Source organism: Schistocerca americana, chromosome 9 (genome assembly GCF_021461395.2).
Source record: "Schistocerca americana isolate TAMUIC-IGC-003095 chromosome 9, iqSchAmer2.1, whole genome shotgun sequence".
Taxonomy (NCBI): domain Eukaryota; kingdom Metazoa; phylum Arthropoda; class Insecta; order Orthoptera; family Acrididae; genus Schistocerca; species Schistocerca americana.
This window is the reverse complement of record NC_060127.1, coordinates 172,931,936-173,004,024: the sequence shown is the minus strand read 5'-3', so window position 1 is coordinate 173,004,024 and position 72,089 is coordinate 172,931,936.

Genomic DNA, 72,089 nt, shown 5'->3' with positions numbered 1-72,089 from the left:
TACTAAATATAAACTTAATATGGAGTAGTTAAAGTCAATTTTCCTTCTGCTATGGTAATTATGTACATCGTTATTCCTTTTGAACTATAGTGGATTATTTACAACAAAGTTCATCAGGGAATAAATATACTGTGGAACAGTAATCACAAGCCCAACTTCTTAAACAGATGTCTGCAGGATGACTGTGGGTGAGCACAACATATTATTCTTATAGCAGGTTTTCGAGCAATAAAGATTTTCTACCTTAAAGATGAGTCACCCCAGAACACAGACATTGTTGAATGAAAATATGTCAACTTACTGATTTGTCTCCCCCCCAGGATTTGCAATGATTTTAAGTGCAAATGTGCCTGAAGTACGTTGTTTTAGGAGGTCCAAATGCCCTCTTTCCAGTTTAAATCCTCATTGATGTGGACAGCTAAGAATTTTAAAGTCTCCACACTATTGATTATTTGCTCACCATGTTTTACACATCATTTGTGTAGTTACCCTAGGCGTGCAGAACTCAGTATGTTGCATCTTTTAAAATTGAGCATGAGACCATTCACAGAAAGCCAGTCAGTGATACTTTTAAGAGCATTGTTTGCCATTTCTGTGTGCTTGCTTGGATTGATTGTAATAATAATGTTATCTGCAAAAAGTACTAATTCTTTTTGTTGTATATTAGACAGAAGATCATTTACGTAAATGAGGAGCAATAGTGTAGCTAAGATTGAGCCTTGGGGAACCACATACATGGTTCAGTGAGTAGAGCATCTCTTCGAGATTCTGTTGATAATGTATGTCATGGTGTAGTTGCAGTAGGTGATAGACATATCATAACATGTATACAAATCATCCACTACATATTGTTGCATCGAATTAGTTTACACTTGCGGATAGGCAACCCAATGAACTGATTTCCTAAGTGTGCTGCTGTCAAACCGTCCCAGCCAATTAGTGCCAGTGCCTTCAATAAATTGCACACAGCTATTGACATTTGCTGTGTTGCAGACAGTGTCTGTACTGAAAACCTGTAATGTAAGTTAAAAACTTGGCAAGGTGCTCTATCCACTGATATGTGTCTATTTTCTATATACATCTACATCTACATGGCTACTCTGAAATTCACACTTAAATGTCTGGCAGAGGGTTCTTTGAACCACCTTCAGACAATTTCTCTAAAGTTCCACTCTGTAACAGCACATGGGAAAAATGAATCCTTGAGTCTTCCCGCACGAGCTCTGATTTCTCTTATTTTATGATGATAGTCATTTGTCCCTATGTAGGTTGGTGACACTAAAATATTTTTACATTCAAAGAAGAAAGTTGAGGACTGAAATTTCATGACAATATATCACCACAACGAAAAATGCCTTCATTTTAATGATTGCCGTCCCAACTTCATTATCATATCCATGACACTCTCTCTTTTATTTCGTAATAATGTAAAACGATCTATCCTTTTTTGAATTTTTATGACATCCTCTATCAATTCTATCTGATAAGGATTCCTTACAGCATAGCAGTATTCTAGCAGAAGATGAACAAGTGTAGTGTAGGCTGTCTCTTTAGCAGACCTGTTACATCTTCTAAGCATTCTGCTATTAAAACATAAGTCTTTGGGTTGCCACCCCCATAACATTATCTATGTGATCATTACGTTTTAAATTGTTTGTAATTGTAGCTCCTACATGTTTAGTTGAATTGACAGCTTTTAAATTTGTGTGATTCATTGTGTAATGGAGTTTAACAGATTTCTTTTTACTGATTTGGATAACCTATTGAGAGACAATAGCCAAATTTTGCACCATACAGATATCATGTCTCAGTTATTTTGCAATTAATTTTGATCTGTTGATGACTTTACTAGATATCAAATGACAGCATCATCTGCAAACAACCTTAAGAAGGCTGCTCTGATTATATCCTAAATCGTTTACATAGATTAGGAACAGCAGAGGACCTGTTATACTTTTAGATATTACTGCATTCACTTCTGTTTTACTCAATGATTTTCTGTTCATTACTACATACCTTTCTGACAAGAAATCATAAATCCAGTCGCACAACTGAAGCGATACTCCATAGGCATGCAGTTTGATTAGAAATCACTTGTGAGGAATGGTTCAGAAGTCTTCTGGAAATCTAGAAATATGGAATCAATGGCAGATTCCCCATCAATAGCACTCATTACTTTGTGCAAATGAAGAGCTAATTATATTTCACAAGAACTATATTTTCTTAATCTGTGCTGACTGTGCTCATATTTCCATTCTGATGTATCCTGTGCAACTTTCTAACCTTGGGTGAAGATCTTTAGTCAAAAGAGCAGTTTTTTTACTTGCTAAGTGGGAATATGGAGCTATTTTATCAGCATATTCTGAAAGGAGCTTATGGGTATGCTATCTGGACCAGAAGACTTGCCTTTATTAAGTGCTTCAAGCTGCTTCACTACACTGAGGATATTTACTTCTGAGTAGATTTCACTCAGTTGTTTTCTGAAACTATCTAGGTACTTATGAATAAGCATGTAGAGTTAGTGCAAGTTACAGAAGAAAGGACACAGTGTTGAGAGAAGTGTGATTCAGGTATCTACCCCAAATAAAAAGCAGCAATCTACACACAATAAAATATTCTTTCAAGGATATAGATAAATATGTTACTAGACTGCAGTTTCTACAATATAATGGATTATGCTGGAGATGCCAACTTTGTGGTACTTCACAGCACTGGATGTGAACAAGAAACAACAAAACTATTTAGAAAAACTGTTTAGCTTGTGGCATCTGGGTTCTAAGCTACCAGTGGTTTATTTAGATGAAATATAAATTCATACATATTATAATGTGAATAAATGTTGGCAAAGTCGCAATGTGTGATGAGTATTGTCAAGACATGATCAATATTTAACTGTTGCGCATGTAGGTGGTGCAGTGAGTTTTGTTCCATATTAATTTCTTAGCTAGGACTCGAACAGCAAAACTTCAGACTGTCGTTCAGAAGTGAGCAGAGAAATCTTACAAGATATAGAGTGACTGGGCTCAGTTTAGGATTATCTCCAAGAATTACAGCCATTATTTTTAATGAGTCATAAATACAACAAGCAGAAAAATAAATCTTCTTCACCTATTTCAGTAAAAGCCAGATAGAGTCATACGTGCCAGTAATCACATACATTACAAAACAGAATTTGAAGGATGGACTTTTGGCACTTATTAAGGAACACTATACAGCTCCTTCATATTCCATTAATAAAATTTTAAAGAAAGTGGATTTTTGGAAAAAATTGGATTTGTTCCCCTCCTACTGCTGCTACAATATTGAGAACTAAATCCAATACCATGAAACTGCAATAATGCAGAGAATAAAATCTATAATCAAAAGATGTCAAGCAACTTGCCCTTGGAATTGAAAAAAACCACTTGATGCTTTTTAAGCTATGTGTCACACTGAAACAGTGTTTGATGAAAGAGATGCTTTGATGGATAAGGAAACTGAAAAGTACTAATATAATAATATCAGTTGGTATAGATTCAAAAGAATAATCAGTATTATCATCCGCAACTGAAAGAAAAGACAGAAAATCAATAGCAACATCTCCATGCAAGGTGGTTTGGATACTTCCAGCTAAGTTCAGATAGATAAATTATGTATCTTGTTTCTGTTCTTCTAATAAGTGACTTCTGTACCTCTGGCAGTAGCCAAGTGGACACTGTGCAGGAAGTTATCATACAAAAGTATGGTGTGTGAATGAATGGCTCCACTAGTTATCAGAGTGTACCAGCCCTCCTTATTTCTTGGACTGTAATGATCAGTAAACTTTGTAAAAAGTCAGTATTATCATATCTCAATGAGGAATTTGAAACATTCAGCATGGGGCAGGAGCTTGTAGAGGAACTATGGCTCAAGTTTAAAAGAATAATTGGTCATGCACTGGATAGGTATGTGCCCAGTAGAACAGTTCATAATGAGAGAGACCCTCCACAGTATACATTGACTGTAAGGAAATTTCTAAAGAAACAGAGATTACTGCATGGAAAGTGTAAAACAAAGCATAGGGCTATAGATATGGAGGTGCTGAATGAAATGTGTTTCACTGTCAAGAGAGTAATGTGTGGAGCTTTCAATGACTACCATAGCAGAATATTGTTAAATGATCCTTCATAAAACTCAAAGAAACTCTGGTCATAGGTAAATGCTGTTAGTGACACCAAAGTTAGCGTCCAGACCCTAGCAAATGAGACATGAACTGAAACTGAGGGTACCAAAGCAAAAGCTGAAATGCTTAACTCCATTTTCAAATCTTCCTTTACAAAGGAAAATCCACAAAAATTGCCCCAATTTAATCCTTGTACCACTGAGAAGATGAGCAAATTAAGTATTAGTGTCAGTGGTGTTGAGGAATAGCTGAAATCATTAAAATTGAACTAAGGGGGACTGATGGAATCCCTGTTGGATTCTATACTAAATTTACAGCTGAGTTAGCCCCTGTTCCAACTATTATCATTTGTAGATCCCTGGAACAAAAAACCATCCCCAGTTCTTGGAAAAATCCTCCAGTCACATCCATCAACAGGAAGGGGAGTAGAAGTCATCCACAAACCTACTGTCCAATATCCTTACACTGATTCATTGTAGAATCTTAAAACATATTCTGAACTCAAACATAATGAGGGAACCCGAATGGAACGACCTCCATGCCTAACTGTGTGGATTCCAAAAACTTTGATCATGTGAAACCCAACTCTCACTTTTCTCACATGACATACTGAAAGCTTTGCATCAAAGTGAGTAGATAGATGCAGTATTTCTTGATTTCCAAAAATCATTTGATTCAGTACCACACCTATGCTTATTGTCAAAAGTATGATCATATGGGGTATCAAATGAAATTTCCGTCCAAATTGAGGACTTTTTGGTAGGGAGGAGGCAGAATATTATCTTGGATGAAGAGTCGTCATCAGATGTAGAAGTAACTTCACCTACTCCCCAGGGAAGTGTGTTGGGACCCATGCTGTCTGATTGTTAATGACCTTGCAGACAATATTAATAGCAAAATCATGTTTTCTGCTGATGATGCAGTTACCTATAATGAAGTACTACTGATTGTGAGAGAAGCTTCATAAATATTCATTCAAATCTTGATAAGATTTCAACATGTTGCAGAGATTTGCAACTTTCTCTAAATGTTCAGAAATGTGAAATTGAGCGCTTCACAAAATGAAAGAACATAGTATCATATGACTATAATATCAGTGAGTCAGTGTCAGATACCTGGCTGTAATACTTTGTTCAGAGATGAAATGGAGTGATCACATAGGCTCAGTTGTAGGTAAAATAGGTGGTAGACTTCAATTTATTGGTAGAATACTGGGGAAGTGCAGTCAGTCTACGAAGGACATTTCTCACAAATCTCTCATACTATCAGTTCCAGAACATTGCTCAAGTGTGTGCAGGAATAGAATGAATGGGGGGTATTGTACTATACAGAGAAGGACAACACGAATGATCCATGGGAAAGTGTCACAGAGTTACTGAGGAAACTTAACTGGCAGACTCTTGAAGACAGATGTAAACTATCCCAAGAAAGTCTGCTAACAAAGTTTCAAGAACTGGCTTTAAGTGGTGCCTCTGGGAATATTCTAAAATCCCTGACATATTTCTCACACAGGGATTGTGAGGATAAGATTAGAATAATTACAACAGGCACAGAGGCATTCAAACAACCATTCTTCCTGCACTCCATACGTGAATGGAATGAGAAGAAACTGTAAAAACTGGTACAATGGGATATTCCCTCTGCCATGCATTTCACATTGGTTTGCAGAGTATAGATGTAGTTGCAGATGGTGTTTCCACCTTGGCCAGGTTTTTGGCTTGCTTTTCCAGGTAATATTAATATCTATAAAATATTTAAATGAAAAAAATCATCATTATTTGTTTGCATAAAATCTTTTCTCTGTCCTTCAGCATTATTGCTCTTCAGTTAACTTCAGTGGTTTTTGTTGGTGTAAAATAAGTGCAAATATTGCCACATGATTGTTTTTTTTTGTTATTAATTTCTTATTTTCTGTGTTTTGTGTCAATGTTATTATTCTTAAATAAAGATTATTATGAAAATTAGGTTTTGCACCCGACTCCTGGTGGAGTGAAGAGGAGATATGATGCAAACATAGTAAGGCTTCAACAAGGCTGGAAATCATATATGTCACATCCAGTTACATTTAAAGACGTTTGTGAAAGGACTGTGTATCTATTATACCGGTAAGTTTCTTTTGTTTATATAGTTTTCATTTCTCAAAGTAAAAATAAAGTTAAAGAATCTCCATTGCCCTGTCTTTCACTTCCTCTTCCTTTCTTCCCCTCCTCTCTCATCCCTGCAATTGCTGTTTGTTTCCCTACCCATTATTTGCTGGAAATAGCAACCTTCAGGTCTTTATGTTGCAGCATTCCTTCTGCTTATGAGGCACCATCATTTTCATTTTGCCCTGTTCTTATCCCTGCATTCTGTGTACTGCTTGTGTGTCTGGCTCATACATAATGTGCTTCGTTTTTGCCAGCTTACTGTCTCGGTTGCAGGACTATTGATGTTTTGTTATAAAATGAGCAGTTTGATGTTAAAAACTGGCCCTATAGAATTCTAACCATTACGTAATATAATTCTAATGGATGAATGGCAACAAGCAGATTCCATATTTTTAGATTCCTGAAAAGTAGTTAACATTATGCCCCTCTCCAGACTGTTGACAAAGGTATGAGCATATGGAATAGGCTTCCGTGTATGTGTGTGGCTCAAAGACTTCTTAAGTAATGGAACCCAATGTGTTGTCCTCGTCAGTGAATGTTCTTCAGAAACAAAGGTATTGACAGATGTGCCCCAGGGAAGTGTGGTAGGATCGCTGTTATTTTCTACATGCATAAATGATCTGGCAGGCAGTTTGGTCAGCAGTCTGCTACTGTTTGTTGATGATGCTGTGGTGTGTGAGAAGGTGTTATCGTTGAGGTGACTGTAGGAGTATACACGATGACGGTACAGGTTACTGTCCGCCATGCACTCTATGGTTGATGTAGCTGTAATGGACCTTATATTGTTCACCCAACTTATTTCATTTCAAAGCTAGGGAATGTTTTGTGAAATACACATTATTACCACTAAAATTTTAAAATTATTTATTTTTTAGTTAATATTTTTCTCTGCTTATATGGTTACAGGTATTCATTACAGGTAGTACTGAGTCCTGATTGGCAACCTACCTCAAGGTGGTCAAAAAGTTTAAAGAGTGAACTAAATGATTTATGTCTAACTACTTCTTCACTGATTGTGAATAATTTATGCTACAGATTAAAACAAATTGTAAACAGACCATGGAAACATCCAATACTTAGAGCTATAATCTATCCAGATAGCATGGAACTGGATGACAGACAAGGTCAGTAAAAACATTTTATTTGTGTGTTGTGTGTGTATGTGGGGGGTGCGGTGGGGAGGAAGCAAGTAATTAGTAGATGATAAGAAATCTGACAGCATCCGGTGTAATGACATAGTTCAGATCTAATATTTCAGAGGAGGGAAGAGGAGAAGGAAATCATAATTATTAATAGAAGGTGAAAATAGAAGTAGCTGAATTTTTGTGTTGTAAGCTTAGTTTCCCCAGGCAGTATATGTGAATGAAAGGTAAGAGAGGATGGATTCAGTAATGCTGATGTTATGTGAACGGATGCTTGTCCAGTGGCACTAAACTCAGAGATAGCTGATTCGAATCTCAGTCAGGGAACAAATGTTTGCCTCTAGTATTTGGCCTTCAGTGGGGGAAGAAGTGGTGGCTTGCAGCTTGTGCCAACCAGATTTTGAGCCATTGTCCTATATCAAATACCAATCATCTTCACAGTGTCTTGTAGTGTGAGGGAATGTGACATTATCCATGATGACTGTCCATTGGTTGGGGATGTGACCTCAACAGCCTCCTTAGTGTTGTTTGAGAAGAGTAGGCTATCTGTCAGCACTAGCTTTCACCTTTCTTCCTTCCCATACCTTAACCACATAAACACAACATAAATTATACAAACTTAAAATGTAACAACATGCAATATTGCTCCTAACAGAGATACTTCTTTTTTCCCTTATGTCATCCACATACAGTATTTACATAGAGAATTTATAATTCTTTTAGTGAAGTTATAAATGTAATTTAATGATATCAATGTAATGGAAGGAAACATTCCACGTGGGAAAAATTATATATAAAAACAAAGATGAGGTGACTTACCGAACAAAAGCGCTGGCAGGTCGATAGACACACAAACAAACACAAACATACACACAAAATTCAAGCTTTCGCAACAAACTGTTGCCTCATCAGGAAAGAGGGAAGGAGAGGGGAAGACGAAAGGAAGTGGGTTTTAAGGGAGAGGGTAAGGAGTCATTCCAATCCCGGGAGCGGAAAGACTTACCTTAGGGGGAAAAAAGGACAGGTATACACTCGCACACACGCACATATCCATCCACACATACAGACACAAGCAGACATATTTAAATACAAAGAGTTTGGGCAGAGATGTCAGTCGAGGCAGAAGTGTAGAGGCAAAGAAGTTGTTGAAAGACAGGTGAGGTATGAGTGGCGGCAACATGAAATTAGCGGAGATTGAGGCCTGGCGGATGACGAGAAGAGAGGATATACTGAAGGGCAAGTTCCCATCTCCGGAGTTCGGATAGGTTGGTGTTGGTGGGAAGTATCCAGATAACCCGGACGGTGTAACACTGTGCCAAGATGTGCTGGCTGTGCACCAAGGCATGTTTAGCCACAGGGTGATCCTCATTACCAACAAACACTGTCTGCCTGTGTCCATTCATGCGAATGGACAGTTTGTTGCTGGTCATTCCCACATAGAATGCATCACATTGTAGGCAGGTCAGTTGGTAAATCACGTGGGTGCTTTCACACGTGGCTCTGCCTCTGATCGTGTACACCTTCCGGGTTACAGGACTGGAGTAGGTGGTGGTGGGAGGGTGCATGGGACAGGTTTTGCATCGGGGGCGGTTACAAGGATAGGAGCCAGAGGGTAGGGAAGGTGGTTTGGGGATTTCATAGGGATGAACTAAGAGGTTACGAAGGTTAGGTGGACGGCGGAAAGACACTCTTGGTGGAGTGGGGAGGATTTCATGAAGGATGGATCTCATTTCAGGGCAGGATTTGAGGAAGTCGTATCCCTGCTGGAGAGCCACATTCAGAGTCTGGTCCAGTCCCGGAAAGTATCCTGTCACAAGTGGGGCACTTTTGTGGTTCTTCTGTGGGGGATTCTGGGTTTGGGGGGACGAGGAAGTGGCTCTGGTTATTTGCTTCTGTACCAGGTCGGGAGGGTAGTTGCGGGATGCGAAAGCTGTTTTCAGGTTGTTGGTGTAATGATTCAGGGATTCCGGACTGGAGCAGATTCGTTTGCCACGAAGACCTAGGCTGTAGGGAAGGGACCGTTTGATGTGGAATGGGTGGCAGCTGTCATAATGGAGGTACTGTTGCTTGTTGGTGGGTTTGATGTGGACAGACGTGTGAAGTTGGCCATTGGACAGGTGGAGGTCAACGTCAAGGAAAGTGGCATGGGATTTGGAGTAGGACCAGGTGAAACTGATGGAACCAAAGGAGTTGAGGTTGGAGAGGAAATTCTGGAGTTCTTCTTCACTGTGAGTCCAGATCATGAAGATGTCATCAATAAATCTGTACCAAACTTTGGGTTGGCAGACTTGGGTAACCAAGAAGGCTTCCTCTAAGCAACCCATGAATAGGTTGGCGTACGAGGGAGCCATCCTGGTGCCCATGGCTGTTCCCTTTAATTGTTGGTATGTCTGGCCCTCAAAAGTGAAGAAGTTGTGGGTCAGAATGAAGCTGGCTAAGGTGATGAGGAAAGAGGTTTTAGGTAGGGTGGCAGGTGATCGGCGTGAAAGGAAATGCTCCATCGCAGCGAGGCCCTGGACGTGCGGAATATTTGTGTATAAGGACGTGGCATCAATGGTTACAAGGATGGTTTCCGGGGGTAACAGATTGGGTAAGGATTCCAGGCGTTCAAGGAAGTGGTTGGTGTCCTTGATGAAGGATGGGAGACTGCATGTAATGGGTTGAAGGTGTTGATCTACATAGGCAGAGATACGTTCTGTGGGGGCTTGGTAACCAGCTACAATGGGGCGGCCGGGATGATTGGGTTTGTGGATTTTAGGAAGAAGGTAGAAGGTAGGAGTGCGGGGTGTTGGTGGGGTCAGGAGGTTGATGGAGTCAGGTGAAAGGTTTTGCAGGGGGCCTAAGGTTCTGAGGATTCCTTGAAGCTCCGCCTGGACATAGGGAATGGGGTTACCTTGGCAAACTTTGTATGTGGTGTTGTCTGAAAGCTGACGCAGTCCCTCAGCCACATACTCCCGTTTCTAGTTCACAAACAGCTCCTTTCACCTTTTAAACAACCATTTCGGCCAGTTCTAATAACTTTCGCTTTATTTCCATTTCCGTTTTTCCCACATCACTGATCATTTTTAGCCGCTTCCCACAGGTTTTAACGCCATTATTTCTTCGTCAGACAATTGTTAGCCTCATTTTCATAATCTGCCACCACAATACCACTCCTTTTAATATACTACACGCAGTTTTTTCGAAATTTTCCCGAATTTCTCCGTCCTTTAACGTGTTTTGGCGGCAACACAACCACCTAACCTTTATGCACATCGTTGTCTACCAACCCAAGTCCAACATAGCCCAGCTGTAACCAACACCTTTTCGCCTTTTTTCATTCCAGATCGCCAGTTTCTTTCCGGTTCACCTTTATCTCTCCCCATATATTTTTATTTTTATTTTCATTTTCATTTCACCTCATGTTACACTTTCCACCTTCTAATACCATGTCACCCTCACAACACCCCCACAATGACCCCATTAAGTTTTATTTACATTCCCTCTGCAAACATGCCTTCGCCCTAGCCAGATTACGCTCGCATATTTTATTTTCTCAGGCTTGTCTGACATTTGGCATTACCCCCAAAGGCCTCACACTCAAAGTTCCCATCTCTGGCTGCAACCCTTCCTTCCATCAGTCCCTATACCAGTTCCAAACTGAACAATCCATTGCCCTCACCCACCTAATCCTTCACCTACACATCAACTCAGCCAATGAACACACCCGTCAACTCCTGTCCTTAATAAAAGTCCTTAATCTTTCCTCTCCCACATCCACACCGGCTGTTCAGAGCATCCTCCTACAGGCCAACCGTAAATTAGAACAGCATGCCACCCTCCACCTCAAAAAACTATCCAATCTCCTGGTTTCCCACCTCCGGAAAGGCAACTCACTCACCCTTCACAACCTTTCCAGCAAACCTCAACCTCCTCTCATTGCACACAAACCCAGTCTCTCCCATCTACTCAATCTTCCACTTCCAGCTCCACTCCCTCCAAAACCTCAAAATTCCGATCAACACAGTCTGGAACCACAACACCCTAATTCAGTAGTTAACCTTTCCTCCAAACCTCTCTCCCAATCCGAAACCTCTGTCCTATCCAAAGGCCTCACCTTCAGCCCCACTCCCAGATTCAACCAAACAGCCCTCGTCAAAGATTTACTGTCCTACACTCGTACTCTCTGCTGGAAGTATCACTTTGCAACGAAGAAAAATGATCCTAATCCTACTCCTAATGATCCGACTCCTCAAGACACCATCCAAATTGAACCCTGCCTGGAACAGTTCCGTCCTCCGTCACAGCGGGACCCACCTCCTCTTCCTCAAAATCACCCTCTCCAAACCTTCCAGGAATTTCTGATTTCCAGCCTTGCATCTCAATCCTTCTTAAAAAACCTTAATCCTACACCCAACATCACCACTGCTGAAGCCCAGGCTATCCGTGATCTGAAGGCTGACCGATCCATCGTCATTCTTCCGGCGGACAAGGGTTCCACGACCGTGGTACTTGATCGTCGGGAGTATGTGGCTGAGGGACTGCGTCAGCTTTCAGACAACACCACATACAAAGTTTGCCAAGGTAACCCCATTCCCTATGTCCAGGCGGAGCTTCAAGGAATCCTCAGAACCTTAGGCCCCCTGCAAAACCTTTCACCTGACTCCATCAACCTCCTGACCCCACCAACACCCCGCACTCCTACCTTCTACCTTCTTCCTAAAATCCACAAACCCAATCATCCCGGCCGCCCCATTGTAGCTGGTTACCAAGCCCCCACAGAACGCATCTCTGCCTATGTAGATCAACACCTTCAACCCATTACATGCAGTCTCCCATCCTTCATCAAGGACACCAACCACTTCCTTGAACGCCTGGAATCCTTACCCAATCTGTTACCCCCGGAAACCATCCTTGTAACCATTGATGCCACGTCCTTATACACAAATATTCCGCACGTCCAGGGCCTCGCTGCGATGGAGCATTTCCTTTCACGCCGATCACCTGCCACCCTACCTAAAACCTCTTTCCTCATCACCTTAGCCAGCTTCATTCTGACCCACAACTTCTTCACTTTTGAGGGCCAGACATACCAACAATTAAAGGGAACAGCCATGGGCACCAGGATGGCTCCCTCGTACGCCAACCTATTCATGGGTTGCTTAGAGGAAGCCTTCTTGGTTACCCAAGTCTGCCAACCCAAAGTTTGGTACAGATTTATTGATGACATCTTCATGATCTGGACTCACAGTGAAGAAGAACTCCAGAATTTCCTCTCCAACCTCAACTCCTTTGGTTCCATCAGTTTCACCTGGTCCTACTCCAAATCCCATGCCACTTTCCTTGACGTTGACCTCCACCTGTCCAATGGCCAACTTCACACGTCCGTCCACATCAAACCCACCAACAAGCAACAGTACCTCCATTATGACAGCTGCCACCCATTCCACATCAAACGGTCCCTTCCCTACAGCCTAGGTCTTCGTGGCAAACGAATCTGCTCCAGTCCGGAATCCCTGAATCATTACACCAACAACCTGAAAACAGCTTTCGCATCCCGCAACTACCCTCCCGACCTGGTACAGAAGCAAATAACCAGAGCCACTTCCTCGTCCCCCCAAACCCAGAATCCCCCACAGAAGAACCACGAAAGTGCCCCACTTGTGACAGGATACTTTCCGGGACTGGACCAGACTCTGAATGTGGCTCTCCAGCAGGGATACGACTTCCTCAAATCCTGCCCTGAAATGAGATCCATCCTTCATGAAATCCTCCCCACTCCACCAAGAGTGTCTTTCCGCCGTCCACCTAACCTTCGTAACCTCTTAGTTCATCCCTATGAAATCCCCAAACCACCTTCCCTACCCTCTGGCTCCTATCCTTGTAACCGCCCCCGATGCAAAACCTGTCCCATGCACCCTCCCACCACCACCTACTCCAGTCCTGTAACCCGGAAGGTGTACACGATCAGAGGCAGAGCCACGTGTGAAAGCACCCACGTGATTTACCAACTGACCTGCCTACACTGTGATGCATTCTATGTGGGAATGACCAGCAACAAACTGTCCATTCGCATGAATGGACACAGGCAGACAGTGTTTGTTGGTAATGAGGATCACCCTGTGGCTAAACATGCCTTGGTGCACAGCCAGCACATCTTGGCACAGTGTTACACCGTCCGGGTTATCTGGATACTTCCCACCAACACCAACCTATCCGAACTCCGGAGATGGGAACTTGCCCTTCAGTATATCCTCTCTTCTCGTCATCCGCCAGGCCTCAATCTCCGCTAATTTCATGTTGCCGCCACTCATACCTCACCTGTCTTTCAACAACTTCTTTGCCTCTACACTTCTGCCTCGACTGACATCTCTGCCCAAACTCTTTGTATTTAAATATGTCTGCTTGTGTCTGTATGTGTGGATGGATATGTGCGTGTGTGCGAGTGTATACCTGTCCTTTTTTCCCCCTAAGGTAAGTCTTTCCGCTCCCGGGATTGGAATGACTCCTTACCCTCTCCCTTAAAACCCACTTCCTTTCGTCTTCCCCTCTCCTTCCCTCTTTCCTGATGAGGCAACAGTTTGTTGCGAAAGCTTGAATTTTGTGTGTATGTTTGTGTTTGTTTGTGTGTCTATCGACCTGCCAGCGCTTTTGTACGGTAAGTCACCTCATCTTTGTTTTTATTTATAAATGTAATTTCTTATATATTACAGTGATATAAATATTATGTAGAAAAACATCTTCTTTAAAAAGATATTCAACATATTTCGTTCTTGCCCTTCAGTCTGAAGACTGGTTTTTGCAGCTCTGCGCACTAGTGTGGGCAAGCATCTTCATCTCTGCACAACTCAGTGGCATTAAAGTATTGAAGAATATGTGTTCGGAGTATAGATGCAAGTATGGAGGCAGAAGGCCAGATTTTGCAAAAGGATAATCTAGGTTCATCTATGTCAAAATTCAAAGCAAACAAGATTTGCTCCCATGCTTCTGTAGTGTCTGCTGATAACTGGGTTTCTTTCAGTAGCTGTCACTACCAGTTCTTAGGTCTAAGTAAGTTCTGCACACAATCCAGGGTTGTAATTCATTCAGCATGCTCAGAGTGCACTACGATTGGCTAATCTACATCTACATACATACTCAGCAAGCCACTGTATGGTGCATGGCAGAGGGTACCTTATAACACTACTAGTCTTTTCCTTTCCTGCTCCAGTTGCGGACAGAGTGAGGGTTAAATTACTGTCCATATGCCTCCATATGATCCTTCATCTCTCACACCTTATCTTTATGGTCATTGAGTGAAATGTTCATTTGTCTGTAGTCAGCTTCAAACGCTGGTTCTCTAAATATTCTCAATACTGTTACACAAAAAGGGCATTGTCTTCCTTCCAGGGTTTCCCACTTGTGTTCACAAAGCACCTCCGTAATGTTTGTGTGTTGATCAGACCCACCAGTAACAATCTAGCAGCTGCTTCTGAATTGCTTTGATGTTTTCCTTTAAACCATCCTGGTGGGAATCCCAAAAACTAGAACATTACTCAAGAATAGTTTGCACTAGTGTTCTATACACAGTCTCCTTTACAGATGAATCTCATTCCCTTAAAATCCTCCCAAAAAAACCGAAGTTGATCATTCACCCTCTCTACTACTGTCCTTATGTGTTTGGTCCATTTCATACCACTTTGCAACATTACACCCAGATATTTAATTGATTTAACTGTACTATGGGGTACCTAAAAACAGGAATTCTTTTTTAAAAGCTGCAAGTTTTCAAATTCTTTACAAAACAACCTTATCTGCTTCAAGATACTCTCCATTACAACTAATACATTTGTCCCACCAGTGCTTCCACTGTTCGATACATTTTTTTGTACTCATCTTTCGAAATGGCTTACAGCTCCTCCCTTTTTTTTTTTTTTTTTTCTTGACTCTTTCAATGTCATCAAATTGGTGTTCTTTCATGCTCCTTTTCATGCGTACAAGTAAGAAAAAGTAGCATGCAGCCAGGTCAGGCAAGTAAGGTGCATGGGGAAGTGGAACCATAACATTTTTAGCCAAAAACTGTCTAACAGAGATGGCTACATGTGCAGGTGCATTGTCATGGTGGAAGAACCAGTCTCCTGTCTGCCACAAATTAGGTCTTTTTTTATGATCACTTCTGTGCAGTCTTCTTAAAATTGCCAAATAAAAGGTGTGGTGATGGTCTGGCCCAGGGAAACAAACTCTGAATGAATGAACTGTGCCCTTGGCATCAAAAAAAGCAAATCAGCATTGTTTTGATGGTTGATTTGACTTGATGAATTTTTTTGGATGGGATGACTTGATGACAGCTTCCATTGGCCTGACTGTTGCTTTGTTTCTGGCTCCTAACCATAGCACCATGACTCATCACCAGTAATAACCTTTGGCAGAAAAATTGAATCAGTTTCAAGTTGTTATTTCAAAACACATGTTTCAACTCAATATTCATTTTGATTATCAATCAGAACCTGAGAAACAAATTTTGCACCTTTTTGCTCACAAATTTTCTGTTAAAATTTGCTGAACCGAGCTCCAAGATAATCCACCAATCTCTGACAGTCGATCATTTGTCTGTCCACAGTCTATGAGTACAAGCTCTCGAGTTTTTTCAATATTTTCGTCGATTCGGGCAGTTGATGGACATCCACAATGAGGTTTGTCATCAATCGACATGTTGTCATTTTTAAATGGAGTAAACAACTCGTACACTTCAGTTTTTCCAATAGCTTCATCTTGGTAAACTGTTTTCACCATTAAAACGGTTTCAGTAGCATTTTTACTGAGTAAAAAACAAAATTTCACAGCTGCACATTGTTCACTTGAACTTGCCATCATAAAAAATAAAACGTCAAAACAGTGCTAGCAAAAACAATCACTGCATATGAACAGAACAAGCCAAGTTGACAACACAGGTGGCACTGACATGGGAATGAGTTAAACACCTAGTGGCAGAAATGCATACTACACAAGTTCCGCCCATGGCAATGTTTTATTCTTTTTGTTTCTGGGCACCATCTCATATCAAGCAGTACGCTACTAACTCTGTATATGAACATTACAGTATTGTTTTGCCTACTCATCTGCATGAATTTACATTTTTATACATTTACAATAAATTGCCATTCATCACACCACCCATACATTTTGCTAAATCATTTTGTACCATCCTAAACTCACTCAACAATGACACCTTCCTGTACTCCACAGCATCATCATCAAACAGCTGTAAATTGTTGCTCAACCTGTCAACCAGATCATACACTTGTCTGTGATGAACATTCACTGTTGAGGAAAAATACTGGGTTGTATTACTTAAGAAGTCATTGAATCACATATCGGGGAACTTATTCCATGTACTTACACTTCCGTTAACAGTCTGCAGTGGTGCACTGTGTCAAACACTTTCTGGAAATCTGTAAAAGTGGAATTTGCCCATTTCCCTTCATCCATGGTTCACAGGATATTATGATAGAATAGGGCAATGTAAGTTTGCACAAGTGGTGCTTTCTAAATATGTGTTGATTTGTGGATAGAAGCTCTTTCATCTCAACAAAATTTATCATAGTTAGAATCCTGCAGCAAACTGCTATTGGTCTGTAGTTTTGTGAGTCCATTTGTACAACCGCTCTTATATATACAAGTCACCAGAGCCTTTTTCGAGTGACTTGGGACTTTGCATGGGTGATATCTGCGTAATTTCCACAAATTGCTCATTCTTCTTGTTGCACATTGGCTCCATTCTCTCTATTTGTTTCTTGATTAATGAAGTGCATTAGTATCAGTGCACCTTTTCAATTTAAAGTGCTTTTAAAGTGAACTATACAATATAGTTTAGCACTATATTGGTCCGTATTTTATTGATGGAACCGAGTTTGGCTGCAGTCGCCATTCATTCTATTGCATATATTTAGATGCGTACAGTGAAAGCAGCTTATTTAACTCTGTTCCGTTCATAATGACAGATAGTATCACATTCTGGTGATATCAGTCACTAGCAACTAAGAATCTTGACTATGCAATCCTAGATGCTCTTGCAGGAATTTGTTTAAACAACAGGCGATCCTCAACATGCAATTTTTTTGCTTATTTGCTTCATGTAATTTGCAAAATGCATAGTGTGGTTGTGATTGATAGTGATACAATTAGTAAATATAATTTAAATATTAGATATGAAATCTCCGCATGGTATATAATGGAGCACATTATGCAAACATAATACTGTATAATGCTATGATTTTAGTTCTGTTATTGGTAAGTTGACTGGATTAAAACAAAAAAATCTTGAAGTTCAGCTATTGAAAATCTCTTTCGCCTTTACAGGATTTATTTATTTCTTTATTTCCTATGAATGAATTGTGGTAGACATTAGATGTTAAGTTCTACAATATGTGTAACATCCTACATATTGTTAACTCTCCATTATAAATACACAAATTTGTGAATACAAATCATATATCTTGTTGCAGTGGCAAAATACTTCAGAGATGAGGGTGAAACAATGGTATGGACCAGACTGGAGGTATTGTGTGAAAATTCTACAGTCACTAAAAATATTCTGAAGCATAATTCACAACACAAGATAGCAGGTGACAGTATTTCACCAGCCCTCAGTTATGTAACACAGACCTTGAGATACCTAACCAATAAAGGAAAATTCCATGAAAAAGATCAAAATACTGATGTACTCTGTGCTGGATGTCCACTTGACATTCAAGATGCTTTTCTAGCATTACTTGCCAGAGAAGGAAAAATTGATGAAATGAGGCATTATGTAAGTAGATCAGTATACTACACATTGGATACGCTTTTGTCATACTGTTGGCATCTGTGTAAACAGTTTCTTCCGTATTATTAGTTTCCTATGTTTCTAGGAAGGATTTCATGCCTTTCTTATCTTTCCATGTCTCTGATTGTTTCTTCTTCAGCACAACTTTTTCTCTAATACTTTTCTTCTTTTATTTCCTAGTTGCAAAGTTTTATTCACCATCCCCCCACTCATATTGTCAAATTATTTTTGTTAAGGATCCAGTACATCTTAACTGCCACTTTCAACATGTTTGCACAGAATATTTGTGAGGACAGAGGTGAATGTTTTTTGCAAGTCATATGAGGCTAAGTTAATTATTATCAGAAAAGTAGTTATAAAATTTTATTGTAATCAAATACCAAACTTACAAGAACATCATTTTTTGACATAGTCTCCTTGCGTTTCAACGCACTTGGTCCATCATTGTACAAGCTTCCTGATGCCCTCATAAAAGAAGGTTCTTGGTTGAGCTGCGAGCCAGGAATGCACCACTTCTTTCCCTGCTTCGTCCGAGGCAAATCTTATGCCTGTTTGAGTGGACGAAACAAGTGATATTCAGAAGGGGCAAGATCAGGACTATAGGGAGGATGATCCAGTACTCTAAATTTGAGTTTCTGGAGCGTTTCAGCAGTGTGGGCATTGTCGTGCAACAACACAACACCTTTTGATAGCAATTCTCGGAGTTAGCTTCAAATTGCAGGCTTTAGTCTGGCAGTAAGCATCTCTTCTGTAACGTACACTGTTTATTGTTGTGCCCCTTTACCCATAATGTTCTAGTACTGGGCCTTGTGCGTCCCAAAAAACCGTAAGCATCAGTTTTTCTGCGGACGGTTGGCGAATTTGGATGTTTCCATTCCTTACTCTGCCGTTTACTCTCTGGCTCGTAATGATGGATCCATGTTTTATCACCAGTAATGATCTTGTCTAAGAAGTTGTCCCCTTCATTACCATAATGATCCAAACGTTTTTTTCAGATGTCCAAGAACATTTGTTTATGCAGCTGTGTGAGTTGTTTCGGGACCCATCTTGCACAAACTTTATGAAACCCTGGTCTGTTGTGGATGATATTGTAGCCACAACTGTCACTAATTTGCAGATGATTTACAATTTCATCAATAGTTAATCGTCTGTCTAAGAGAGTTATTTCACTTGAACGCTCAATGGTTTCTTCATTTGTGGTGGTAAATAGTCGTCCGGCTCATTCATCGTGCGTAACATTTTTGCGACCATTTTGGAATTTTCAATCCATTCGTAGACACTCTGTTGTGTGGCAAAACACTGTTCCCGTACTGTACCAAAAGTCTTCGATGAATTTCAGCCCCTGATATGCCTTCCAACCACAAAAAATTGATCACTGAACATTGCTCTTCTTTGGCGCAAATAGACAATGGAGCTGGCATGATTAACTGCACTTCAGCGATAACGAAACTAACCTAGCAGCTTGAAAATTGCAAAGATATAACAACAGATAAACAAAGCATGCATCATCAACGTAAAATGACAGTACTACCAAAATAAACAAAAATATAACTAAATTGCGGATAATATTTGACTTAACCCTCGTACAGGGGCTTCTGGTCTGTCACTGCACCTCTTCCTTTACCCAACCCATTTGTACATAAACAGGTGAATGTTGTTCCCAAGTCATACATTGGCTCCACCCCAAATAAAAGAGCCACATGTGGCCACTTATGTAAGGTATATCTGTCAGTCCCTCAACCTGATAAATGGTCTTGTAACACCTTATGAGAGTAATTAACCCTCCAGTCGTGGGCGACACGAATATGAGCATTCAGCTCTTCTGGGAGAATTTCACAGTCCCCACTGCTATCACGTCGGACGTAATTTCTACTCTGTTTGCACATTGTAAGTCATGATTTTCCTGTCAAATACTTCTCTATTTCTCAGGGCCATTGTAGGCTGCTATTTTCCTATCAGATCTTCTGTTATTGCTCTGGAACATCGGAGGTCACTATTTTCCCACTTGAAACATTGGCAGTCACACTTTACACATTCTCCAGTTTCACTCACATACTTTCACATATACTTTCTTGCACCAGCAGTTTTGTAACCTTATTCCTTGAGTTGTGTACGGAACCTTGTGTCAAGACATACAACACTCAGAAAAATTATTAATAATCCTATTCAGCTTTTGTAACATTGAATGCGTTTTTCACGTTTCCCATATTTTTTACATTACATTTCAGTTAAATATCAACTCTGAATTAAGTTTTTGGTTTTCTTGTTACATTCCTCCAATTCTATCCATACAATAGTTCTAACTATCGAATAAGAATGCCCCGTGATTTTGCACAGAAAAATCAGAAAATCGCCCAAGATTAGAGGGTTAACACCATTCTGTGTAAAACGAAGCTGTGCAGTGTTGTTCCAATGGGCAATTTCAAGCCATGCATGATCTTCCAGTATTTACAGGTATCTGTTATCAGCAAAACACAGCAGGTGCGTAGTTAAACAGGAGGAGCTGTGGCTCTTATTAAAGCAGCTTTCTGCCCTCCTAAAACTCATACACTCTCTGATCAAACGTTTCCAGACACCCCTACGGAATGCGTAATTAACCAATAGATGTCACGAGAGGTGGATCCACTAGTATAAAAAAAGGTGGTGAGTATTGTGTTGCCAGTAGGGAAACAGTAACAGCAGAATAGTTGTCAGAACTCATCGTTTTCAAGTAGGGCCTAGCAATGGATAGTGAAGAAACAAATCCACCAGTGACATTTCACCTCTTTTAAGGTGCCCAAGTGTACTGTTGGTAATGTGATTGTGAGGTGGAAACATGGAGAAGGAACCAAAGCTACATCAAGACCAGGCAGAGCTCATGTACTGGCGGACTGGAATCATCGAACATTGTAGAGGATGATTGTAAAAAAAGTGTGAAATCATTGGAAGGAATCATTCGTGGGTTTCAAACTACTAGCAACAGTCAAACTAGCATGGTGACTGCGTGCAGGGAGTTTTTAAAAAAAATGGGGTATAATGGCTGAGCAGCTCATAAAACACATTTCTGTGCTAAGTGCTAAGTGACACTTGAGGTGTTGTAAATAATGAGACCACTGAACAGTGGGTAACTGCAAAGTACGTTTTGGAGCGATGCGTCCCGCTATACCCTGTGGTAATCCGACAGAAAGCTTTGTGTTCAGTGAATGCTGGAATAACGTGTAGTGCCAACAGTGAAATATGGATGAGGTAAATTGAAATGAGCGTATAGCACCGTTGGCCGGGAGACCCCATCCGGCGAAGTTCGGCTGCCGAGTGCGAGTCTTATTTCAGTTGACGCCATGTTGGGTGACTTAACGCACCAGTGATGAGGATGAAATGATGATGAGGATGACACGACACCCAGTTCCCAAGTGGAGAAAATTTCCAACATGACCGAGAATAGAACCCGGCCCTGCTCGAATGGCAGGCAAGCACGTTACCACCCAGCTAAGCAGGTGGACATGGATGATCTGCTTTCGTGGTAAGAAGGTGTCTTTTGTAGTTAGGATGTGGTTCCCTTTTGCACCAAAAAATGCAGAATGCAGAAAAATGGACATATTTTACAGCATTGTGTACTGCTTACAGTAGAGAAACAGTTCGAACACGATGATTGTTAGTATCAGATGAGAATCCACCCTGTTGTAAAGCATCTGTGAGGCAGTGGATTGTCAATAATTAACATTTGTGAAATGAACTGGCATGCCCGGAGCCCCAACCTGAACTCAGTTTAACACCTTCAGACCCCAGCCTCCGACGTCACTACCTTCTCTGATTTCAGCTCTTGATGAAGGTCTGCCATTCATCTACAGGCATTAAGACACCTCATTGAAAGTGTCCCCAGCAGAGTTCAAGCCATCATAATGACGAAAGGTGGACACACCCCATGTTAATGTCTGCTGAAAGATGTCCAGATTTGATCGTAATCAAAAGTATCTGGGCACCCCCAAAAACATACGTTTTTCATATTATGTGCACTGTGCTGCCACCTCGAGACCACCGACAGTTGATGAGGATCGTAATGTGTAATAGGCAAACATCCATCCAGACCATCACACAGGAATTCCAAACTGCATCAGGATCCACTGCAAGTTCTATGACAGTTAGGCGGGAGGTGAGAAAACTTGGATTTCATGGTCGAGCGGCTGCTCATAAGCTACACGTCACGCCAGTAAATGCAAAACGACGCCTTGCTTGGTGTAAGGAGTGTAAACATTGGACAATTGAACAATGGAAGAACGTTGTGTGGAGTGACAAATCACGGTACACAATGTGGCGATCTGCTGGCAGGGTGTGGGTATGGCGAATGCCCAGTGAACGTCATCTGCGAAACTTGCAGATCCTTTCTTCCAGGAGTGCTAGTTCTGCAAGGTTCGCAGAAGAGCTTCTGTGAAGTTTGGAAGGTATGAGACGAGGTACTGGCAGAATTGAAGCTGTGAGGATGGGTTGCAAGTCGTACTTGGGTAGCTCAGCTGGTAGAGCACTTGCCCGCGAAAGGCAGAGGTCCAGAGTCTTGGTCCAGCACACAGTTTTAATCTGTCAGGAAGTTTCATATCACCACACACTCTGCTGTAGAGTAAAAATCTAATTCTGGAAACGTCTCCTAGGCTGTGGCTAATCCATGCCTCTGCAATATCCTTTCTTCCAGGAGTGCTAGTTCTGCAAGGTTTGCAGAAGAGCTTCTGTGAAGTTTGGAAGGTAGGAGACACGGTACTGACAGAATTGAAGCTGTGAGGACAGGTCGTGAGTCGTGCTTGGGTAACTCAGTTGGTAGAGCACTTGCCCGCGAAAGGCGAAGGTCCTGAGTTTGAGTCTCTGTCCGGCACACAGTTTTAATCTGTCAGGAAGTTTCAATTTTGCATTGATATTTGGAAAGAAGTAATGACCAATGTTGCAGTTTCTGTGCTGTACGGTCAGGTATATCTTTTGCCAGATAAGAAAGTGCAGTCAGCAGTAAATTATCAGTCACAAAAAAAAATTCTACTATACAGATATTGATGAAATGTTTTGACACCATGAATTATGGCTAAAGCCTCATTTTCCAGCATTTTAGATGCAAATTCAATGGGGCATTCTGTGTTTTGCCAACCTTGTGACATAAAATTACCCTTAATTCATGTGATGACATGACAACTGTAAGCAGTACTGGTTTTGCAAATCAAAATGCATAAGAATGGGCAACTAAGCAATACAAGTTATAATTTCTGAAAAGATTGTACACAAGGAACATCTTTACACTTAGAGGCAATGCAAAGGGGTGGCTATTTGCACAGTACATTTGTAGGAGAAGGTACTCTCTCTATGGCCTCTAAATGCTGTATCGAGGGTAAGCACTGTGGGTATCAATGGCATGTCCCAAATATTCAGTATCAGTACTGAAAGAAGGAATGTTTATGTAAGCTACACCTGAGTCCTGCATCAGTCAAAAACTTGAAAAAGATACTCAAAATTTGTGATATATTGCTGCAGAGTTTGTCCTGAGACAATGATCTCATCTAAATAATTTGACCAGGACAGCACTTTTGATATCACTTGTTCAAGCAAGCATTGAAATAAAGAAGAAGCAGAGGCGCTTCAAAAGGCAAGGCATGATACAAGCTGACATGGATGACAGCTAATCTACCCCCCCCCCCCCCCCCCCCAATCTATGGGACATTGAAGATAAGCATCGGTCAAATCAATTTCTGAAAAGAATCATCCATGTGCAAGGCAATCCATTAGCTCATCAATTTGTGGAAACAGGAATGAAGCAATCACTGTCTGGGTTTCAACTGTGGCTATAAAGTTGGCACAAAATCTGGTCTTCCTCTTCACTTTTGTTGAGATTACATAGGTAGAAACCCATTGATTTGCAGAAACGTGTTTCGGAATTCTGATTTGTTCTCTTTTGTGAAGGTCAGAAGAAACTTTATCGCAAATGGCATGGGGCACCAGATGAGCAAGATAAAATTTAGATTTTGCATTGTCCTTGAGCATAATATGCCCGTGAAAATTCTTCGCATGTTCTGGTGTGCCATTGAACAGATGTCCCTGTTTACACACAACTGATGAATACTAGAATAGGAAAGTCGAGTATCAATAGCATGCCCCTTATCCTGAATGGCTAAACCAAAAAATTCAAAATTATCCGTGCCAAAAACATGGAACTGGAAAGTGTCTGAATTACTATGAATGGCACTGATGAAGTCATATTTCTATATATTGCTTGCAAAGTGCATATTCTAGCCACAAAGATACTTTCACTGTTATTGGCTATGAGGTGTGGGTGAGATCTTTGTAGTTGGGGGTGTCAAGTTGTGCGTAAGTATTTTGACTAGTCACTGTGACTGGAGCACCAATATCTAATTGAAATGCTACATTTTGATAGCAAATCTACAGATAGGTGAACAGTATTTGGTTTTGGATGTAATTATCTGTTCTGACTTGTGGAAGACTTTCAGTGTCTAAATTGTGACTGATGGAGCATTTAGCTGTACGTCTATTAGAGGGAGAGCTGGGTAGAATGAAGCAAGTTTTGCACTGAGTGTTTAGCCATATGATTCTGTTGCTTTTGTCCATGGTTTCAGTGTGAATTGCCAGGAGGAGCAGATACAGATTCTGAATGAGAGATCATATTTATTTCTGTTTTTCTCAAGTCTACATTTGTGTGGAACAGAATTAACTTTGTAATTTCTTTGCATGCACACTTACTGTGTGTTTCCTGATTTATGACAGTGTCAGCATTCCATTTGATGGAGAAAGCAGTTATTGTGGTCTTGCAGTACATAAACTTCAGAAGATTTGATTTAGCCGAGGTAGCAGCTGAGCCCATTCTGCTGTGTTTATTCTTTCACCTGTGATAGTGATTGTTGTATTCCCTGTGATACTGGGGCTTGATTGATTGATTTCTTTATTAATCCATGTAACAATTTACATTGTGTGGATTTCGTCAGCAAAATCATATACAATACAATATACCTACAATTTATACACATAAAATTAATATTTATACACATTTTTAAGGTATCTTACGTTAGTTTTATATCCTTATGTAATTTCCTTATAGTACTGTACAATTCTGGATTTCATATTATAATTATTTCCTCATGTATTACAATGCAGGCTACTTTAACTACACTACATGTTTTAATTCAGATAGTCCGTTACTGTGTAATAACTTTTATTTAGTACAAATTTTTTTACTTTTGTTTTGAACTGTCCAATTGTGTCAATATCTTTTACATTTTGGTGTAATTTATTATATAATTTAACGGCATTGTACAACAAGCTCTGCTGAGTTTTATTTTTCTTCTCTAGATGCAGATTGTATTGGTTTCTAGTTTCATAGCTGTGTACTACAGGATTTTAGTCTTTTTTTTTTTTTTTTTTTTTTTTTTTTTTTTTTTTTTTTTTTTTTTTTTTTTACATACATAATACTTCGAAAAATGTATTCACAGGGGACAGTTAGGATTTCCAACTTTTGGAAATGTACAAGGCAGTGAGCCCTACTGCCACTCTTGATTATTATACGAATTGCTCTTTTCCGTAATTTTAAAACTATTTGAATATTTTTATTATTGACTCCCCAAAACATTATTCCATAGGTAATAACAGAGTGGATGTAAGAAAAATATACAGATCTGACACATGTAGTATCACACACTGCAGTCAGAATTCTAAGAGCATAGCGTGCTGTAGCGATTCTGTTACTAAGTTGTTGTGGTTTGTTTTTTTTTCTTTCAGTGCATCTGGTGATTTGTCACTGATTAGAGCATTTGAGTCATCTGCATACAATATTGTTTGACCATGCTTGATGCTCTGTGGGAAGTCATTTATGTAAATGAGGAATAGTATTGGGCCAAGGACACTACCCTGTGGGACATCTATATTTACATAATTTGGGTATGAAGTATATTTTACAATATAGTTTGAGCAACTTGAAATATGTGAGATAGTAACATTGTGTTACTCCAGTGTAATGTTCCTCATTGCAGTCTCCCACAGTTAAGTTCTTATGTGTGTAGATGCATTTAATCTGGGTGAACTATGAACTGCTGTGGCTTAAATGTGTGCACCAGCCAATCAGTGTCTCAAGCAGTGAGGTCATGTGGATTTATGTCCTCTGGTGGCATGTTTCTATGGTACCTCTCATTAGAAACAACAAGTGATGAAAGGGCAGCCTCACCTGGGGGTTTGCTGGCATGTCATTCAAAAGTGCCGTCTCTCACATAGCTGTGAGTGGTGTGCAGTGTGCTGCGTGCAGTTGACAAATATTCCATTGATACTGCAAATAGCAATGTATCCTAATTGAACACTGTTGTTATTCCATCCAAGATTTTCACAGAGCGAGGTGGTGAGTGGTTAGTGCACTGGACTTGCATTCGGGAGGACAGTTGTTCAAACGCACATCCGGCCATCCTGACTTAGGTTTTCTATCATTTCCCTACATTGCTTGAGGCAAACACTGGGATGGTTCCTTTAAAAAGGCATGGCCGATTTTCTTCTCCAGTCTTTCCTCATGTGATGGGACTGATGACCTCACTCTTTAGTCCCCTCCTCCAACCATCCAACCCAGATCTTCCATTGTCAGATCTGTGATCCAGTTTTACCTGCAATTTCGTGAAGTACTCCTAGGCAGTGAATCACTTCCATTGTCCATTGTTGGAGAGAATTTCTAGAATTTCTAAATTGTCTTCAGAGGACAAACACTGTAAATGGATTTTATTTTTACATAGTCTGCCAGTGGTTATTTCTTCAACTTCTTTATCCCAGGTTCCTTCTCTTTCTATGTCTTTTTTTCCAACAGAATATTAAACAACAAGAGGGATAGTCCATCTTCTTGTTGGACTCCTTTTCTTGTGTAAAAGGTTCAGATATTTTGCCTAAGCATTTAACTTTTGATGAGATGTTAATTAATGGCTGTTTGGTAAGTTTTGTTGTTTCCCTATTTACTTGCATTTTAATTTTTATGTGTCAGTCATCAGTCACCATAAGTCTCCCCCCCCCCCCCCCCCCTTACAATGACCCATGAGCCAGATATTGGTGGGGAATCTCATGGTTTTTGCCACCAATTTTTTGGATTTTGGTGATTACACTATCTTTCCCTGTAGCTGTGTAGTTTTGTCACATATTGTTTGCTCACTTGCTATCAAAAGTGTGTTCGACTTTGGGTGGTACAGAATTTAAAAGATCTTTGAAGTAATAAACTAGAAGTGTTCACATTTCTTTATTATTTGCGAAGTTCCTCTTGACCTTTTAAAACAGAGACTACGTGCCTCATAATATGTCAGTCTTCTGTAAATACTCTGTACAAATTCCATACATTGTCTTTCTTGAAATCTCGTACAGTTCCTGCCATTCTGTTTTCAACATAATGACCTTTTCGGCTTTGATGACCCTTGAAGTCTATTTATGGATTTTAGTGAACGCATGCTACTTTTGTGTAGTCTTGCAGAAATTCCAGTTTTACCAGGTTTTTGTTGTAAGTTCTATCACTTTGTCACAGTCCATTCCTCAGAGGTGCGCCTGTGCTAGGAAAGCTTTCAAGAGTATATCTTTAAGGTCAAGCCAGTTGGAATGGTTTTGATAGTTCCAGAGCCAATTTGTGAGTTTCAGCTCATTCTGGATGTGAGATTGTTAGGTTGAAACTTCATTTTAGTTAGAGCCATGTGGTGATCAGAATGACTTATTCCAAAAGAACACTGCATTGAACCTTACGGACATTGCAGTATTGTATTTTGTGCCAAAGCCAAGGTATTCCGACAAGAAAAATATATCAGTCCCTCCCTATGCAGGAATCACATGAATCTGCAAGCACTGTGGGAAAGGGATGTTGGGCCATGTAAGGTTGAATCTGTCTGTGAAGCATACTCGGATAACCGAAGCGGTTAAGGCAACCTCTCACGTAAAGCAGAAAATTCAGGTTCGCATCACAGTGTGGCACAGATTTTTATTTGTTTCCAGTAAATTGTGTAGATGTGGAGGTACTGTATTCACAATTTGTGAATATGATTCAGGATTTAATATGGCTATAAATCCTCAGCAGTGTTTGTTTCTTTGGACATGCATTCATGTGAAGTTCAGTACTGAATTTTTAAAAACAAAGAAGATGTGACTTACCAAACGAAAGTGCTGCCAGGTCGATAGACACACACACAAACAAACACAAACATACACACAAAATTCAAGCTTTCGCAACAAACTGTTGCCTCATCAGGAAAGAGGGAAGAAGAGGGAAAGACGAAAGGATGTGGGTTTTAAGGGAGAGGGTAAGGAGTCATTCCAATCCCGGGAGCGGAAAGACTTACCTTAGGGGGAAAAAAAGGACGGGTATACACTCGCACACGCACATATATCCATCCACACATATAGAGACACAAGCAGACAGCAATTTTTCCCACGTGGAATGTTTCCCTCTATTATATCAGTACTGAATTTATTATACTTCTTCAGACCGCAAATACAGTGCCAAATTGTAGTGATTTTTTAAGGAATGGAGCAGCTAGTTTCCCTATGTAAATTCTATACTTCCTTGACTCAATGTGATTTTCACCAGTGTATCTTGTTTCTTGTAGTATTGTAATGTGGATGTTGCGTTTATCTATTGCACCTGTTAGTTGCTTCAGTTTCCCAATCTTTGCTTCAGTTTACCAATCTTGAGAAGCATATTGATGTTCATGTACCGACAAAGTATTTGTGTATTGGGCAAAGATGTTAGAGACACTTTCACACATTTTCATATTGTGTTCTCAGTCCCCAAAATCCGGAGACTGGATCACCTAGTGTGTTTTTTGAAATAAAGGGTAGTTGCTTATTTGCAAATTTTTCCAACATTCATTGAAGATAATAGGGAGATCAAGCTGAGCTGGGGTTGCCACAATTGTCTTCCAAAAAACTGGGATAAATGCTTATTAGCAATTAATTATAGTGCACTTTCAGTAAATAAGGAATTGAAAAATACACTGTCCAGTCATATTAATGTGACCATAATCTATTTTGACCATAATCTATGTTATCAGCAAGCAGTAACCTCTCATGGGTGCCACGAGGCAGCTCTAACAATGGAGGGTATGTAAAGTGTGTTGGGGTGGGGGATGTGAAATATAGTGGAGTCATCGTTGTAACGCAGGAACAAAGCAATTTACCTGACATCCAGAATAGTGTGATCATTGGCTTTGTAAACTTTTTGCATGGTTAAAGTATACCACGGATGGCAAAATGACGCTATCCAAAACTGGCGCCAAGGTAACTGTGGTGCACTAGGCCCATAGATAACAAGGATTCAGCTACAGCTGCAGAGATGTGTACAGGCAAATAGACATGCGCTATTGAGCAGCTGACTGCCCTTACGAATCTATGGGCTACAAGCAGTGTTTCCTCAATAACCGTTCCATGAACTTTGCTGCGTGTGGGCCTCTGCAGCAGGCACCTGGTTTATGCACCCATTCTGACTACTGTTTATTGGGGATGAAGTCAGGAATTTGCACACTAATATCACAACAGGGCATCCAGTGAGTAGTGACAGATTGTCTTTTCAGGTCAATCATGTTTTATGCTGAATAAGGCAGATGGCCGCTGGCATGTACAGTGTTAAACGACTGAATGTAAACACACTACATCAAATGTGAGAAGGGTCCAGGCTGGAGGAAGGAGCATCATGGTCTGTGGATGTTTCTGTGGCATTCTCTGAGTGATCTTGTCATTCTAGAAGGTACAATGGATCAACACAAGTATGGATATGTTCTTGGGGACCATGTCAATCCCTGCATGCAATTAGTTTTTCCTCAGCATGATGGCATCTACCAGCAGGTCAGTGCAACATGTTGCACAGCTCACAGTGTACCTGCATGTTTTGAGGACCACTAGGATCAATGTAATCTCCCGTGGTCACTAAACTCTCCAGATTTAAACCCAATCGAGAATCTGTGTATCACCTCGGTCAGGCTATTTGCACACGGATCCTCAACCGAGAAACCTAGTGCAGCTGCCCACAGCAATAGAGCCACCCTGGCTTCACATCCCTGTCGATAACTTCCTGAACCTCATTGCCTCTCTTCCTGCACATCTCGCAGTGATCTGTGTTGTGAAAGGTGGTTATTCAAGCTTTTGACTGGTGGTCACATTAATGTGACTGGACCATGTATTTGGCATAGTTTTCATGTGAAATGCTGTTACAGAGTCAAAGTATTTCAACATTTTGTCACTAGAGATAAATCTATAGGATTCAGAAAAACTGACATTTACCATATTATATTGGGTATCAAGAATGGCCTTAATTTATGCTTAATTTAACTCATTTCTGTCCTCAGCCCAGTGGGCATTCATTACAAAGAACACTCTCTCTACACCAGTAAGAGAGAAATGAAACTGGACTATTTTCAGAAGTTCAGAGCATTGCTCTTCAAACACACACTTTTGAAGAATAGTACTCACATTTTGCTAACTAACAAACCTCTTAATTCTGCACTCTTTCTTAAAAGACTCTAATTTTGTGACCTGATCAAACAAAATACAGTTCACTAGGTTTACTTACTTCAACAGTGAGGTAAAATATAATTGATATTTTTTGAATCTCGACCATTCAAATTGATCAGAGTTTCAAGGGATTGGATGAGCATTTAAATTTTATTTCTTTGATACCTTTGTAAAAGGATTACTTTTTGAAAATCAGGACCTATACTCAGACAGGTGGAATGTTATTTACACCACTGAAATCTGGTACAATTCCAGTTTCCCAGTACGTATGGCAACCCTAATGAAAGTCAACCTCAGTGTTATGAATAAGCTATTAAGTCTCAAAAATTTCCCTGTAGATTTTTTTCTATCCTTTCATTTTTGACTTCTTTGTACACCACCATCTTCCTTTATCTGAACTTTGATCATCGCTACGTATTTTTGGAAATGTGCGTTAGTGACAGAATTAAGTTCCACAATCTTATCTTTACAAAAACAAACTAACAACAAATTTACTTGGCTAAGATATTATGAATTACTGACTTCATTTTTTTATATTAAAAACTTAATGGCATTGCTTTACTTCTTTTGATAGGTTTTATTTATGTTCTTTTCAAGGAAAAATGGATTTATTAGGTGTGCCTTGTGACTACATTACATTTTTATTTCATATTGTTTTCAAATAAAAATGCCTAGTAAATGGTTGAGTCTTTCTGAATACAATATAACGGCTAAAGGACTGTGGACTATGCATTCTCAAGAATTCAGTTAAGAATGGGATGCGAGCCCTGCTGTGGTGCGAGAACATTAGTAACTGCATAGGATTCTGCAACCAGTGTCATGATGATTAAAATTCTTCTAGGTGTGATATCAAGTCATTGTGTAAAGTACTTTGACTATGAATTTAAAAACAAAGTTTTGACAATTTTACGATGGCCTCTCTCTGGGTAAGACTGGTTGGGTTGAGGTAAGCTGACGCTGTTTACTGCAGATGATTGGTGCCAATATGTCACATTTTTTAAAACTCAATTGGCCCTAGAATATAATAGGCTAGTCATAGCAGGAGGAGGAAGGTAAGAAAGAAGCCACTGGGAAGCTAGCCAGCTTGTCGGTGATTGGCAACAGTCTGCAAGTCAGTGCACGGCTTCTGGTCGGCACGATTTCTTCCTCATGTGTGTGGAGATGCACTGACAATTTCCCTGTAGCTGTTTGTTAGGCTGTCACATACATGCCCAATGAGGCTTCTCTCCCATGACTGGTCATGGCCTGTTCCAACTGGGATAGCTGGCAACCAGGATGCTGGATGTTTGCAGCTGCCCTCTTTATTGATGTTGTGAGTCTGCTTAATAATTTCAGTCATCTCCCAAATTTTTGTTTGGTATGTCCATGACCCTTTTGCTAGCACATGGGCTTCCTGAGACAATGTAGGCTGTCCACAGTCATGGCAGTGTTCTTCCATCACTGATTTATTATGCTGTACTAATCGCACATGGTATTCGTGGTCTTCTAACTTTGTAATAACTGGTGTCCCTATCTCTGTTAGGTATGCAGCTCTGCACTCACAACCTATTTTGTATATTCCTGCAGTGCTTAGTTTATTGACTGCATCCTTGGTGGAACCTAACATGTTGTGGATCCTGTGGCTGCTGCAGAAAATCGGTTAAAAAACCTTGGCGACAGGGGACATTGGCTAGTCATTCACTGATGACGTTCACATATGGTAAGTGCACAAACAGAAGCTTCTCTGTCTTGCCCTGTTCTCTTGTTTTATTTCGTTTGGCCTGCAATCAAAGTGCAGTGATCCAATGGGAGTTGCTTCACCATGTTTAAATATTTTGATTTTTTAAATATGTGATTGCCCTATGATTGAGAAGTTCAAGATCGTTTTTAAAAATATTTCACCTTGCACTGAATGGCGGGCATATTTATTTGTAAGTGCATGACAGTTTTTCAGTTTTGAGACATTAGTGTTAATTTTAATATCTCTGCACTGGGTTAAGTTAAAACACTGCAGTTGACTGAATTTTTTAGAAAGCCTCCTCTACAACACTGTTTATTACTCAAAATACCCTAAATTCAAAAATAACCAGTCAAAATTACATACAAAGTTTGGAATTGAAAATTTAGAAAAGCCATTTTTAGACCCAAAAATAACAACCAAGGAGTGATTTATCAGAGTATATTTTTTATCTAGTTATATATCATAAACTACTAGCCTTATATAGAGCAAGAACACTATCAAATGTTTCCTTAATTTTTTGAAATTTTGTAAATATTTTTTGTAAAGTTTGGGGCTAGTTATCTTTGGTGGGACTGAAAATAAAAATTTAATTTTTGCATGTTTTGTACACCTGTATGATATCAAAGCAATGTAAAAATTTCAACAATGGTATTTGACAGTGAACAGAGATATGAATTTTTGAAAATGAGGAAGTGATTCACATTACACTACAATCGATCTTATGGCTGTTGCCTATTTAAATGATTTATTGTTTCATTGGAATAAAATTTAGTCGTAGCCTATATTTGGTTGCAACGGCCTTGCCGCAGTGGAAACACCGGTTCCCGTGAGATCACCGAAGTTAAGTGCTGTTGGGCGTGGCCGGCACTTGGATGGGTGACCATCCAGCCGCCATGCGCTGTTGCCATTTTTCGGGGTGCACTCAGCCTCGTGATGCCAATTGAGGAGCTACTCAACCGAATAGTAGAGGCTCCGGTCACAGAAAACCATCATAACGACCGGGAGAGCGGTGTGCTGACCACACGTCCCTCCTATCCGCATCCTCATCTGAGGATGACACGGCGGTCGGATGGTCCCGATGGGCCACTTGTGGCCTGAAGACGGAGTGCTATATTCGGTTAACACCTATTGTCCTATGTGCAGTTGGTATTATTTATTTTCATAACAAAATGTTAAACAATAAGAGCTTTTGATTTAGATCCATGTTTAAAAAATCCCCATTTACATCAAGGTTTATTCCTAATTAAGTAGCGCATTATTACAATTCAAAATGATAAAAGTAAAATAATAAATGTGTGAAATTTCTCCAAGAGAGATGTGTACTGTAGCTCAGTGGACAGAGTAACAAGTCTGTACAAGTGCCCAGTAGTCAGTGATAAGTCTGTACATGAACTGTGCGCTCACTGCATTTGCTGGGTGTGGCACTGTTGTAGTCTGTCTGTTCAGAAACCTCCGTTAGAGTGGATGTACATACTTCATTGAGAGTGTAGAGTATTTTATGTGCTTTTTCATGAGTGTAATTTTTAGTTAACTAAAATAATTTTAAAGTCTAATAATAAATAAATTTGGAAGATTAATTGGAATGCAAGAACGTGTATGAACATCAGTCTGTTGGACAGATAGTAAGTGAAGTGTGTTACAAAAAAAGTTTACAGTTCAGTTTCAAAACATTTTAATGATTTTGATGAATATACTCAAACTTGGTTTAAATTATGAGTAAGCTTGTATCATCAGTGTGTGAGTATCATGAGAAAAAATATATTCTGAAGTACAATCAAATTTTTGGAAAACAATGCTCGCATTCACTCAAAGTTCATAAAAAGCCAGTTATTAAAGGTTTCAGGAAAATAAAACTTGGGTTTGAGGGAAATAAAACTTGAACATTTGTCTTTGTTAAGTGTGAGGAAAACAGCCTCCCAAGTGAAACTTAATATGAAAGCTCAGGGTTGCCACAAGTTCTAGAAATCTGGGAATTTCAAACATGTCAGGGAAATCAGGGAAATTTGAAAAAAGCACTGGAAAATCTCGTTTTTGTCTCAGTAGATGAAATTATTTGTTTCCCGAGATGTCATCCATGGTCACTGGCTGGGTGCAGCTGAGTACGTGCGCCGCTTCCCTACTCCCTCATTTTTACTGCTCCTCCACTTCCTGCCACTCCCCTCAGCTTGCAGTCAGTACTGCCACCACTTCTTGCCGCTAGCCTAGCAGCTGCCGACGAGAGGCAGGTAGGCGAGAGGTGTGGTTTATTTGGATGTGATTCTCAGAGATTGTTGATGCAGTGGCCAAAGAAGGTGGTCACGTGTCCATGAAGATGGGTTTGAGTGAGTGTGTGAATGTGTGTGTGCTCTCATTTTCTGACAAATACTATGGCCAAAAATTTAGTTGTGGGAGTGTGATTGTCTTTTCTACATGCCTGTCTGCAGCTCATTGATCATCTTTACAGTGAGTTGTTACCTATCCTCATTAGTATTGATTCTCAGAGTATTTGCGCAAATTATCTGTTGCGTAGATTGATCACCACAGTCTCATTTCATTGACATGGTGCCTGTGACTCATGATTAGATGGCCCACAAGTGGATTTCTGTGATGGGCCAAGACCGCAGGCCATTTCTGGGGTATCTCTAATGCCTATATGAAGCCCGTCATTTCCCACTAATGTGCAGGCGCTGCCAATAGGCTCTAGTTTCACCGATATGTCTGCTGGCTGGGTTTGTCTGTGTGTGGCGTAATGTGGTGGATTTTCGTGGTTTATCCCAGGACCCAGGACTGCGGCGCTCCTCGGCAGGCCAGAGACCACGGGCGATGGATTTCAGGAATTGCAACTGTCTCACCACAAGTACATTGTAGAGAGTAATGTTTTATAGACATTCTACTTATTGTAGCACATTTTTTCACTTCACAAGTAGCTTATATATTAGAAAGTATGGACAATTAGAAGAAAAAATTGTGGTGGTCACTGGCAGTTTGTACGCTATGTACTCACATATTTCTCAAAAGAAAAATCACACAATACCTGTAAAATATAATAGAAGGAAACATTCCACGTGGGAAAAATTATATATAAAAACAAAGATGAGGTGACTTACCGAACGAAAGTGCTGGCAGGTCGATAGACACACAAACAAACACAAACATACACACAAAATTCAAGCTTTCGCAACAAACTGTTGCCTCATCAGGAAAGAGGGAAGGAGAGGGGAAGACGAAAGGAAGTGGGTTTTAAAGGAGAGGGTAAGGAGTCATTCCAATCCCGGGAGCGGAAAGACTTACCTTAGGGGGAAAAAAGGACAGGTATACACTCGCACACACACACATATCCATCCACACATACAGACACAAGCAGACATATTTCATGTCTGCTTGTCCTTTTTTCCCCCTAAGGTAAGTCTTTCCGCTCCCGGGATTGGAATGACTCCTTACCCTCTCCCTTAAAACCCACTTCCTTTCGTATTCCCCTCTCCTTCCCTCTTTCCTGTTGAGGCAACAGTTTGTTGCGAAAGCTTGAATTTTGTGTGTATGTTTGTGTTTGTTTATGTGTCTATCGACCTGCCAGCGCTTTCGTTCGGTAAGTCACCTTATCTTTGTTTTTATATATAATACCTGTAAAATAATAGACATAACACAATGACTAAGAACCGACAATAACAAACATAGCAGAACCAACATTTTATTGGAAGTCACATATAGTGTTGGTTTACACAACTCTTCCCTGCCTTATATTCTTTCAAGAGACCTACTTTTTTCTGAGATTATTTATGAAAACACTAAAGGTATTTTTAATTTGTCTTGCGACCCCAAGGAAACGCGTATTTTTGTCACCAAATGTGTGTTTTTTTTTTTTTTTAACAAAACAATGACAGTGGTGTTTAATGAAATACACACACCATTTGGCTTGCTTTCTCCATCTAAAGACATTTCATTTGAAAAGATGTGATATTAGTACTTAAGATTTTTGCTCATACTGGGGACAAATACAGAAGTTCAAAAAAATGGTTCAAATGGCTCTGAGCACTATGGGACTTAACATCTGAGGTCATCAGTCCCCTAGAACTTAGAACTACTTAAACTTAACTAACCTAAGGACATCACACACATCCATGCCCGAGGCAGGATTCGAACCTGCGACCGTAGCGGTCACGCGTTTCCAGACTGTAGCGCCTAGAACCGCTCGGCCACACCGGCCGGCAAATACAGAAGTCCTTACATATTTTTGAGATATCAGAATTTGTCAGGGAAAAAATCTGAAACTTGTCTAGAAATCAGAGAAATATCAGGTAATTTCATTTCTGGAAACTTCAGGCAATCCTGAAGCTAGAAATATTCCCTGTGCCCAAATTGTTACTCAGAAATATTTATCATAAATCTAGAGCCAGAATCATGTAACTTTGTTAATGTCATATTTCTAATGAGGAAGCCATTACCAAACAGGATTTTTCTTGTTTTAATTTACATGTATCTCCTGCTTTGACGGGGTTGTTTGGGGGGAAGAGAGCAAACTGTGAGGTCATCGGCCTCATCGGATTAGGGAAGGAAGTTGGCCATTCCCTTTCAAAGGTACCATCCTGACATTTGCCTGGAGCAATTTAGGGAAATCATGGAAAACCTAAATCAGGATGGCCGGACGCAGGATTGAACCGTCGTCCTCCCGAATGCGAGTCCATTGTGCTAACAACTGCACCACCTCACTCGGTCCTGCTTGGAAAATAAGTAAATTGAGCAGTGGAAAAAGAAAAGCTGCTATTGAAAGTGAGAAACAATGGATTTCAGATAAAATTAGAAAAGACTTAAAATCATGCTTTAATAAAGCTGATACCAACACTATTTCTAAAAAAGAAGAAAACGTTCTTCCAAAATCATCTGACACTGAATATTTGAGCTTAATTGAGAAATTAAAAAGTAAGTGTCCAGTGACACTTAAAGGGGGCAAAGTTAAAATTTTTAGTTTACCCCCAGACTCTTGGACAAGAGAAAAAAAACAGTTCATGATTTGACAATGTCTGATCGTTTGGTTAGACTGACTCGAAAATTAGTGAACGAGCAAGGCATTCTACTAGTTTTTGGAAAGAAGAAGGGAGTAGGTATAAGTGAAGAAACAATTGAAAATATCCTGCAGTTTTTTGAAGGCAATGAAACAACAGAATATGCCATGGTAGCAAAGATAGAAAAAGAGTTGATATAAATGGAGTTAAAGCAACAAAGCAGAAATGACTAATGCTGTCAAATTTAAATGAAGTTAATGCAGCTTTTAAAAAATGCTCATTTTGAAAACAGAATTGGAAGGTTAAAATTTTGTGTCCTTTGCCCTAAGTGTTGTAATTTGGATGGCTCCTTAAGAACACACTCCATATGTTGTTTGTTTTATATCATCAAAATGTCGAACTGATGACCGTGGGAGCAAAACTCAGTCATATTAACGACAGAGAGTTATTAGATTTAATGGTCTGTGACTCTAACAATTATGACTGCATGATGAGTTTGTGTGTTGAATGCCCTGGTAAAGAAACTACTCTTGAATTGTTTAACAAATCTGAGGAGGAAATGCCTGACAGTGTTATCTTCAAACACTGAGTCACAAGTGACAGGGCTGAAATGATAACAGCGGTTAAACCTCAGGAAGAGTACTTTCAATCTTTAATTGATAACTTAGAATATCTCAAAAGTCCCCACTGTATTTTCTGAAATCAAGTTTTTGAAGAGCAAAGGAGCACAACTTTATGAAACTGAATGCATAGTGCTAGCTGATTTTGCAGAAAACTTTACATTTGTGGTTCAGGATTATGTACAAGGGTACCCCTAGATTAGTGGCCAGACAACAACACATCCATTTGTTCTGTACTTCAAAAATGAGAAAGATTAAGTTTGCATTTCTTCAGTTTGCATGCTAGGCAACTACTTGGAGCACAACACTACGGTTGTCCATGTGTTTCAAAAGTGTGTAACAAATTACATAAAAGAAAAATTGCCTAAAGTTGAGAAGCTCATATACTTTTCAGATGGAAGTGGTTGTCAATACAAGAAGAAAAAGAATTACAAACCTGAAGTGAGTAAAGTCTGTCTACAAAGAATGACCAAAGACCAAATTCGTATAATAGAGGACATGCATGCCTTTTTCAAGGATAATATTAAAGGCGTCATCTATTTTCTCATCAAGAAAGAGGTAGTTCTTCATATCAAAACAACACTTCAAAACAGATTTGAAAACGGTGTAGCAGTGAGGGAACAAGGCAGTTCCACAAATGCCTTGGCATAGTAGAAAACTTAGTTCAATTCTATGTAATATCAGAAACCAAAATTTAGAAAGATCACTGTGTCAGTAAAATTACACCTCTGTTTTAACACTGAATGACATAGTGGAATGTGTGTATGATGGACAGTGTATGATGGACAGTGCTGGCTTACACTGGTTGAAAGAATAAGTTTGGAAAACAATTATGTTTTTGTGCATTTTTACCACCCTGCTGGCTCAAGAATGTAATTCAATAAATCTACTTGTGATAAAGTTTGGATACCAATGAAAATGTATTAAGGAAGCTTTCATTGCTTGAACTTACCACAGAAACTGGGTGGTCTTATTCTATATCACAAAATCTGTCTGAACAAATATGTGTTATTAACAGTCATCTCTAGGATTAGGAAGCATCGAATCTCTAAAGTATGTTAGTAGTAAATATTCATTTTAAATTTGTCAAGGTAATATAAATGTTTAGTTCAGTATTTTTTGAGCTTTTGCATATATTTCAGTACCTTAACTGCAGTAATAATTGATTACATGTAGACAGTATCACACACGAATTAGGCAACAGCCATAAGATCACATGCATTGTAGTGTGAATTATTTCCTAATTTTCAAAAATTCATATTTTTGTTCACAGTCAAATATCAATGTTGAAATTTTTGGGTGTACGAAATAAGCAAAACTCAAATTTTTATATTCAGTTTCACTGTAGATAGCTAGCCCCAAACTTCACAAAAAATAAATTTTTCAAAATTAAGGAAACATTTGTTAGTGTTCTTGTATAAGGCTAGTAATTTATGATATCTAGTTAGAGAAAAAAAAAATTTCTCTCTCATAAATCACTCCTTGGTTGTTAGTTTTAGGTCTAAAAAGTGGATTTTCTAAATTTTCAATACCAGACTTTGGAGGTCTTTTGACAGGTTATTTTTAGTTTTAGGTCTAAAAAGTGGATTTTCTAAATTTTCAATACCAAACTTTGGAGGTCTTTTGACAGGTTATTTTTGAATTTAGAGTATTTTGAGTAATAGTGTTGTAGAGGAGACTTTTATAAAAACAGTCACATCAATTGCAATGTGTAACTTAACTCAGTGCAAAGATATTCAAATTAAGGCTAATGTTGCCAAATTGAAAAACCCTTGTGTGCTTGCAAATAAAAATAGCCACTATTCAGTAACAGTGCAAGGTAATTTTTTAAAAACTGTTTTGAACTTCTCAATTATAGGGTATCACATATAAAAGTCAGATTATTTAAAAATGGTCAAGCAACCAATTTAATTTTTATTGGATCACTTCACTTGAATTGACCTACATGTGGTATAGCTCCCTCAGTTCTTCTTTGAAGTTGTTACTGACGCTTAACTGATATGCACAGGCAGTCACTGTGTGCAGAACTGAATACTTCTGAGCTGGGTGATGGTGGCTGTTTGTGTGGAGATACCGATTTTTGTGGGTTTGCTTCTGGTACAGTTTGTGTTCCAGTGTACCATCTGCAGTTCAGTATACCTCTAGGTCCAAAAATGGTAACACACCTTTGTTTTCAGTTTTGTGGATGACCTGTATATTCTTATGCAGTCTGATTAAATTCTGAAGGAGGCTTCTCAACTCTACCTCCCCATGTGGCCAGATAACAAATGTGTCATCTATATAGCGTAGCCAGAAACAGGGGCCGTTGCTCAAAATCTTCTGTGAAGATGTCCATAGTGACCAGGGAGAGTGAGGAGCCCATTGGCATTCCATCTAATTGCTTGTAATATTTTTCCCCTGATGTGAAGTACTTTGAGGATAGGTGCAAGTAATCTCTTTTACCAGGTGGGTTAACAACACCAAAGGAGAATTGGGGGAGCTAGACCACATGTTTCACGCCAGTGATCGTGACACCGACATTATAAGAAAGGTGACAAAGGCCAGCCAAACTGAAACAAGAGAACAGGGCATGGAAGAGAATCTTTTACCATTGCACTTACCACATGTGAGGAACATCAATCAATGGGTAGGTAATGCCCTCTGCCAATGAGGTTTCTAACCAATTATTTGCAGCAGTCACAGGATCCACAACATCCAGTCACAGGATCCACAAGGATGTAATCAAAAAAGTAAATACTGCAGGAGTATATGAACTATGTTGAGAGTGCAGAGCGGCATACATAAGGGAGACAAGGAGACCAGTTGGCACACAAATAGTAGAACATGAATGCTTTGTGTGGTTAGCACAGCATAATAAATTCACGATAGCGGAACACCACAGTGGTTTTGAACAGCCCATCTTCTTCCAGAAAGCCTGTGTGCTGGCAAAAGAGTCATGGACACACCAATGAAAAATTTGAGGGACGGGTACAAATTTCCTGCATCCTGGCTCCTAGCTATCACAGACATCATAACTAGCCTATTATATTCTAGGGCCAGTAAAGTTTCAAAAATATAATGTATTGACACTGATTGTCTGCAATAAATGGTCAGCTTTCCTCCACCAAAACAAGTCTTGTCCTGAGGAAATTCATTGTAATATGGTCAAAACTTTGGCTTTAAGTTTATAATTCAAGTATTTTTACAATGACACAGTACAAAATCCAGAAGAATTTTAGTCATTAACCTTTTACTCACTGTTTGTAAACTCCTTCCAAAAGCAAGACACTACTGAGCTCTGGTTCGAGTGTGTCATGCCTCATATCACTCCTCAGAACCCTCATAGAGGCTTAATGTGACTTCTCTATAACCTCTAATGTAATACCATAGAAGCAGAAATGTTGATGGGAGTAGTGCAGGTGAACGAGCTTTTGTATCCCTAACCATTAACCATTTTGTTTTGAAGTGTACTATTCCCAGTGAGCTTATGTTTTGCCTTGATGGTAAACAAAGCATAAGGCCAAATGCTGCATGTTGTTCCTTTTCGCATGGCCAGCTCTACATGGCTCTCTCCCATGTTAGTGAAGCAAACAAGTCCTTCGTTCGTGTCCCCAAACATATTACTTCAAACATTGCATACAGAGAAACTTTATAAGTTAAAATTTAATTCCACACATATGAAGTCTTGGGCACAGCTATAAATAAATGCCGGGTTTATTAGTTAGTTGGGAAACAACATTTGTTTTCATGCAAAAAGATGTCAGCTAATATGAAGCTACCCTCCCTTCTCCATTCCTTTTCCTCTCTCTTCTTAGAAATTTCAGTTACACGGTGAATAATACAATAAAACCAAATATACAAGCCTTAGAAAGGTAAATCAAAATGCAATTATGTGGTGAAGTATACAGAAATAAATACATCAGCCCTTTAAATTAACAATAAGATTTCCAACTATGTGAAAGAACAGCTTTACACACACACAGACACACAGACACACACACACACACACACACACACACACACACACACACACACACACACACACACAACCTCAAAGTTGCAATTTAATTCCAGCTTCTAAAACAAGTGCCACTAATAATTTACAAATTTCTAAATTCTTCATAAACAAGATGATTAATTCATGAGAAGTAAGTGTTTGATGCATGCAAATTGGTTCCATATTCAACCAGTTGGATTTCCCTGTGTATTGAGGTCAGCTGGAGATGATGTGATCAATGTCCTCAAGCTCCCCAAAGTCGCAATATGTCAGTTGTATGAGGTCGTGTCTGTAAAGGTGTTCTCAGTGGCAGCCTTGGTTGAATTTCAACCTGGGAATGATTCTCCCAAACTTGTCTCGCAGTACCTATGTCAGGCGAGTTGCAGTTCAGAACCACTTAAGCAGCATACCAATGCACCTTTGGTAAATGCTGGTGGATTCACTTTTACCGGGTGTCCCGGAGTAAATCTTCAGTCTTTCATGCCCTTTTTCAGTCCTTTCTGGCCAAGCCTGTAACCATAGCAATGAGATCTTCCACAGGAATGCATTGCCCTTGTACGTGAGTAGTCATCATGTCCTTAGCCAATAGCTTATTTTTTTATTCCCCCACAATCCCACCATGACCCTTGATCCACACAGTTTGATACAACCCATTACAGCAGCAGCTATTTGCTATGTAAGGTAATATCTCCTTTTTCTCCTTACTAATTGAGTAACTGCTTTCACTGTGGAGAGCAAGTCCATAAATTTGACAAGATGGTCAGCAGGTGTAATCACGTGAAAATGTAGTGCTCTGTCAGTGGCTGGGAGTACAGTCATGTAAATTGGCACCACTTTTGGTAGACGAATTAGTTCACTCTTGTTATTTTTAATATCAAAATAGACTCAGCTGATGGAGTCTTGTGTTTTAGATGTATTGATATACACCCACAACACTTGCCCATTGTTCAAGAAGTCTTTCTAAATATTTGTTATTGATTATTGGATTCTCAGAGTAGGCCAAATTAATGCATAAGTGTAGCATGTGGTTGATAAATTGATACTCTTGCTCGAAGCAAGTTAAAAGCCATATTCTTTGACTGAGGTGCCGGTAGTTGCTTAGTTATGAAAATGACTCCACAAGCAGCTGTGGTGATTTATGTAGCCAGTAATGAGTAATGGTCAATGTAGCATAATGCTGCAAAGTTGCAAATTTTGTTTTTCAGCGCATCGTCAAAGGATTGGTGTTTCAGAGCAAATATTCCACTGAGGTATTGTCTCCATTATGACCAGAATGCTTCCATTGTTTCAGCTAAGAGTAGTATTGTGAATACTTGTTATTTTAAATTTTATAAAAAAGATACTGATCATTCCGTATCTTAGCAACTCTCATGTTATTTGGGTTGATAGATAAAAACAATAATAACAACAATAAAATAATAAACTACTGGCCTACTTAATTCAATCAAAAATTAATGTAGGCAAATTCCTTTGGTTCATTCACATTAAGGCCCAATGTACAGAGTTATTCTAAATGATGGACCCATTTTCAAAACTTCATATTTATTCAAGTACAAAATCAAAATGAACAAGCTTTACACCAATGAAAAGAGGAAGTTTCAAAGTTTTTTTTTCCCTAATGTTTAGTATCAATTTAATAATTTTTAATAATTTGTAATTAATTAGTTTTTAACAGTTGTTTAATAATTAGAAATATTATGAATGTTCAATGTGACAACTGTTGGCTGCATGGCAAACATTGACGCGGTAGCCCAACTCGTCCCATACATGCAAAAGCATATCTGTTGTTACTGAGTGCATGGCAGTAATGATCCAGTTCCGCAGATCGTTCAGAGTGGTTGATAGAGGCAGAACATGAACAGCTTTCTTCACATAACCCCATAAGAAATAGCCGCAGGGTGTAAGATCAGGAGATCTCGGTGGCCGGAAGTGCAGAGCCAGGTCCTGAAGTCCTCTGTGACCGATCCACCACTGAGGAAGGGAGTCATTCATAAACCTCGTACATCATAGAGCCAATGGGGTGAAGCTCCATCCTGTTGGAAAATTAAGTCCTGGGAATCTTCCATAACTTGATGGAACAGCCATTGTTCCAACATGTTCGGGTACATGATTGCCATTACAGTTCTTTCCGAAAGAGATGTGGCACAGAACTCATTGATCTTTGGTGAGTCTTTTTCATGTTGCAATGCTGAAGTGGATTTTCCAAACCCCATATGTGAACATTGTGACTGTTGACTTTTCCACTAAAGTGGAATGTGACGTCATCGCTAAAAATTACACGGTATAGAAATGTGTCATCCTCTTTCTTTGCTAGCACATAACCACAAAATGCTAGATGCTTCTCTTTGTCATTGGGGTTGAAAGCCTGCACAAGTTATAATCGCTAGGGCTTGTACAGCAAACACCATCTCAGAACTTTCCATACAATTGGTTGGGGTATTCAAAGTTCTCGACTGGCTCTATTGGTAGACATACTGGAACAGCACACAAAACTTTCTTGAATCAGTCGAACATCATCCTCTGACACACAGCTGTCAGCCTGTGCTTTTTTCCTTTGTACACACTCCCAGTCTGTTTAAATTGTTTAAATCAATGGCTAATGCTTTTGCAAGTTGGTGGTTGAATACTGAATTTGGTACAAAATGCCCACTGCATTGCAATTTGCCACTCACTTTTCATGAACTGAAGAAAGCAGGAAACCTTCTGCTCCTCAGTTATCGTCTCACTCACCACTGACAGTGAAACAGAATGACGGCCCTATTGCCATGCGAACTCTACCGGCTGCTTCTGAAACCATCACCCACTGCCACCCGCCAAAACTTTGAAACTTCCTCTTTTCATTGGTATAAAGCTTGTTCATTTTGGATTTGTACTTGAATACATCTCAGTGAACACTAAGATGAAAATCTACAACACAGTGATAAGCCCAGCAGTAATGTATGGTTCAGAAACATAGAGCATGGCTAAGCGAGAAAAGGAAAAACTATTAATATGTGAAAGAAGAGTAATGAGGAAGATATGGGTACCAGTTTTAGATACTGGAGAATGGAGGAGGAGGAAAAACAAGGAAATCTACCTTCTGATGTGACAACCAACTATCCTACAGTAGATAAAGAGCAAACGAATGCAATGGGTGGGCCATGTAGCCCGTATGATAGATGGAAGACAGGCGAAGGTGCCACTAGAGGGGAAACCAAATGCCCTGTTGGATGACCAAGGCAGTGCTGGACGGACGACCTGGTGAAAGACCTTGCAGTCCTGGGGATTGAGGACACCTGGCGGAACCAGGCACAAATCAGGAAGGAATGGAGGCAGTTTGTGGAAGTAGTGCATGGTCTGCAGGGCCTGTGATCGCTGGATATCTTCTTGAATACATATTAATTTTTGAAAATGGGTCCATCATTTAGAATAACCCTGTACTTCAGTCTGCGTGTAAATGATTAAAAGTATGTTGCACAGTACTCTGGTTGTTAAGATAAGTGACCTTGTACTGCAGTACAGCTGTTAGACAGATCCCAGACATCATTGAGTAGTGTTATGGAACAAAATGTATGAATGAATGAATGGGCTACTGCTCCATATTGAGATATTGCCATGCTTGCATTGTTTCTCATTGTGAACATTTTGAGCATCTCATGTGGTAATGGTGTAACACATAACTCACCTGCAGCGCATTGTATCACTTACATTCTTGGGAATACTCTGCATTGTTTTTATCCCATGATTCAACCCTCGCCCTTCCCACAAGTTTATTATACTATTCAAAAACACTGTGCAATGAGCATGGTACTGGGAGACCATGTTCCAGCTGTTGACATGTAGCATCGCTTGTGTAGAGGACCAAATTAAACTACGTATTCATGTTGTTAATTTTCTATCAGTAAATATCCTGGTGTCCTACAAACATGTACTCTCTTCTTCAACAGATGTATGAGAACATGTCACTGCACGCTGTGTCAAATATGCGAGAACGCATCAGGAACTGGCCTGGTCGTTTGCCTGCATCACTTGCTAGTCAGGTATGATTCACTGTTAGTCATTCATTTCTAAAGCATTAAGCATTGAGTTGGTTTGCAGCTATGTGCAACGTATTCAATCCTGCTTGATTGGACATTGACACCAAAATTTTGTAATGCAAAAGAAATTGCTTTGTAGTCATGTTCAAAAAACATTTCACATTATGATTTCTGCTGCATTTATAATTGTAACTACCATCCATTCTGATGATACCATAACTGTTGCAGCCTTTCTTTCTTATTTTGTTTTTAGCTGCTACTCATTTGTATAATCTTTATATCCTGGTAAATGATTTAACTTTATTTCATATGTCCATCAGAAAAAATTTCAGAGGTGGATCAGAAACACATATAGTTGATGGTGAAAGCAATGACATTTTGGAAATAATGCAAAATACAATGCATAAGGTGATGTTTTAGCAGAAATATTTAAAGCTACACAAAAAAGTAACACAAAAGGAACTTTTATAGCTGTTTACAGAATGTATGCGAAAGAAGACAGTGCTCTAAAATTGAACAGGTCTGTAATTGCCCTACTTCACAAGAAAGGAGCTGGATAAGGCATCAGAACTGCAAGGACCATGGCACTGATTTGTGTGTTAGCGTACAAGAGAACATTTAAGTCAGTGTGTCATCTGCCATGCTTCAATCAGCATAACAAGAACTTCTAAAATGAAAGAGGAAACAAACAAATAGATTCCATTACACAAAAACCATTTACTGCAGTCCTAAAGCTAACTTTTAAAACTTTAATTAAGGAAAATGCAGAACGGATATAGGTTAATGAATCATATATGAATCACCCACCTTCGTTGTGCTAGTAACATTCGGCCGCTAGCCTCGTGCAGATATACTTCTAACATATGGAAGAAATTAATATAGGCAATTTGAAAATAGGCCAAGAAATCAGCTATTATAAGGCTAAAATACTGTAAAATGAACATATCAAAAAATAAATTGTGTAAGATTACAATGAAGTCGTAGAACTCATCGTTGAACTTTACTATTTAGGACTGTTAAACACAACAGCTGGATAGACATCAAAAGAATTAAACTGAAGATTAAATGTCCCCTCAGATGGTTTTGGTAAACAAAATAGGATTTTAAAAACTATGCTTTTTATGGTACATGTGTCAAAAGAAAAACTTAAGATAGAATGTGTTGCCAGTTTGATTTTTGCCAGTGAGACAATACTTCTAATGCAAGAAAACTATTCAAAAAGTCAGACTTGGTCAGCAAGCAGTGGAGAGATGCATGATGAGAATTACTTGGAGAAAGAGGAAAACAAATCAGTGGATCTGGGAAAATATTGTAATGGAAAATTCAATTATAACCATAATGGAAAATAAATGGAAGTTGGCAGTGCATGTAGACATGTAAATGGACAGTAGATGAATCAAGGAGTGGTTTACTGGTCTCCAAGATGTACCATGCCCCAAAAGTAGTGACTCATTTTCATAAAAACAATGTAATCAATGCTTCTTTCAAAGGCCTTTGAGATTCTCTCGGTAGAAGAAAGAATAGCCAATGTTTTCTGGAAACCTGGTAAAATGTTCATGGAGTTGTGTGAGATGTACTGTCAAAGATGGAAAAGAGCCACCAATGAGGACCAGTATTGGGCTTTTTGTTAACAAATTCAGATAATTAGGAAGTGAGTTTAATGAGAAACATCCTGGATCATGATTAATATCTGATTATGCTCTCAGAGCAGTGAGGAGACCAGTGAAAGTGCCCACTTGCTTTTGTTTGTCAGCTGAGCCATAAGCTGAACATTCCACAATCCACTGTCAGGTGTACTCTTGGTTTTATGGTGAAGAAAATGGCAAATTGCATCATCTGGAGGATGAAAATTGTGCTACCCATATTGAAATGTATGTTGATTTTTTGGAGATCTAGAAAATGAAAACTTATTAGATAACCTGCTCAGACAAGACCACATTCACACATGTGATTTTTTATTTTCAGCTGCTGGACAACAATCCTCATGAGGCAGAAGAGTAGGAGAGAAAGACCCTGAAATTGAATGTATGGCAAGGGATGACCAAGACTAAGATTTATGGACTTTTTTTTAAGAGAGCACACAAACATAAACGAGAACTGTCTATATTCATTTAGTGCACATCTACAAACTGCAATCATAACACCAGCAGCATCGAGAAATCTTTAAAGGTACTACAGATGGTAGAGAAAGGCATATCAATGGACACTCGAAAAGAAATTGAAATCTGTAGCACCTTCAAAGAACAACCACAATACATACTCAATGAACAAACAAACAAGCCTCAGAAATAAAAATTTTCTCAATTGTTTTAGGCACTTGTTCTAATGTAACATAAGTACATTCTTTTGGTTTCGGCCTGTCATAATACTTTGATGTGCATATTACATTGTTATTTCTGCCTAACATAAATCGCTATATCTAAATCTGAGTGTCAACAAACTACAGAATTATATGAAATGTATTTGTAGTTGCAAATATGGACAACCATCAGTTGTATAATGGAGTGACAACAATGCCAGACCGGTACCGTATTTACTCGAATCTAAGCCGCACTTTTTTTCCGGTTTTTGTAATCCAAAAAACCACCTGTGGCTTAGAATCGAGTGCAAAGTAAGCGGAAGTTCTGAAAAATGTTGGGAGGTGCCGCCACAACTAACTTCTGCCGTCAAATATATGTAGCGCTACACAGGCATGTTTTGCAGGCACAATGATAAGTAGTGGCGCAAAAACCTCTGCGTCAGTAAATAAGTTTAAAAAAAAGGTGGAAGACGAGCTTTTTTCTCCGCCCTGAGTTTTGACCACTGCATTTTCATACATTATCCAACGAAGTAAATACTAATTCTGTATTGTTCATCTTCAAATGTAGTAGCATTTCAATGTACTGCGAAAATCCAATTGGCAAGACTGTTTGGGATGTTTGTCAATATGGCCAACTCTACGTTCTGAATTTTTTCCTACCTGTGAGAAGAGATGGTTGCTAATAGGAACTTTTTGAATTGTGAATCACATGCAGTATTCTCTTCACCATAAGAATAATACGAATATAAACGTTTTGCCATGTATTCTTTCATGTTTGCTGCTATCTCATTTAAATCCTGTCTGCCTAATAAACCATGAAACTAGAGTGGGACAACAGCAAACACGGAAGAATATACATATCATGTCATGTTTATAACCAAATTATTCTTATGCCTAATAGTGATACAGTCAGAAATGAAGCACGGCAATTGACTAGATTTTTAAATCTAAGATGACTCTAATTTCTGTGCAGAATGTAATGTACTAAAGAGGTGTCTGCAAAGATTTTCAAACGGAGAAAAATTTTTGCTAAACTCTCGTTCAGAACATCTTCTATCATATGCAGTCTATTATTTAGCTCTTGTTGATCATTATCAAAGAAAGCAGCAGTGTAAGTAACAACAAATAGCAGTCTCTTGCAAGTCACGCTGCGAGAGGCGACAGGCCGTAAACACTCATTATCAGAATCTGACAAACAATACATGACACAGTACAATAATGCATTTTCAGCGTAGAGTGACATAAACACCCATAACGAAAAGAACAGCACTTATCAGATCAAAGAAAAATAAGCAATCAATTCAAACCAGACGAAGCACGTGAAAAAGGAAGGGTACCCGTATAAATACTGCCTGACGCATAGCAGTGGCTACCTGGTAAAACTTAACTGCTAAGCTTACGACTCGAACCAAACTACTGTAGCTGTATCATCATTCATTCAACCTAAATTGTGTCTCATATTACAATGGACCAACTTCTTTTCGATTTGGAGGTGCGGCCTAAAACTTTTCTCTCCCCTTGAATTTCGAGTATCAAATTGCAGGTGCGGCTTAGATTCGGGAAAATTTTTTTTTCCTTGATTTCGAGTCTCATTTTTCAGGTGCGGCTTAGATTTGAGTGTGGCTTAGATTCGAGTAAATGCGGTACTCGAACCCAGATTTTCCACTCATTGTGAGTGGTCGCCTTGTCATTAGGCTATCCGAGCATGACTCACACCCAGATCAAAATGTCTGTATGTTGTCAACCATGTGTCTACAACCTGTACTTGTACATCTAGTATGTATACTTCCATTCAGAGAAATGCAGTATTGCAGGGTCTTTGTTATTCCAAATTACGATGCAATATTCCATCAGACGTTCATGCATGTTTGAGGGAACAGCACTGCGGCTACTACTACCGTTATGAAATAAATCGAATATATTCACAATCTCTGGCCTTGAGTGGTGTTCTGATAGCCTAATGGTAAGGTGATTGCTTTTGATAATCAGGAAATACAGGTTTGAGTCCCCGTGCAGCACAAATTTTCAATGTCATTATTCTATTATACAGCTGATGGTTGTCCATATTCACAACTGCGAATACATTACTTGTTCCCTCAGACATGGATGTATGTCTGAAGGAAATTGCATCGTAAGTTGGAATAACATAGGCACTGCAATATCATACACTCCTGGAAATTGAAATAAGAACACCGTGAATTCATTGTCCCAGGAAGGGGAAACTTTATTGACACATTCCTGGGGTCAGATACATCACATGATCGCACTGACAGAACCACAGGCACATAGACACAGGCAACAGAGCATGCACAATGTCGGCACTAGTACAGTGTATATCCACCTTTCGCAGCAATGCAGGCTGCTATTCTCCCATGGAGACGATCGTAGAGATGCTGGATGTAGTCCTGTGGAACGGCCTGCCATGCCATTTCCACCTGGCGCCTCAGTTGGACCAGCGTTCGTGCTGGACGTGCAGACCACGTGAGACGACGCTTCATCCAGTCCCAAACATGCTCAATGGGGGACAGATCCGGAGATCTTGCTGGCCAGGGTAGTTGACTTACACCTTCTAGAGCACATTGGGTGGCACGGGATACATGCGGACGTGCATTGTCCTGTTGGAACAGCAAGTTCCCTTGCCGGTCTAGGAATGGTAGAACAATGGCATCGATGACGGTTTGGATGTACCGTGCACTATTCTATTCAGTGTCCCCTCGACGATCACCAGTGGTGTACGGCCAGTGTAGGAGATCGCTCCCCACACCATGATGCCGGGTGTTGGCCCTGTGTGCCTCGGTCGTATGCAGTCCTGATTGTGGCGCTCACCTGCACGGCGCCAAACACGCATACGACCATCATTGGCACCAAGGCAGAAGCGACTCTCATCGCTGAAGACGACACGTCTCCATTCGTCCCTCCATTCACGCCTGTCGCGACACCACTGGAGGCGGGCTGCACGATGTTGGGGCGTGAGCGGAAGACGGCCTAACGGTGTGCGGGACCGTAGCCCAGCTTCATGGAGACGGTTGCGAATGGTCCTCACCGATACCCCAGGAGCAACAGTGTCCCTAATTTGCTGGGAAGTGGCGGTGCGGTCCCCTACGGCACTGCGTAGGATCCTACGGTCTTGGCGTGCATCCGTGCGTCACTGCGGTCTGGTCCCAGGTCGACGGGCACGTGCACCTTCCGCCGACCACTGGCGACAACATCGATGTACTGTGGAGACCTCACGCCCCACGTGTTGAGCAATTCGGCGGTACGTCCACCCGGCCTCCCGCATGCCCACTATACGCCCTCGCTCAAAGTCCGTCAACTGCACATACGGTTCACGTCCACGCTGTCGCGGCATGCTACCAGTGTTAAAGACTGCGATGGAGCTCCGTATGCCACGGCAAACTGGCTGACACTGACGGCGGCGGTGCACAAATGCTGCGCAGCTAGCGCCATTCGACGGCCAACACCGCGGTTCCTGGTGTGTCCGCTGTGCCGTGCGTGTGATCATTGCTTGTACAGCCTTCTCGCAGTGTCCAGAGCAAGTATGGTGGGTCTGACACACCGGTGTCAATGTGTTCTTTTTTCCATTTCCAGGAGTGTATTTATCTGCCAACACCAGGCAAGCGGCTTGCAAGTAAAAGTCTCATAATTTGGAATAGCACAGGCACTGCAATATCATATCATAACTACAAAATTGATTGTTCTTACTGTTAATCCCACTTTACATAATCCCACAGTACATTCTTGTCATTACATTGTATTATGGTTTGTAGATGCTTGAAAATGGCTCTTTGCCGAAATTGCAGTCGTAAAATAAAACACTTAACATTTGGAAGAAAGACACAGCATGTGTTTCTTCAAGCATGCCAAGAAAGTCGTCCAAATGACACTCAGAGGCAGTGTATTTCAATGTAACAATGAATACTGAATACAAGACTATATTCAGATACACGAAAGTCACATCTGATGCCGATTATAGGCATAATATATAATCACTTAATGCCTGTTATGTAATGAACATCTCCACACAGTTTGATAAATATTGAACTGACATTTCATGGTTAACACTGCCCACTTCCATCAGTGTAGTAGCAGAGTGACTCCATAAGATGTAAATTTAGGCTTGGTAATAATGAGCAGGAATGAGAAATATGGTGATCATTGTCTGTTGCTAGGAACAATCTAATCCTGGAATGATGTGGAATAGCTACGGTAATTTTTTTAACCTCTTTTTATCTTTGCTGTGTAGAATAATTATTACATTATTGACTGCCAAATGTCACAAGTAGCTTTTGTGAACTGATTTGTCATCAATTCTACCACATCTTAAGATGAAATAAAAGGAAACGTTAGAAATTATATTAAAGTCCACATTGTGATCACTGAATACTCTTTCTACTTACTGAACGAGGTGGCGAAGTGGTTAGCACACTGGACTCGCATTCGGGAGGATAACGGTTCAAACCCGTCTCTGGCCATCATGATTGAGGTTTTCGGTGATTTCCCTAAATTGTTTCAGGCAAATGCCAGGATGGTTCTTTTGAAAGGGCACAGCTGGTTTCCTTCCCTAATCCGAGCTTGTGCTCCATCTCTAATGACCTCATTGTCAACAGGACGCTAAACACTAATCTCCTCTTTCTACTTATCTGTAGTTTTTTTTCCCAACATGTTAATTGTCATAACAGGCACAGTAGTCTAAATAATGTTTCCTGTTTGCAAAAAGGAGTTTTGTGTTTAAATTCATGCCATATACATATTTAAAATGAAAATGTCATAGGTCATTTTGGTTGTTCTTTTATAAATGTTATTCCTCTTGGTTTTTCAAGATCATTTCACCATGGATAGCATAGTACAGATTAACAAAATACCATTCTGTACACAGTCTAACTGAAAACTGCTGCCAAAAGGTGCTATCTGAAGAGAGTGCATAGCCATGTCACTTCAGAGTCATTGATTTACTTTCTAATAAACAAATTTTCCTTGTACAGTTTCTGCTTAATATTATTTATTTATGTTAGGATTTCAGTTTTGCATATAGATAATTGTATATTTGTGTTGTCCACTGAAAAAAAATCTTTTATTTGGGTTGTATCAGTTTGTATACTAAATTGAGTGCGACACACTATCCAGTTTCATCACAGCCCACATCATAATATCTGGAGCAAGTATAATCCTGAGATTCAATTACAAAAACCAAATACCCTAAATTCCATTCATTTTAGTAACATTAGATATTTAGTAACATTAGACATTTCTGCAGTGAATAGGAGACACTTTCCAAGAAAACACCCTTTCAACCTCTGTTGGAAGACACAGATTGATATTAACCGATTTCAATTCCCGCTAAAGCCAAATGAAAATGTATACTGCACACTAACACATATTTCACTGAAAGATAAACAAGGATGTGCTGCCTGCATGCATGTTTTGTTTCTTGATTGAAAATAATAACTTAAATAAGCAAATTAAGTGCATATGGAAACTTTCTGAAAAAGTAACACTTGCATTTCTGAATGACAGGCAAGAATATTGTGTCTGCACACATATTGTCTGTTTTTTGTATTATATTAATAGTTGCCCTTAAGTGTTAAACAGGTAAACCTTTTTGTATCCTCCTACCTCCTCACATTACATGATAACTTTAATTTGTTCATATACAAGGGAACTTTAACTGCTCTGTCAGCTAGCAAAGAAATTTCTTATCAGCATCATGAACACGGTGAATATGTGATTTCAAGGGACAGATACACTTCCTCTTTTTCTGGACACTACCACAAAACAGGATGTTCTAATTTAGTTGGGCAAAGAGCAAATTGCATATAACTGAGTACAGTTTAATACTGAGAGTAGTACATATTCTTCTGTGATTGAACTGAAGATATGTTTAGGCACATACAGATAAACTTCCAATGCTACATATTTTTAGAATCATTGGGAGCAAAAGAGAAATACACACTTCTTGAGTACAAACTCCGCTGTGTAAAATGATAAGTCTTCTTTCCAGATGTAATTATAGGTACTTTACTACTTATTAAAGAAACTGTACCAGATGACCAACCTTTCTTTCTCTCTAGGCAAGCACAGTAGACTTTCACGCAAGTGAAGTGTTTGCTGGCATTGCCCTCTCACAAGGCAGAATGGGACGACAGCTCCCCATGCTGAAAATGGTGGGATGGGAACTCGCTCTGGGTCACAGGGATCCAGCTCCTTGCAACAAAGCACTAAACAGGAGGGTGAGTGCCCTTGCAGAACGAGCTAAAATGTTGGCCAGTGCTGAAAGCCAGCCTGTACACATATTTGTTCTTGCTAACAGACTTTCTCGGATGAAAGTGAGTAAAAATTCTCCATTAAGATGTTTCTGTTGCACAAGATTTGAGTCTTTATTAGTATCCATTTTTCAAATAAATGTAATGTAAAATTAAGATAAGGCAAACACTCACCTACAGCTGCTGATGTGTATTGCATAGAAACATGCAACAGAAAAGATTATTTGCGCCAGCTTTTGAGCTTTTGCTCTTTCTCCAGTGAAAAAACACACCCACACAACCATTCAGACACCCTAACATGCACAACAGCTGTGAGACTATTTATGTATTATTCTGTCCAGGAATATCCATTTAAAAGTAAAGATAGTTTGGAAAATATATTAAGTCAGCACCGTTGAAGCTTGAAGCACGAATAAATGGGTATTTAATCATATATAAATATTGAACTGCCATATTCTGCTGTCAGATGAAGACACCATCATCTGGTATTTTGGTTCACTGAGGTTCAATCGCATATTCCACTCCAGTTATATCTTCTTCCTCCTCTTCCAATTTTCATAGATGCTGGAGGTTCAAATTTGGAGACTGACACGATCTGTAGTCCCAAAGCTGCTATTTCATTGTGGATATCTAGCTTTAAGTGAACATGGTGGCTTCAATACAGGGATCCCATGCATTATTGATGTGCTCCTTTTCACAGTGCAGTGCAGTGTTACGCATCATTTCCACGTAGGTGGCAGCTGCATCATATTGAAACACAAACCTATCACGGGCAGTTGTCTGAAAAACATTTGCATAAGCTGTATTTTAGTCCTTTTGCTGTTTCACAAATCTAAAAGCATGAAAAGAGTCTATTCCAAAAAATTGTCAACTTTGGTATCAGCTATCACAAGAAAATTTACTGCATGAATGACTTGTTGTTGGTATCAGCTACCACAAGAAAATTTACTGCGTGAATGACTTGTCGTAAGTAAGTAAAACTTAGTTTTCCTAGCAGTACACATGATGGTATCTTTAGGTCCACAGGTTTTTCTTTTGCTGTTTGCAAGGGCAGTGCCCATAAACTTAAATGATTAGATTGATTTAACAAGGACACAGAAGCATCACTGTCCAGAAGTAGTTTCACAGGGTGTTCGGTGGGCTGCATGTAAGTGCATTTGGTGGCTTTCGTCATGAGACATCTGCACTTCAGTAGATTTATTACTCAGTTGGTATACTGCCATAGGTTGGGACATATCTGCATTAGAACTGCTAAAACATACATTTGCAAGTGTCCTTTTTTGCCACAGCTGTGGCATGCTGTGTGCCGATGTGAGTACGGGCTGCGTGTGTAGTGGAGGAAATTGTGTTTATAGGCAGGCAATGGCTGTGCTGCTGGTGGGTCAAATGCTGCTGGCACAGTTGTATATGAAATTTTTCGAGCTGTGGAGTGAGTGAGAACTCCACTGGAGCTGCATGATATTCTGCATGACCAGTGCTGGGGAGATGACTGCCGCAACATCTTGTTCCATCATAAACATACTCTTGGCTGCGTGGGCAGTTTCAAAGGCTACATCTACTTCCTTTACCTTCATCAGAGATAGATCTGATGAAGGTAACATAATGCTGCCCACAAACATTTAATCCATGTTGGTTGCTATCCCCGTCTGCATATAATTGTGGAGTCCATTTTTCTGTTGCCAAAATTCTAACCTGTCCACAATAACACATGTTTGTTAAAGAATATTCTTGCAATAGAGGAAATGTCATAGGAAACTCAGATTCCACTGGATTCATTATTTTCTCTGTTTTTTGTTTTAGATGATGAAGTTTGCGATTTCCATACAAGCAGATGACATTTTTGTCTTCTATTGGAAATTTGAGAAGCTTAAAAATGTAATTGCAGTCACTGGCAGTAGTGTCCCACTCTTCATGTTATTCATTAAATGGTAGAAAAGCCGAAAAAACTCACTTGGCGCAAGAGACGTTTCTGCTGCAGTTGCCAATGCTTGCATTGCCTCTAATACAGCTATTGTTATTTCCTGATAATCTTGTGCTGTTTGTGTTAGGAGTTGTTGTAAGTGTTACCCGGTTGAAAAACCCACACACACTTCTAATTGTGGAATTGTTCAAAGCTCGATTTGCATGCCTCACAGGTCCCAAGTCATCAACATTTCTGTGAAAAACAACTACTCACGTAAACATCATCAAACATCACAATTTCCTACCCAAACACACACACACACACACACACACACACACACACACACACACACACACAGAGAGAGAGAGAGAGAGAGAGAGAGAGAGAGAGAGAGAGAGAGAGAGAGAGTCTGTTTCCATATGCAAAGTGGTACCACTACAAAAGTACTGTCAGAAAAAAGCTGCAGAAATATTCAACCAGATCCTTGTAACATTTCAAAGACTACAAAGTCTTGCAAGTTGTTTGTCCAGAAATTTAAAATAATGCATTACACAGATTGAAGAAAAGTAATATCCTGTTACTGCAAACTCAGTAATTCACAATTAGAATCAGGTATTTCATACAAAAATGTAGGTATGATAGTTTGTAGGGATATGAAATGAAATGGCATATTTCATTGGCAGAATACTGAGAAAATGCAGTCATTCTGTAAGGGAGACTACATACTAGTCACTAGTGTGCTTCTCTTACAATATTGATCAAGTATGTGGGATCCATATGAAATTGAAATTAACACAGGATATTTGATGTATACAAAGAAGGGTGGTTCTGATTCTGATTCTTTATTTGCCGTTGGCCACATGCAGTGAAATACGCATTACAATAATGTCAAGATACATTACTACATTAGTTAGTATTTACATTATAAGTAAAAATTTTTTGTTCTACATTAATCACTTGTACAGTATTGCAATAATAGACTTAAAACTCAATTTCTATTTTACAAGTATCCAAGAATTCTGTAAGACTGTAGTATGGATTGTCTATTAACCATTTGTGCAGTTTACTTTTAAAATTATTGAAAGGTGTATTGCGTGCAGTGTGTGGTAATTTGTTATGACATGGGTGGCCCCATAGTAACAGCCCATAAGATATATATGAGACTGAAACAGTCCAAAGTAAGCTGTTCTGGGATATTTGTTACTCACTAGATCAGACAGTTTCCAGATGAGATAGGACCCCCTCGATAACTTTTTGCGGTCCTGGTTGATATGGGGCTGCCAGTTAAGTTTGGAATCAATGTGTATTCCAAGCAGTTTTACAGATTTTGGTTCTACCTCCTTAGCCAGTCCCAACTGCAGATGCTGAGTTTTCTCTGGATTACATAGAAGTTTGTTAGCCGAGAACCAGTTTAGTGTTAAGGTGAGAGTGTCCTGTGATTTCTGGTGTAGCTTTGATGAATCTCGATCTGTGCTGATTAAGGTTGTATCATCTGCATAGCAGGTAATTGACTCAGACCCAACATAAGATAGCAAATCATGGAGAAGAAAACAACCAGAAAGGAGAAAGGACCAAGGACAAAGCCCTGAGGTACACCAGATGTGACATTATTCATAGATGAGTGTCTGCTTTGAATTGACACAAATTGTCTCCTGTTATGCAGATAAGAGTTGATTATTTATAACTCTTTATTATTTATACCGTAATACTTTAATTTGGCTACTAGGATGTTGAAGGGGATACAATCGAATGCCTTACTCAGATCACAAAGTTCAAGTGAGACTGTTTATTTTGAATGCTGTTGATGTCTGATTAACTATTTCAAGGACTGCAGAGGTGGTATTTTTCCCTTGTCAAAAACCGTGCTCTCTATTACAGAGAAGGTCATACTTTTCAAAATAGTTGCTTAGCGGTTCCTGGAAAATTGCCTCAAATATTTTGGAAAAGATTAGTACAATAGACACTGGTCTATAGTTTTTGGGGAGGTGTTTTTCCCGTTTTTTATATAGGTATAACTTTGGAAATTTTGAGCTGGTCAGGGAAAACTCCTACTTCTAGGCATTTATTCATAATAAAAGCAAGTGGTTTGCAAATGAAGTGTATTGTCCTTTTTATTGTGTAGTTAGATAGCCAGTAGTAGTCCATGCTTTTCGAGTTTGAAAATTTTCTAGCAGTATTTATTATTTCTTTGGGCGTGACAGGGTGCCCGTGAAATTCATGCCTTTTAGGTAGCTGATCAGCAAGTATATCAATTGCTAGTATGTCTGACTGTTTAATTTTTGATTTTAATTCATTTACTGTAGTTGTAAAATATTTATTGAGCTCTTCTGGGTCAAGTAGAACATCTTGTGTTTGGGGAGAAGTATGTTCTTTTTTATAATATCCCAAGCAGCCTTGCATTTATTTGGGGCTCCTTCTATGTAATTTTCATTGGCATCTTGTTTGTCAAGTTTAAGTTTGGCTTTGTAATGTTTTTTACATTTCAGGTAGTTTTTATAATAAGTATCATTTTGTTCTGGCCCACATTTGCCTTGTTTTCATGTGTTTTGTGCAGTGAAAGCATCTTTGGATACTAGCAAGGTCATCAGTGTACCATTTAAGCTTTTTACTTTTTCTATTTAGTTTAGTACTGTTTCTTTTCATTGGTGAACAAGAGTTTTATAAGCCAGTGGTACGAATGGCTTCAGGTTTGTTTGATTCACAATGTCACAGAAATGCTGAAAAGCCTGATATGTCAAACTCTTGAAGATAGATGCAAATTATCCATGAAAGCCTACTTACAAAATTTCGAGAACCAGTATTAATTGAATAATCTAGAAATATTCTACAGTCCCCTGTGCATCACTAGATTTAGGGGTCGTGAAGTGAGGGTTAGACTAACTAAAGCATACACGAAGGCATTTAAGGAGTAATTCTTCCCACATTCCATGAAGGGATTGGAATGCGAAGAAACAGTGATGTGTGGCACCATGCTACATACCCTTTTCCATGCACTTCACAGTAATCTGCACAATATGTATGTAAATGTCAGCAGCGCTGAAGCTTGAGGAAGAGTGTATTGTCAAAATATTCTGGTGTCAGTCTGAGACCCCTTCATCAGATATTTTGGCTCACTTAAGTTCTGTCAAATTATTGACACCAGTTCCATATCCTTCTTTCTCTCCCAGTCTTCATAGAAACTGGATGTTCAAATTTGGACACTGGCTTTGTCTATAGCTCACAAAAGATGTTATGCCATTCCAGAGTCTTGAAAAATGTAAACTCAGTGCCTTGTTTTTTTGTGATAGTGTCATTGCAAGATCCCATGCTGTCATAATTTACACTTTTTCCTGTTTCATAAAATTCTTGAATGTGATAGGGAAACTAGAAAATCTGAAAAGGGAAATTCAAAGGCTCAAACTAGATGTAGTGAGGGTCAGTGAAGTGAAATGGAAAGAAGGCAAGGCTTTCTGGTCAAATGAGTATAGGGTAATATCAACAGTAGCAGAAAATGGTATTACAGGAGTGGGATTTGTCATGAATAGGCAGGTAGGGCAAAGAGTGTGTTACTGTGAACAGTTCAGTGATATGTTTATGTTGTTCTTATCAGAATCGACAGCAAACTAACACTGACAGTCAGATATACATGCTGACAATGCAAGCTGAAGATGAAGAGATAGAAAAAATATATGACAATATTGAAAGGGTAATACAGTACGTAAAGAGATATGAAAATCGAACAGTCATGGGGGACTGGAATGCAGTTGTAGGAGAAGGAAAGGAAGAAAAGGTTACAGGAGAATATATGCTTGGGACAAGGAATGAGAGCAGAGGAAGACTAATTGAGTTCTGTAATAAATTTCAGCTGGCAATAGCAAATACTCTGTTCAAGGATCACAAGAGGAGGAGGTATACGTGAAAAAGGCCAGATGATAAGGGAAGATTTCAGTTAGATTACATCGCGGTCAGACAGATTCTGAAATCAGTTACTGGATTGTAAAGTGTACTCAGGATTAGATATAGACTCAGATAACAATGTAGTAACAATGAAAAGTAAGCCGACATTTAAGACATTAGTCAGGAAGAATCAATACACAAAGAAGTGGAATATGGAAGTACTAATGAATGATGAGTTATGCTTGAAGTTCTCTAAGGCTGTAGATACAGCAGTAAGGAATAACTCGGTAGGCAGTACAGCTGAACAGGAATGGACATCTCTAAAAATGGCAGTCACACAAATTGGAAAGAAAAACATAGATACAAAGAAGGTAACTGCAAAGAAACTATGAGTAACAAAACAAATACTTCACTTGATTGATGGGAATACAGATATACAATTTACTGAGGAATGAAATAAATAGGAAGTGCAGGGGAACTAAGATGAAATGATTGCACGAAAAATGTGAAGAAATCGAAAAAGAAATGATTGTAGGAAGGACAGACTCATCATATAGGAAAGTCAAACAACCTTCAGTGACGTTAAAAGCAAGGGTGGTAACATTAAGAGTGCAATGGGAATTACAGTGTTAAATGCAGAGGAGAGAGCGGATAGGTGAAAAGAATACATTGAAAGCCTCTATGAGGGGAAGATTTGTCTGACGTGATGGAAAAAGAAACAGGAGTCAATTTAGAAGAGATAGGGGACCCAGTATAAGAATCAGGATTTAAAAGAGCTTTGGAGGACTTAAGATCAAATAAGGTAGAAGATATAGATAACATTCCATCAGAATTTCTAAAATCACCAGGGAAAGTAGCAACAAAATGACAATTCACATTGGTGTGTAGAATGTGTGTGTCTGGCAACAGGAAAAATATTATCCAACAATTCTGAAGACTGCAAGAGCTGACAAGTGCAAGAATCATTGCACAATCAGCCTAATAGTTCATACATCCAAGTTGTTGACAAGAATAATATACAGAAGAACAGAAAAGAAATTGAGGATGTGCTAGGTGATGATCAGTGTGACTTTAGAAAAGGTAAAGGCAAGAGAGAGAGAAAATTCTGATGTGGATATTAATGGAAGCAAGACTAAAGAAAAATCAAAACATGTTCATAGGATGTGCCGACCTGGCAAAAGTGTTCAACAATGTAAAATGGTGCAAGATGTTCGAAATTCTAAGCAAAATAGTGGTAAGCTATAGGGAGAAATGGGTAATGTACAATATGTACAAGAGTCAAGACGGAATAATAAGAGTGGACGACCAAGAGCAAAGTGCTCAGATTAAAAAGGGTGTAAGATAGGCATGTAGTCTCTTGCCCCTACTTCTCAGTCTGTACGTCGAAGAAGCAATGAGGGAAATAAAAAGAAAAGTTCAAGAGTGGAATTAAAATTCAAGGTGAAAGGATATCAATGATATGATTCGCTGATGACATTGCTATCCTGTGTGAAAGTGAAGAAGAATTATATGATCTGCTGAACAGAATGAACAGTCTAATGAGTACAGAGTGTGGATTGAGAGTAAATCGAAGAAAGACGGAGGTAATGAGAAGTAGTAGAATTGAGAACAGCAAGAAACTTAATATCAGGATCAATGGTAATGAAGTAGATGAAGTTAAGGAATTCTGCTACCTAGGCAGTAAAATAACTAGTGAGGGATGGAGCAAGGAGGACATCAAAAGCAGACTAGCAATGGCAAAAAGGAACTTCCTGGCCAGGAGAAGTCTGCTAATATCAAATACCATCCTTAATTTGAGGAAGAAATGTCTGACAATATACATCTGGAGTACAGTATTGTATGGTAGTAAATCATGGAGTGTGGGAAAACTGGAACAGAAGAGAATCAAAGCATGTGAGATGTGGTGCTACAGACAAATGTTGAAAATCAAGTGAACTGATAGGGTAAGGAATGAAGTGGTTCTGTGAAGAATCGGAGAGGAAAGGTATATGTGGAAAACACTGATAAGGAGAAGGCACGGGATGATAGGACATCTGTTGAGACATGAGGGGACGACTGATGCTCCTCATTGCATTTCATAATGTGTGTACATTTGAGAATGTGTTCTGCTACAGTTAATTTCTTTGGTTGCTTTCCTCACACTTTTTGTTCCATCTGCCTAGCGTTTCTCTGGCAGCACTAACAAGGAAAGCTACATTTTTGCAGTCTATGAAGATCAGACCATGTAACAGCAAGAAAAGATAAATGAGATATGCGCTTTGTATCACAAGGAAACTCTGATTAGATACAGTAGATACCCGTCATGGCATTTGCCTAAGTGATTTAGGAAAACCAGGGAAAACCCAAATCAGGATGGCCAGACAGAGCAATTTCATCCTCCTGAATATTAGGTTAGTGTCCTAATAGCTGCACTGCTCCATTCTGTTGGTCCCTGGTTGTACAATGTCTCTTGATTTACACACAGTTTGTTTCAGTACTCCTATAATCTGCTCCACGAGAGATGGTGGTTCACGCAGGCCATGGCATTGGGGGCGGGGGATGCATTGTTGCTCGTTCCAAGTAGTAGTTGTGCTATGTACATACACGTGCTTTGCACTTGATGTAATAATGTAAGAGTGTATCCACTCTCACGTGCTTGTGTAGAATTTGTTGCTTACCGCCATTGTCAGCCATGACAACTCGCAACAAATGGGATAAAAATTCACTAAACAACTTGCTACAATGCTTTGCATTGGGTACGACATTCACAGCAGAGTGCTCAGAACACTACTGAACGCTCATTGGCTGTTGGAGAATGCGTGACGCATGTGTGTAGAATGAGCCTAAACTTACCTCCATTGTTTGTGACTACAAATACATATAAAACATAGCATTTTTCTTCACACTAAGGACACTCACTGGAGACTTCTGGACTGTGAAGATGCTGCCGTGACCGTTGCACCAACTCCGGTCTGTTCAGAAAACAGATTCCATGCTGCACATATTCGACTATGCTCCACAATTCACGTGAAAACTGAGTCAGCATCCCCCTAAGATGAGTGAAATATTGATCTTGGAAGAATGACAAGACATTACAGTCGTGCATTTTACATCTTGACACATGATTTTCATATGAAAATGATAAACCATGATCACATATTGAAATGTGTCAGGGTGTTCTAATTATTCCCTTTCATTACTATGCTGTTTCCTGTAAGTAGTCTCTAATTGCACAGTATGCTTTGCTTATGAAGAATGTTTTACCTGTTATATTAAAGAAAGGTGGTTTAGTAATCTTTTTTATTTCCTTTGGCAAATGTAATACAATTTTATTCCCTGGTAGATAATGTGCTTTTGTGTTTTTCATTTGTTTTTCCTTGGTAACTGTAGGCCCAAAATGGCTCTTATTCCATGATTACATATAGAACTGTTGGTGAAATACTTAGTATTGTTTTCTCTGATATGCACCATAGATTGATAGACGTGCTCACTTGGTGTGAGGTAAGCTCTTTACAATGAGTACTTTATAATGAACATGACTACTACATCTAGTTGTGGTCATTTTATGCATTACTAAAACTGTGCTCATGTTTCCTGCTTTTGATTTTCTGAAAGGACTCCTATAACTACAAATTGAGTGCACACAGGCGTAATATGTCTTTACAAGACATGGGCTGTTGCAGACTGATGCTAAAACCATAAGCACATAACATGCTGATGAAATTCTTTTTCCAGTAGCTTTGTGTGCTCATTCCATGCTAGCCAACAATCAATGCTCATCCTTACAACTTTGTGCTTGTTACACAATCTGTAGGTTTATCATCTATGCCTAATATGACATAGTTGTTTCCCCTCTTTACACTAAAGTGCATTTTTTTTATGTTCATTGTCAATTCATTACATTCTGCCCAACCATTAACATCCTTGAGAGTTTACTTTGTTTTCTCTAATAGAAGTTCTGGTGTTTTGTCAGTGACTGTGACATTTCTGTCATCAGCAGAGAGATCTTTTTCTCCATGTCTTACACTGTATAGAAAATAATTAATGTGTGTTAGATATAAAATTGGATCCAGTTCACTAGCCTGAGGAACACCAATATATATGTTTCTTGTCTGATTATTGTTTTACAAGAAATTTATCATCTGCCTTTTGCACCCTGTGTTCCAGGTAAGACTGGAGCCACTCATTCAGTAGTCCTCTTACATCTAGCACTTCTTGCTTGCTTAATAATATTTGATGGTCAAAACTGTTAAGAGCCTTGGACAAGTCCAAGAATATGTCTGTAACACAGTCATCCTTGTAAAGAGCTTCAAGTAGCACTTTTGTTAACTCTGCAATGGCCAATATTGTACTCCTACTTTGGGAACCAAACTGGACTTTCTTAAAAAGGTTGTGTGTAAGTCACTAGTCTCTTAATTTTGTGAAATAAGACTTTAGGGAAATTGACCCATGGTTTCCAATGCTTTCTGTATTACTTTTCGTTGGTAATGGTACAACTTGTGCATGCTTTAGGTACTTTGGAAAGAAATCTGACCTAAAGGACTCTTTGACTGTGTTTGTTAATTGGGCTTGTATGCTATCTATGCATGCCTTCAGAACAATGACATGAACCTCCCCTATGCCTGTTGACACTTATTTTTTCATTGTTTCGTTGTCTTTCTGACTTAAAGCTCTGTTGTGGAAAACATCATCATTGTGCTTACTGTGTAAGTCTACGTTGGTGCTACATGTGTTTTAGGAAGATTTTGCTGTGGCTTTGCTGCAATCGCAGAGAAATAATCATCTGCAAAATTTGCTCGTTCATGAAGACTTTTTATTATTCCATGCCATTTTTTATCTGTATGTTATTATACTTGTGTCCGCCTTTTCAGATTTCTTGTTTTATAACCAGTGGCAGCTTGTGAGTATACATTCTGGGTATTCACAGATTTTTAGATTCAGGAAAATTTGAGAGTGTGAAATTAATAGCAACTGCTGTATAACAGTTATGTTTATCAGAAAATTTATAAAACTACAGCCACTGCCAATAATCAAAACAACAGCAATAATAATGATAATGAAATGAAATGAAATGATCATATGGACGGGGAAGTTTGGCCGCCGTATTGCAAGTCCTTTTTAGTTGACACCACTTCGGCGACTTGCATGTCAATGATGATGGTATGATGATGATGAACACACAACACCCAGTCATCACGAGGCAGAGAAAATCCCTGATCCCGCTGGGAATCGAACCCAGGACCCCGTGCGCTGGAAGTGAGAACACTACCGCAAGACCACGACTGTGGACCATAATGATAATAATAATAATAGAAGAAGAACAATATAATAATACCAAGAGGAAGAAGATGTATAACTTATCAGACAAAATTGGAATTTTGTTGTTTTGTATGTAATTAAGTACAGTTTAGGGCAATAACAACATCATGTGTAAGCTTTAGCAACTCTCCATTTTGCATTTTTGTGTAAGTGGGAGTTTTTGTGCCTTTCTATTTTCTCAGACAAGTGTACAATATTCCTAACAGGTGTATTAGTTCACAAATTTACTTCTGGGCTGAATATCAGATATTCTTACACTGCACACACACAACAACGTGTGCTAGCTGTATACTTTCTTATTAAATGTTTGCTTGTAGTCACAGTTATTTGATTTCGTCAAACTCTCAATGAAAGGATCTGTTAGGCCCTAGTTCCTTTGCTGCTAACTTTTCCTGGTAATTTACTTTTCTGTTCGCAGAATGAGATTTTCACTCTGCATCAAAGTATGTGCTGATATGAAACTTGCTGGCAGATTAAAACTGTATGACAGACTGAGACTTGAACTTGGGACCTTTGCCTTTCATGGGCAAGTGCTCTACCGACTGAACTACCCAAGCATGACTCACAACCCTTTCTCACAGCTTTACTGATTAGATTCAACATAGTCCATGTTTACACTGCACACAAAAGCCAATTCCAGCACAATAAAGAACCACCTCCAAGCACAAAGAGCTGTTTGTGGAAATGATTAAACTGAAGTAGTAATATCTACCAACATGATCACTTGACTAGGATACAAATAAGGCACTGATATCCATAAGGGCCTAAAGCACACTGCCATTGATCCCACATTTAAGTAAATATCAGAGAAACCAGTGATACAATTTTTCATGCCTTTAGCACAGATAAACCTGATTCACCGTAAGGTCAACAGATTTCAGAAGCATGAATAAATGTTACAATCTCATGATTGATGGTGATGTGCTTTGGGTCCCTATGATTTTCAGTGCCTCAAATGGGTTACTATATGAAAAAATTGACTTCATATACATACTATAACTCACTCAGAAACTTGCAAAATAGGTTTACTGTCAGTACAGCTTTAACGTATACTGATGTTTGCTCTAATTTTACTACAGTATATAGTGAATGAATTAGCATATATGAGGAGTGTGCTATCATGTAGCAGGATTTATGCTGACTGGATGAGCATAAAAATTTGTCTCAGTGTGCTGCTGTGCCAGCACCTCGTGGCACTGATTTAAACTTCTAGTTGAGTGGCAACTGCTCTTGTGCACATCGTGAACCATATACCATGTTTATTGAAATGGTATGTATTTGGCCCATAAGGCAATTACATCACAAGAGTTGTGCATGCGCAAAAGTTCCTTATAACGGTCACTACTAAAGATGTGCCCACAACCCTGATGCCAAGTTTCTCAGGGTCTAGAGTAGCATTAGTGCAGTAGATTTAAGTGCCGTATCTTTCAGATTGCAGCATCTATGTTACATGTAACAGCATGCAAAGAAAAATAACCAATAAATCCGCAAGGTGCCGAAAGTTAGGGTGTTTACATGCTCTTGTGCTGTTACACAGCAGCTGCCACTGTTTATAACATCCCACACTACTTTGCTTTTATTTTCTGTTTGACTGCAGTAAGTAGGTTCAAATCAATGTCTATTGATTACTTGTACAGAGATGAAGAGGCTTGCATGGTAAAAGACTAGGGTAAAGAATTGCAACAAACTTATCTTCAGACTGAAGGCCACAATAACAACAGCATGATATGGTGAGAATGTATTTAAATAGCAGACACTTTAGACTCTGCCAAAGTCTAGTATAAACAGCATTCATGTTGTGTGATATAAGTGACGATAAATGGAGCACATGCTTTCATGCACAGCTCTTCTGTTTGCAGGGATGTTCTGGAATGGAGAGCCTGCCTTCTTATCTGTCTGTCACAGTAATCATTTGCTCTGAGCAGTGCTTGTAGATATGGTAATGCCTTTTGGGGTCTTCCATAGTTAGAAGGGATGCAAGCTGTGTACACAAGAATATTTAGCAAATTGTTTATCTGTGCTGGTTGAAGAGTAGCTGGACTCTTTATGTAAAAATTGGTGTTATAGTCTTCCTGTACACAAGTAATTTAATGTTTGACATTACATTGTTGGTTCTTGTTGGAAGCCGTTGTTGGTATCAGGTATCACATGCATTTAATTAGTTAGTTATATGTTCCATAGATTGCTTGAGCAATATATTTCATCAAAATTACGCAGAAGTGTGTACTTCTATGAGGGAGTTCAGTAAGTTCCTGACTTTTGTTTATAAAATCAGTCATTATTGACATACAATTGTTTGACACTAGTCAGCTTCAGAGTAGTGCCCTTCAGCTTCTACATACTTCCCATAATGCTGTGCTGTCACTGCTGGAAGCATCACTAGAAAGCTTCTTGTGGTATGGTGCACAGCTGCTCCATCGAATATCTTCCCTGTTCTGAAATCTGGTCCCTTTCAGAGTCTTCCTCAGTTTAGGGAAAAGCCAGGAGTCACTCGGTGCCAGGTCAGGGGAATGGGGGGAATGACAAACCATTGCGTTTGATGTTTGACCAAAAAGTTATGAATTAATTGAAAATGATTACCGTAGCTGGTGCATTATTGTGGTGAGGATTCCAACTGCCGTTGCCCACAGGTCTGGCTGTTTGTGTCTCACTGTTTCATGAAGGTGGCCCAGAACTTCTTGTTAGTACTTCTTATTGACATTTGTACCTTCTGGGGTTACTTGTGATGGACCACACCATTGGAGCCAAAAAAGACATTTAACATGGCTTTCACATTGTTGCAGATTTGCCTCACTTTTTAAGGTCTCGGGGAAGATGGATGCCTCCATTGCAGTGACTGGAACTTTGTTTCCGAGTCATACTCATAAACGCAGGACTCATTACCAGTGAACACTGTAGTGAGAAAGTTGGGATTACTTTCCAGCATGTCCTGTTCCATCACTGAATGAAGTTGCTTCTGCTCAGTTTTCACCAACTTTGGCATAAAATTGGCATGTAATGTCTACCAGTTACATGTATTCGCTTGTCAATGGCTAGCCAGCAACTGGTTATTACCACAATCATGAAAAAAAATCAGGTGTGCGCACTACATATGTCTACAAACGTAGAGTGTGTGCACACCTGGATACGTTTGTTGATTTCAACAATAAATAGTAAGGTTGGATACTTTTTGAACAACCCTCTTACATCTATACTCTGCAAACCACTGTGAATTGCATGGCAGAGGGTACTGCCCATTGTACCAGATATTGCGACTTGTATGCATTCCATTCCCATACAGTGCATGGGAAGAATGATAGCGTCTATGCATGCTGAAATTAGTCTAATCTTGTAAGTGATACACAGGGGGTTGTAGTGCATTTCTAGATTCATTACTTAAAGTTGGTTCTTGAAACTTTCTAAGTAGGCTTTCGTAGGATCGTTTGTATCAGTTTTCAGCAACTTGCCAATTCAGTTCTTTCAGCATATCTGTCACACTCTTCCAAGAATCAAACAAACCTGTGTATTAAATAAGGTTTAATCAGAATGGAATGTGAAAAAGATGTGTTTTATGCAATTTATTATTACTATTAATCTCTTAAATAAAATGGAGAGTTCGAGTTTGAAGTCAATAGAGAAGCAATTAATTAAATCATGTTGGGGAATTGTTTGGTAAAAATCCTAATTTTTTTTTTCATTGCATTGGTTTCCAATAATCTTCACATATTTAGTAACATAAGAAAATACATCAACAATACTTTCTGCATGGTTTTTGGTTATTAACATTATGTATTATTCTCAGGGCTAGTTTTTGAAGAGAGTATGTTTTTTTTTATTTTAATTGCATCCCTCAAAAAATGATTCCTTTGGCTAAGAATGAATAAAAGTGCATGAAATGTACTACCACATCTTTATAGGCTAGGCGGTTTTTTAGATTAGATGGCCTCGGGAAAGTACAGAAAGGGCAACAGCCTCAAAGGGTGTGGGGCAGGACATGTGGGGACCAAGCAGCAATCAGTATTGTAATTGTAAACTGTTGAAGCTATGTTGGTAAAGTACCGGAACTTCAAGCACTGATAGAAAGCACTGAAGCTGAAATCGTTATAGGTATGGAAAGCTGGCTGAAGCCAAAGATAAATTCTGCCAAAATTTTTACAAAGGCACAGACGGTGTTTAGAAAGGATAGATTGCATGCAACCAGTGGTGGCGTGTTTGTCGCTGTTAGTAGTAGTTTATCCTGTAGTGAAATAGAAGTAGATAGTTCCTGTGAATTATTATGGGTGGAGGTTATACCCAACAACTGAGCTAGGTTAATAATTGGCTCCTTTTACCGACCTCCCGACTCAGCAGCATTAGTGGCAGGTAACAGAGAGAAAATCTGGAATACATCTCACATAAATTTCCTCAGCATGTTATAGTCTTAGGTGGAGATTTCAATTTACCAGATATAGACTGGGATACTCAGATGTTTAGGATGGGTGGTAGGGACAGAACATCCAATGACACTATACTGAGTGCACTATCTGATAACAAACAGACCCAAACTTTTCGACTCTGTATGCTCAGAACAGGGAATCAGTGATCATAAGGCCGTTTCAGCATCCCTGGATATGGAAGTAAATAGGAATATAAAATAAGGGAGAAAGGTTTATCTGTTTAGCAAGAGTAATGGGAGGGAGATTTCAGACTACCTAACAGATCAAAACGAAAATTTCTGTTCCGACACTGACAATGTTGAGTGTTTATGGAAAAAAGTTCAAGGCAATCGTAAAATGCGTTTTAGACAGGTACGTGCCAAGTAAAACTATGAGGGATGGGAAAAACCCACCATGGTTCAACAACAAAGTTAGGAAACTACTGTGAAAGCAAAGAGAGCTTCACTGCAAATTTAAATGCAGCCAAAACCTCTCAGACAAGCAGAAGCTAAACGATGTCAAAGTTAGTGTAAGGAGAGCTATGCGTGAAGCGTTCAGTGAATTCGAAAGTAAAATTCTATGTACCGAATTGACAGAAAATCCTAGGAAGTTGTGGTCTTATGTTAAATCAATAAGTGGATCAAAACAGCATATCCAGACACTCTGGGATGATAATGGTATTGAAACAGAGGATGACACGCGTAAAGCTGAAATACTAAACACCTTTTTCCAAAGCTGTTTCACAGAGGAAGACCGCACTGCAGTTCCTTCTCTAAATCCTCGCACGAACGAAAATATGGCTGACATCAAAATAAGTGTCCAAGGAATAGAAAAGCAACTGAAATCACTCAACAGAGGAAAGTTCACTGGACCTGATGGGATACCAATTTGATTGTACACAGAGTACGCGAAAGAACTTGCCCCCTTCTAACAGCCGTGTACCGCAAGTCTCTAGAGGAATGGAAGGTTCCAAATGATTGGAAAAGAGCACAGGTAGTTCCAGTTTTCAAGAAGGGTCATCGAGCGGATGCGCAAAACTATAGGCCTATATCTCTGACATTGATCTGTTGTAGAATTTTAGAACATGTTTTTTGCTCGTGTATCATGTCATTTCTGGAAACCCAGAATCTACTCTGTAGGATTCAACATGGATCCTGGAAACAGCGATCGTGTGAGACCCAACTCGCTTTATTTGTTCACGAGACCCAGAAAATATGAGATACAGGCTCCCAGGTAGATGCCATTTTCCTTGACTTCCAGAAGGTGTTCGATACAGTTCCACACTGTCGCCTGATGAACAAAGTAAGAACCTACGGAATATCAGAACAGCTGTGTGACTGGATTGAAGAGTTTTTAGCAAACAGAACACAGCATTTTGTTCTCAATGGAGAGACGTCTACAGACGTTATAGTAACCTCTGGCATGCCACAGGGGAGTGTTATGGGACCACTGCTTTTCACAATATATATAAATGACCTAGTAGATAGTGTCAGAAGTTCCATGCAGCTTTTTGTGGATGATGTTGTAGTGTACAGAGAAGTTGCAGCATTGGAAAATTGCAGCAAAATGCAGGAAGATCTGCAGCGGATAGGCACTTGGTGCAGGGAGTGGCAACTGACCCTTAACATAGACAAATGTAATGTATTACAAATACATAGAAAGAAGGATCCTTTATTGTGTGATTATATGGTAGTGGAACAAACACTGGTAGCAGTTACTTCTGTAAAATATCTGGGAGTATGCGTATGGAACAATTTGAAGTGGAATGATTATATAAAATTAATTGTTGGTAAGGCGGGTACCAGGTTGAGATTCATTGGGAGAGTCCTTAGAAAATGTAGTCCATCAACAAATGAGGTGGCTTACAAAACACTCGTTCAACCTATACTTGAGTATTGCTCATCATTGTGGGATCCGTACCAGGTCATATTGACAGAGGAGATAGAGAAGATCCAAAGAAGAGCGGCGCGTTTCGTCGCAGGGTTATTTGGTAAGCGTGATAGTGTTACGGAGATGTTTAGCAAACTCAAGTGGCAGAGACTCTGCACGATAGGTGCTCTGCATCAC